The sequence below is a fragment of the Sphaerodactylus townsendi genome, linkage group LG02, assembly GCF_021028975.2.
Source record: "Sphaerodactylus townsendi isolate TG3544 linkage group LG02, MPM_Stown_v2.3, whole genome shotgun sequence".
Taxonomy (NCBI): domain Eukaryota; kingdom Metazoa; phylum Chordata; class Lepidosauria; order Squamata; family Sphaerodactylidae; genus Sphaerodactylus; species Sphaerodactylus townsendi.
In genome coordinates this window covers 71,370,573-71,431,520 of record NC_059426.1, presented here as the reverse complement: position 1 = coordinate 71,431,520, position 60,948 = coordinate 71,370,573, and the positions used below count along the sequence as shown (strand labels likewise).

General features: G+C 44.1%; 1 protein-coding gene across 1 annotated transcript; it reads right to left on the bottom strand.

Moving 5' to 3' along the window:
- Positions 1-515: 515 nt before the first annotated feature.
- Positions 516-45,731, bottom strand: DTX4 (deltex E3 ubiquitin ligase 4). Its single transcript, XM_048483956.1, has 9 exons — positions 44,569-45,731; positions 18,853-19,621; positions 15,346-15,407; positions 14,679-14,840; positions 10,890-10,951; positions 9,555-9,707; positions 5,667-5,828; positions 5,359-5,448; positions 516-4,002 (listed from the first exon to the last, which is right to left on the bottom strand). The coding sequence occupies exons 1-9, from the start codon at positions 44,777-44,779 to the stop codon at positions 3,769-3,771; spliced, it is 1,905 nt and encodes a 634-aa protein (XP_048339913.1). The 5' UTR covers positions 44,780-45,731; the 3' UTR covers positions 516-3,768.
- Positions 45,732-60,948: the final 15,217 nt, after the last annotated feature.

Below are 60,948 nucleotides of genomic sequence, written 5' to 3'. Positions count from 1 at the left end.
GGATTTACAACTGATCTTCAGACAACAGAGTGCCATTACCCCGGGGAAAAATGGCTTTGGATGGTGGTGTACAGCATTATACCCTGAAGTCTTTCTCCTCGCCAGGTTCCACCCCCAAATCTCCAGGAATTTTCCAACCTAGAATTGGCAACCCTAGGCCATAGGTTTAGAAAGATGATCCTGCTTTGTTTCTTCAAATTCCCTCTTGACTGTTTGATACTAATGTAAAAAATCTGAATGTGCTTGAAATGTCAGAGTTAAAATCTGTTGCTGTGTCTGAGGATCTTCTCAAACCTAAGGTGTGCAACTGTGGAGAGTAAATTTTTGTGTTAGCCTACTATTTATCTGAAGTTCAGTCTTACTTTGTTGAAATTGAAACAATGCCTTTTTGTGACTGAAGGCTGATGGTCTCCGGTAAATAAATTGTACACATTCAACTGCTCAGGAAACAGAAACAATGAACAAAAGACAGATGCGCAGACACAGAATACATAGACACAAAGCGTTCAGCAAACTGGCAGTGAAGTTTTCCTTTTATTGTTGCACCTCAAAGGTGCCATACTTACTTAATGCAACAAACTAGAGACGGGCAAAACGCACCGTTCACAAACAACAAACAAACAATATACAGCATGGCTCCCGCCTCATGCCCCCCAGACCACCACCAATATCCGAACAACCTGCTTTGGACCACGATGAGGACAAAGAGGAAGAGATCCTCCCCATCACCCCCAATGAGAGCATCACATCAGGCTGGTCATTCTCTATAAAGTATAAAATTACTGGTGGAAAGTTAAAGGATGAAATAAATCAGCCCAAACTAAGTCAAATAAAAGGCAAATTCACTCCCTTCATCTGGAGCTGACAATGACTGGAAAGTAACTCTCCAAAACTGCTCCCCTATCCTGGAGGCTAAGTCACATTTGATGGTTGTTTGAGAAAAAGGGTTAGATTGAAATATTTAGGCACTGGAGAAAAGTTTCCCATAATAATTTCACCTCAATAAAGATGACTTCATCATTTTTAATCTTCTTGTGACTAGAAATCTGGACAGGGATATACTCTAACAGTGGTGTCTAATATATTCTTTTCCTGCCTCAGGCAGCAAACACTTAACACCCCCACACCTAACTGTTGCTACCCAGCCCTGGAGAAGGATAAGATAATCCTCCTCACCTCTTTACTGCCTCTATTCTCTTTAAAAATAGAGGGGGAAGCTGTGCATGCCCCAAGGAGTTTCCTGAACTCTCACAAGATCCCTCTCATGATAACTTGGTGACCATTTTGGTTGCCTAGGCAACAGGCAGCCAGAGAAGTGTCTGCCCTCTTGCAAGAGGCAAGAAGGATTCCTGTGCATTTGGACAACACTGCTCTTAAAGAGGCCAACAAGAGACAGAAGATAAGGAGGATTATCTCTTTTTGCTTTCCAGCAGTCAGACTGGTAGGAAGTGGGCTGCTGCAGGGTGGGGGTTGATGCCCACCACAAGTTTGCTGCTTGAGGGGACTGATTGAAGCCACCACATTATAAAGCTGGCCCTATTTGCTAAAATATATTAAGGAACTAATCCCTAATGGAAGTCAAGACATTTCAGATCTAGTGATATTCACTGGCCCTTTTCTACCATCATTATGTTTATTACATTGTTTTAATTCTCTAGAGACAATTGAAAGTAATGGCAAGAAATTTCTGATTCTGAAATAGAACACCTCTTTGGAAGAATTGATGGGGGAAAGTTAGGGCAGCTAAGCCTCCCTGGTAGTAGATTCCCTGCCCCCAGGTAAAGAAAATGCAGCCTCAAGTACTTACTGGAAATTCACACTGAAAGTGACAAAAGGAAGCTCTAGGAAGGAAATCACTGGAAACTTTATGGTTTTACCCCAGAGTTTCCAGTGTGAGTGACACTTTATCACTTGTAATAAGAATTTCTGGTATTAGGCTACATTAAAAAGAATTTCTAATATTAGGCTGTTTTAAAAAACACTGCAAATCTTCAGGCAGTGTATATTCAAAAGAACCACAATTATTTAGAAAAAAACATTGTATTAACAACCCCTATGATGTCTCTGGGATCCTCCTCATTCACACACATCCTAACACCACACAAGCATGCAATCAGTCAGCTCCTCAAACATGCTTCACTCTGTTCTTCACATGCTTTTCCGCTAATCCTATCCATCTCGTAATCTTCTCAAACCTACCCCAATGAGAGATCACGCTGGTTGTTAAGGTCCACAAAAGCCAAAGTCTTGACTAAAACAAACTGGGGGATGGGGAGGATTCATTGTAGCCTTAATGCAACCATTTCCAATTTGTTGCATTGTGAAAAACAGTGGTACTTAGCCTCCAGGTCTAACTTCATTTTGTTACACATTCTAGCCTCAAAATATTTCTCATACATTACAAATATATATATATATATGTGTGTTGTGTGTGTGTGTGTGTGTGTGTGTGTGTATATATATATATATACACACATATATATTTTATATATATACACACACACACATATGAAAATCCCCCAAACATGAGGTAAATAAATTCAAATCAATATCCAGGGGACTCCCCCATACAAATAGTTCAAAGAACCCACCTTGGAATATGTGGAGTGAAAACGAAGTATCCCATCTTCGCCCCCTTACTCCACTCATCCTATCCCACGACAGAAACAGAGCAGACATAAAAACAGTCCCCAGGGATGCAGTTCACAAACAGAGAGAAAAATCTGAGCACACAGCTCTGTACTGGTCTATCATTAAGTAATGCAATGAGACAAAGAGAACTGATCTAAACTCCAGCTGAGTGAGTACTGTATTAAGGACCCCAGCTGGGAATGGCAACATCTCCTACAAGAGCAATAAAGCATTTTGGCTTGGAGTAGTCTGCATTTGTTTGGAAGTAGGAGTGGGCCAAATTCTGATAAACCAAGACAGAGGAAGCAAAAGGGTGACAGAACTCTGCTTGAATTCAGGCAAGATCTCAGCTGTGGATAATTAATAAATTTATTCTACTCTAAGCCACTTTGAACTGGATCATGGAGACTTGCATATGTGTGGCCCAGCTTGGAATGTATCAGACAGAAAAAAAATCAGCCTCCTTCCCTAAGGAAGCAGGTCAGACCCCAGCAGTAAGCAGTAAGGTCACCAGAGGCAAGAAGGATAAGACCAGCACATTTCTGACTCACACTGAGCCTACAACATGGAAGCAGCAGTGACATGACAACATGAAACCAGACACCTAGCTGGGCAAAAAAGACCAGGGCCGGTTTTAATTTTCAGTGCCTTTGGAATGGAGGCTGCTTCTTGGCTCCTGAGATTGCTCTATGGGGCTGCCTGTCCCAAAATAGACTTCTGTTTTTCACAGAATTTACAGTGGGTTCTCAATCTCCCCACACAAATATGCCACCACGTCTCAGAGTGACAGACAGAAAGCAGCTTTGCATGTCAAGGTTAATGTAACCTCTGGCTTCATTGGGATAACGTCACCCCAAGCCCAAGATGAGCTGGAAAAAACTCCAGGTTTGTTTGCTACCACTAGCCAAGTGCTGTGGGTCACTGAAGTGCAAGCCAGCGGTTTCTCACCCGAACAAATTCCTAAGCAGACAACAGGGCAAGCAAAACTCAACTTTTCAAGAGGCAGATAGTGGCTGTGGCAGAAGGGGGAGAGGACAGAGCAGGCACAGTGGAAGGGAGGGAGCGCAATCCGTGGAATACTGCTATGGTTGTAGCTCCGCCCCCGGAGCAAGGCCCTTCCCCTTTCCTCCCACACTCTCAGTCCTTTTCTTGAAGCACGCTCTCCTCTGTGATGCCCTGAGCCACTAGCTCACTCAGCACATTGTCTAAGTAGTTCGGGTCAGGGAAGCCGTGGCCAGTCAAGTTGGAGCCAAACTCTGTCTTGTGGTGAATCTCATTCCAGATTACAGTATCCGACTCGCCTGTGGTGCTGGAAGTGCCGATAGCAAAGATTAGGCGCCGATCCCAGGCTACAAGCAACAACTTTAGCACCTGAGGGAAAAAGAGTATGAGGGAAGTCATTCATGTATTAAGAGTTTTGTGCCCTATCAACTGGTATCTACTTCATAGGATATGTCACTTAGTACACAAAATGTCTTTGCACATCACTGGATGCTGGTATGCAGGAATCTACCCAAGATTTGGGTACAGACTCTCCAATCTCATACTTCCAAAGTTGCAAAAAATAACCTTCAATCTCACAGAATAAGAAGAATGCATGCAACTAGCTAAATGGCCTTTTCCTACAAGAATTTTAAATAGATAGACTGGAGATTTCCTTCTCTTCCACAACAGTCTGAAATGTCTGGGATGGGCTGCTTCATTAAGTAAGATGCTACTTGCTCTTGAAGAACATGAGGAACACTGGCCTAGGTTGCAAGGTGAACTGCTGTAGGAAAACCAGATCTCCTCTGTCACATTTCCTCCAAGTTTAACCATTCTAAAAAGGGGAGGAGAGGATGCCCACTCCCACTACCCTGTAGCTCTTCACAGTAGACATGATCTGCAGTGAACTGACTCACCATTCATGGGGTGTCAGCAGGTACAGGCCAGACTTGTAATTCAAAGTGCCCTTCTGTTGCACTGAATCAGGAAAGTAGTTTGAGGAAATTATTCCTCTTTGCTAAAGTATCCCCTCCTACCAACCTGTCTAAACCTCTCATCTCCCTCTCCCCAAAATCATGTTAGTTAAAATAAGAAATTCTGAAACATCAAAAGCCAATACTTAAGAAAATATGATTTTGTTTTGATTAATATCTGAAATTTTGAAAAATTATCTGCCACAGCTACAAAACTAGAATATCCGTGAAGAAAACAAAGAATTTGCACCGATTCACATAATCAACAGGTAAGGTGACCATCTTCAGTATACAAACTCAGCTACCAAGCTCCCTTGCCTCACCCCACTTGATATGTTGTCCTTTAAGACACTGTAGTCTACATTGAAGCTGGCTGGCAGGGGTTATTTTAATTCAGAACACTCATTTATTTTTCTCCCCTTTCCCTCTCAGAATCTGGACCCCAGCCTCAATGTTGAAGAACAAGCCAAAAAGGAAACTGGATATGACCTGGGATGGTCCAAGTTGGGAAGGTGCATAAAAGGCAAGCATTGGAACTTTATTTTAATAAATCACTGTCATATAGAGATATGGAGCTATTATATAGTTTATAGCGGATTGCTCAAGAAGCCAGCACCGGACACATTACCTCACGTTAGAACAGAACGTGAATCAAGAACAGATTACCTCACGTTAGAACTCATACAGCAGCTGAGGCCATCCTTATCTATCTTAAAATAGACTTTTTTGTAAGCTTGCTCAACTCCTGCAATGAATGGGAGCCACTCACCTTTCTGCCCTTCTCACTGTCAGGAATGTAGCAGTGTCGAGGGAAACCACGGGCAGTGAAATTCTTCCCAGGATTTGGATGCTCATGTCCCTAGAAATAGTGAGACAGAAAGACATATTAACTTCTAAAATATCTTTCAAGAGAAGGTTTAAACAGCATGAGAAACCAGCCTAATCTCTGGCCACAGGTGAAAAGACAAGAATTGTGATGTCAATAGCTTGTTCTCTTTTCACCAGCTCCAATTGAGGTCCTCTGCTTTGACCTCTCCCAATGAAATTTGATCTTATCCTATGAAGTTGTGATCTTACCTGGATGCCTGGTGGTATGTTGTAGATAATTCTGATGGTTTTACAGTCAAGGTGTCCAGGCAATGAGTGGGGGATGAGGTGATATTCCATCTTCCCAGGAGGCTGGGTGCCAGTCTTTACCCCATAGATGGTTTTGCAGGTTGGACACTGCAAACTCCCATCCTAAAAGCAAGATGGACAAACAGTAAGAGACGGCAGCATGCTCTAAACTTCACAGAATAAAGCAGGCTGACAGTCGGTAAGTCTGTTCCTGCACTATAAAATAGAAAGGGGGTGGGGATCAATGAGGACTAACCTCCAGACATGTCAGAAGTATTGCACAGTCTCATCCATTCTTACACAGAGAGATATAACCACTCAAGGCAAAATAAGACTCCAAGTCCTTTCTCTCTCCACTCTTGTGTCTAACCACTGTGACCTTGGCTTTCAAATGGCCACCCAGGACACATGCATATATATATTTTTGATGGTAAACCCAGGGGCGTAATTCCCATTGGGCAAGGTGGGCAGCTGCCCAGGGCACCACCTTGTGCGGGGCATCAAAATGCAGGGTTTGTTTTTGGGTATTTTTAGTGGTTTTCCATTTTTGGCCTGCAGGGGGCGCAGTTTTTAGGCTAGTGGCACCAAAATTTCAGCGTATCATCAGGAGACTGCCCTTATGCTACCTCCCAAGTTTGGTGAGGTTTGGTTCAGGGAGTCCAAAGTTATGGACTCCCAAAGGGGGTGCCCCATCCCCCATTGTTTCCAATGGGAGCTAATAGGAGATGGGGGCCACAGTTTGGTTCAGGAGGTCCAAAGTTATGGACCCTCAAAATGGTAGCCCCCATCTCCTTAGCAAAGAATGGGGGATGGGGCACCCCCTTTGAGGGTCCATAACTTTGGACCCCCTAAACCAAACTGCACCAAACTTGGGGGGTCCCAGCAGGACAGTTTCCAGATGATACCCTGCAATTTTGGTGTCGATACATCAAAAACTGTGCCCCCTGCAGGAACATCCCAGAAATTTGCCCAATAATCTTTGTTCTGCATTGAGTTTTCTGTATTGCTGTCAATGGGGGTTGCAGGCTGCAGGGGGCACATTTCTGAAGGTACAGTCTCAAAACTTTCCGTTTCTCATCAGGAGACTGCCCTGATGATGCCCCCCAGGTTTGGTGCAGTTTGGTTCAGGGGGGCCAAAGTTATGGGCCCTCAAAACTGTAGCCCCCATGTCCTATTAGCTCCCATTGGAAACAATGGGGGACGGGCACCCCCTTTGGGAGTCCATAACTTTGGACTCCTTGAACCAAACCTCACCAAACTTGGGAGGTAGCATAAGGGCAGTCTCCTGATGATATGCTGAAATTTAGGTGCTGATATGTCTAAAGATGCACCCCCTGCAGGCACCAATGTCATGGTGCAAAAAACTTTTTGGTCATGGTGGAGTGGCCGCCGATGGGGGGCGGGGGGCATCCAACTCAGGTTTTGCCCAGGGCTACAGTTTGCCTCATTACGCCCCTGGGTAAACCAGGGTTGCCACTAAATGCACATTCAACAGGAAGCCACAATCAATCCTGGATCTTTTTGAAGGGTATCTGTATGAAATGCAAGTTCCTCACAATCCTACTTTGAAACTGCTCAATTAATACGTCTTCGGTCACCATAAAAATGAATCACGTGAAGCAACTTTAGGCCAAGTGATACAAGAAACAGGGCATGGAAAAGATATAACTTTTAATACTAATGCTTTGGTTCACCAACATTTTAAATTCAGCTTAGAAGGGAAGAGTTGTTCAGTGTCATGGCTTTGCTTCAGAGAATATGAATTCAACTCAAAGCTATTCGGTTACACGGATTCCTTGCACACATATAAAAAATGTTACATGTTAGGAAACTACAGCTATTGCAGCTATTTGAGAGGCAAGTCTAAAGATGAAGTATCTCTAACAATAGATTTCAATTTGGCCCATGTATATAATTCCTACATTGAAAAATAGATAAACAAATTCTGAGCCAAGGAAGATCAGATCCTGCCCTCAACAAAACTATGCATATTCCCATACTGTTTCCTTGATTTATATGATTATGCTAGACACAATGAAAGGATGAAGACACTGAGACCCTGCTACAGGTCCTTTGGCTTCTAAGGGCCAATTCACATGTTGCAAAGTCCATGTGGTGGATTCAAGGCTTCCACAAGGACTTAGGATCAGACTTCTGCTTGGAGTTCCATGCTGGGAACTCCCTTCTCAGGTGCATGCAGATCTGATCTGAATCAGCCTGTAATGCATGGAGAGGAGGAGCACATTGTTTTCATCACATATTGTTTTCTTGGCCCAAGACAGCCCCAGAGCTAGTGTTTGTTCCTTTAAGTAAACTTACATGTAGCCATTAGTACACATAGTACACAAGAGACAAATCGTGGCTCCCCAAGGCTGTTTCAGGCTGGGAAAAATGGTGTAGGAGGGAAACCTAAGCTCTTAAATTCTCTGCAGGCACAACAGTCTTCATTCAAATCAGACCCAAACACACCTGGGGGTTAAGCTCCCAGTGCAGAACTCCCAGAACTCATATGTGGAAAGCCCATGTGGAAGATGCATGTTCTTCATAATGTGTGAACTGGCCTTAGACCAGACATGTTGTTTTATCTCCACTACCCTAAAATTGCCTTACAGTTATTTTGGCTGATGACATTGTTTGCTGACCTTTTGTGGTACTTTGTTTTAATCATGCTGTGCTGTGTCTGGTTTTGTAAAGTGCTTTGAAATCCCTCCGATCTGGTCTGGGGTGGAGGAAGGAGGCAGAATACAAAACTATTTGATAATGAAATAAAAAGCAGCTAGAATTTAGTAAGTGGCTAGGAAGATTCTACTCCAAGAAAGCTTGATTTACACAAAGATTTATTGTACTTTGAGGAGGGTGGACAAAAGGAAGTACTGCTTCACAATTGTGGAATTCACCACCAGTGCATACAGTGATACACACTAGCAGAGGTGGCTTTACAGGAGTTAAGAAAGAAAGGCACTAGCCATAATGGTTACTAGCCATAATGACTAATGGGAACATCCACATTAAGAGTCACTGTAAGGGTCTGTAACTCCAGTCAGCAAACAAGACCCAGGAAAGTTTCAAGAGCTTTATTGGAACTGTGTCAGCCCAAGGATCAGGAAGCCAAACTTAGCGATTTGCCCCCTGAACCCCAGTATGGCTGAACACTGTCACGTGGCTCATCCCATATTCCCCCCTCCCTCACATTCCCAAAACATCAGCATAAGAAAGACAGTGAGAAAGAAGTATTGTTATGGTAGCGACAGACACTTCCCTCCTCCAGGAAGTTGAAGATAAGGAAAGGAATATGCCTGATTGACTAATTATAAGCCAGCAACCAAAAACCTTCCCAGCCTCGGGCGATGATAATGGGGGCCCAGCTGTGGCCTTGATGCAGATGTGGGAGATGCCAGGCTGAGTATGGCTCAGGCCTGACAGTCAGTAAACTGCTGAACATTTGTGGTAGGAGGCAATAACATGGGTAACCCTCAGCTTTGATGAACCTCCAGGGCTACTATGTGAAATAGAATGCTGCATTAGATGGACCACTGGTTTGATCTAGTGGGGCTCTTGTTCTAAGAGACAAAACATCACAACAACGTGACTCCACACATGGTAAGATCACATTCTATGAAACTTTTTAAAAAACCTTGAAGATTTACCATGCTAAAATTACAGAAGAAATGTATCCAACAATGGCTTTTCCCATCAACAATGGCTACCTCAGAAATGGTTTGGGGCTATTATTCTGTAGGAAAGGTCAAAATATATGTTCGAGTAGAATCCATGCACCAATTTGAGAGACTTCAGGTGGATCATTCCCTAGCAGGGTGGATCCATACCTTCCTCTCTTTAGAAACACACCTTGTTCCCATTGTTGTACATGGCCACGAGGCAGTGGAGGTGGTACATGTGGCCACACTTGAACAGCTTGCCCACCAAATCTGGCTTGATCGCTGGCTGAGGACCTTTGTATCCTGAAGGAGTAGAGAGGCGTTCCATACAAATGGTACAGTCCTAAAGGGGAATGGATAACTGTGTTAAATAGATGAGAAAATATATGCACACAGAAAAACAGTGGTAAGAGATAAGGACAAGTTAAAGTTAAACCATGGCCGTTTCTGCACGGCCCCCTCGCGCCCCCACGCCGGCAGGAGTTCTGTCGGCGTGGGGGCGGGAGCCTGCTCGCACGCAAGCGTGCGAGCAGGCAACGGGGAGGCCGGCAGAAGGCAGGGCGGCTCCGCGACGAGCCGCCTCTCCCACCCCACTTACGGCGTCCCCTGGAGTCGCCTGCGGGGCGTCGCGTTCGCCATGCGCTGCCCTCCGACCCTGGAGGTGGGAGGACAGTGTGGGCGAGAACTCGTGGCACGGAGGACGCCGTAGCGGGCGAAAGCGTCTTCCCCGCGGTTCGCACCGCCACAGGGAAAACAATCCCTCCCCAACAACAACCCTTTAAAGGGTTGTTGTTTAGAAGCGACGCCGCCCTGGGGGGAGGGAAGAGGCGTCAGGTCGCTGCTGCTGCGTTGCAGCAGCGGCGCCAGGTGAAGCAGTGGCCTGGGGGGCGCCTTTTGGCGCCCAGGCCGTCAGTAGAGCCGCAGATCGGCCCATGTTAATGGCAGAAGTATGCTCTTCTGCATTCTTTTCCATTATTTATTTCAAATATTCAGAATATATCTATACTGCTGTTTCAAAGTCCTGCTCTAGATGGCTCACTTTCTTCTTTCCACCATGCTGTTCCCTATGCTTGGGATAGCCCCCCCCCCCCCAAACACCCCTGCTTCTTTATTCACAAAGATTCTTCTTCCTCAAGATCTACTTTAACAAAGCCTCTGTCTAGCCACCCAGAGTGTATGGGTGCTCCCATCTTCACTCCCTAATCCTCAGTCAATTCTATACCCTTTCCTCCTGTCTCTTCTCATTTCTGAAATATACATAAGTATCAGGGACAAGGACTGCATCATTTCTGTGTCCGAAACAATGCTTAGGAGACTATCTCTGTTAAATAAATGTTTGTTTGTTATTATTTGTTTGTTATTATTTGTTATTATTATTGTTTGTTATTATTTGTTTGTTATTATTATTATTATTTTTAAACTGCACCAAGAAAAGTTAAATTCTCACATCCAAGTACAAGTCATTGAACAATTGTCCCACACTTGCTTAAACACAGACATGCTAGATGCAAAGAAATGGACTCACCTCATCTGGAGGGTGGCGCACCTTCTGTAAGTATTTTTTCAATACTTCCTCGGGAGTTTTGCCTGGATAAGAAGGACAGAGTGGCATTTCAGAAACATAAGAATCCCTACAGGTTCTCAGTGAGCTGGATGGGAAAGGAGGAATGCATGAGATGGAAAGGCACCACAGGACTAAACAATAGAAATTAAATTGTCTTCTGCTGTGTCTGACTTGCTTTATTCGCCAGAGTCACTTGGAACGATTAGCTCTTCACATGTCTTCAGATATCACATCACATCACAATTAATTACACTTAAGCACAGCTTGGTATGACCTTCAAAGCAACAAACCAGCTCACAATTGTCCAGCAAACAAACAAAAAAACACAGGAACCATGGGCTGAAGTGGATAAACAGGCAACCGTTGAATTGGGTATGTTTGGCTTGAGATCTAAACTGGCATGCCATAGTTTGCTCTGTCTCAGGAGGCCACTGAACCTCTGGAGTGCTCAGCAAACAAAAAAGAATGAGAGAAGTTCTCACTGGTGGTTTCCATGCCCTCATCAACATTTTCATCTGCCCACAGCCTAGCTCTCATTACCCTACATAGCAGGTTTCTCAGACATTCACATCTGCAGATTAAAAGAATATCAACAGTAACATCAGCAAGAAGGAAGAGGCAAATAAAACATGGTTTGCAGGTATCAGCTTTATCTCCTGCTAGTGCAGAGTGGCATTCTTGGAAAGTCTCCACACAATTTCTGGCTGCCATCAGTAGGTCAGCTTAGAAAATTTCCCCATATCTGCAGACCTACTGCAGAGCGGATTCTTGTTCATGATGACCGGAGCAGCAGTGGCGTAGGAGGTTAAGAGCTCGTGTATCTAATCTGGAGGAACTGGGTTTGATTCCCAGCTCTGCCGCCTGAGCTGTGGAGGCTTATCTGGGGAATTCAGATTAGTCTGTACACTCCCACACACACCAGCTGGGTGACCTTGAGCTAGTCACAGCTTCTCGGAGCTCTCTCAGCCCCACCTACCTCACAGGGTGTTTGTTGTGAGGGGGGAAGGGCAAGGAGATTGTAAGTCCCTTTGAGTCTCCTACAGAAGAGAAGGGGGGGATATAAATCCAAACTCTTCCTCTTCTTCTTCTTCCTGCTGCTGCTTTGAGTCATGCATGAGGCACTGCAAACATCCAAGGGATAGAAAATCATCCTTTGGGCAGACTTAGAAATATAGGTCTTTGTGGATCACAGGGTAAAGCATAGTTGCTCAACAGGGTCTGAAGTCATAATTCTGAAAGGGGGCAGTTGATAAACAGCTATCAAATTCTGCAAAAAACGTCCACGCACAAAAGCCTAGAGGAAAACCATTCTGTGGCTTGATTCAGGCATAATGGCAAACCATATTACTTCTGAATTAACAAACTATGGTTTGAGCTCAGCTTGGGAATTTAAAAAACATTTTTAGGTGGTGGTGGGAAAACTGTTACTGTTCTTTTAGCTATATGAATAACATCAATATTGTTATGCATGGCATGGGCAGTGTATGGAAAGTTTTGCATACTTTGGTGAGCTTTTTCTTATCTGCAGGATCTTCCAGCTCTTAAACAGCTTTTCAACAAACCCGGGAATGTAACCTCTAGTTTTTCATGGCCATGATATTTCCACACGACAAGCAGTATTCATTTTCTGAGACAAATGGTGCTGAGTACGGAAAGCAGAAGAATTTTTGAGAATACGAATTTTTTTACAGAGGCTTTTATCCTGTGGCAAAAGGCTGATATTTGGTTGATGAGCATAAGCATAAGCATAAGCATAAGCATTTTATTGTCATTGTGCACGCACAACGAAATTTACAGCAGCATTCCTCGATGCCCACAATTTCAGACTCATACATCATCATCCTCCACCCATCCCTACACAGCCCCAAATACATCAATATGAAGCAGCGGAGTTTAGCATAGCCACAGCTCTAGAGTAGAAGCTGTCTCTAAACCTCTTTGTCCTAGTTCATGGAACCAAGAAAAGAACAATTTACAGAAGCTGTCCTATTACTTGCTCTCCTAATTCTGTCCATGGGGACCCATGAAGTCAGATACACAGCAAAGTTCTTTGCAGGGGGGAATAGCCCCATCTCTTCACACAAAAAAGACTTGACTGCTACTTTAAGTAGGTCATGGAGGCATGGATGATTTTTGTAAACTGGGGTGTGTCAGAAAGCAAAAACTACAGCCCAGTTTGTGATGGAGTCTGAGATTATTTAAAGTATGCCAGGAACAACATGCTCTATGAGAGGGCATCAGGTGTAGAAAATGACTCTACAGAACATCACAAAATGCAAACTGGTGGAAGGCAAATCACTCCCAATTTGCATTTACAGAACTGGAGTTACAAAATATCAAACAAGTGGGCTGTGGCTGGGATTACTGCAGTCAGGTACATATAGCACTGGAAAGCTTAGTAGGAAACCTTATGTTTCTAATATTTCTAAGGAAACAGGGTGCTTAAGCACATCACCACCTGATAGGAAAATCTCCCCTCCCCCCAATTACTTTATGAGGAACTATCTAGTTAACTCTGTAAAGGAAAGGCACTCTGCATCTAACTGGGACACTGAAGCCTTAACAGACTGCAGAGCTCACTTGAGTCATATCTGTCCTTGTTGGTATTATAATGGGATGAGAGGGAGGGACTCCCTTGTTGTGCTCCCACCTCCCTTGTTTTGTGGTTGTGCTCCCACCAAGATGCAAAACAGGAACCAATGAATTGGCTAGGTTCCTAGTGTCCCCCTCACCTCAGGCATGCAGAGCAATGTATCCAGCAGATATGAGGTACTCAACAGAAAGGAGAAGGGAAACCACACCAGACAGGGATTTCAGTTCCAGAGTACAGAATGCACACCACAGCTGGGATGGGAAATTACAAAGGGTGGGGTATGTGCAGACAACATGTGTTGGGCAATGCAACAGATGGGAATCATTCAGGACAAATATTTGGAAGATGACACTGGCTGGATATCTGCCATCATCGAGCTATCAGTGAGTGCAGCCACAGAACAGCACAGGAAAGAAATGTGGGAGTGGGAAGAGGTGTAGTAAAGAGGTGCAAAATGATGCTTCAGAATAATGTTTGGCTCACAGTGATAAGAGATTGTGAGAAAAATTGAGCAGAGGGACAAGAAATGGTTTGGAAACTTTGCCCAAAAGGCAGGAATGTGCAGTATGAAGCTTTAAGAGCAAATCCCCTTCCAATCCCACCTTTGATGAGCAGCCAGTCAATGCTATTACAGCAGGACATGTGGTATTGGTTTGCAGAAGTCAAGAAGGGCTGGGCAGTGGAGGATAGCATCCAGGGACAGAGAAACAAGAAAGCCAAAGCATGAGGTAGCGGAAAGCACTACAAGCTAAAACATGGCATGCCTGTGAAGTCTGGGACTTTACAGGTCAGAGTTGACTTAGCACACTTACGGTTTGCTCCAATATCTGAACTGAAGCACATCCTACAGTATGCCTGCAAATGCCACACCGTGGTCTGGATTGTGCAGGGCCCCTTCCGCACAAGCAAATTAATGAGTTTCCAAACCACTTTCACAACTGTTTGCAAGTGGATTTTGCTATTCCGCACAGCTTCAAAGAGCACTGAAAGCAGTTTGAAAGTGCATTATTCTGCATGTGCGGAATGAGCCCAGGATAATGCTGGATAGGTTGATGAATTCTAGACAACATCAAGGTCTTGCCATGGCAGGGCAAAATAAACAGTCCTTTCGAGTAGGCTGTGAATGAGGATGGGAAGGAAGGGTCCTCTTTTCTTACCTTTCTTGGTTTGCTTTTTGGTGGTCTTGCGGCAAGTGTTGGAGAACCCAGGGATAGATTTGATTTCACTTTTGCTGACTGGAGGTGGATGGAGCACCAGCTTTGGGGGTCGGGTGAGGCAAACAGGCAGCCCAGCGGCACTCATAAGAATCCCTGTGATCCCTGGGAGGAACACAACAGAGATGTTTGAGGAACTGCTTCTCCCCCAACTGTAACTGAAAGTCTTGCTGCTTTTCCATGGAGGTCATGCTGCAATTGTTCAATAGTAAGAGAAGCCTCCTACCCAACCCCCATGAGAATGCAGTGAACTGCCAATCAATTTCTTTCTTCTGTAAGTGTTTATCTGCAATGTATCAGTTTCGTGATTGTGGTCCACTATGTTCTGGGCCTGTATCTCATTTGTGTGGGCAAGGCAGTCTCTGGTCTCTGGCAAGACAGCCTCTGGTCACTTCCACCTCTGATTTTCCACAAAGTAACAAGCAGGCCAGAGGTCAATGATGATGAGCCTCAATGACCATGGTACATACTGTGCCCTCCCCCACCCACCCCAGTCTAACTTTAAAAATCAATGTTTTGATTATTCAACTGTCATTAACATGAAGTAGAATCAACATTGTAGCTCGAGCTATCTCTATCATGGTACCACAACAATTCCCCCTTTCCTTACCTGCCAGTGCTGGATTGACCGGGCTTGAGCCATTGAGATTTTTGACAGGAACTGTAGGAACCCTGTGGGGAAGCAACACAGGGTTTAAACACAGCTTTGGGGAGACTGCCCTATAGCCAAGAAAACTCAACAAGCACACAAGGGGATTGGGCACAGACTTCAATGAACACCTCAGATGTTCTAAAAAAACCCAAAAGGGTGGATGTACTGTGCAGTCAAGGAAGTTGGTGTGACACATGAGCCTATCTTCCATGGATGCTACACTGGGTGGCAGATTCCTCTCAGTTCCTGTCATACATGATGTCGGCTAGGATCCTGAAAGTGACAAAAAAACCGCACACCAGCATGTTCCCATGAAACCAGCTTGGCGGGTTACCTTACTGCTTTTGGCTGCTAGCAGCCTGAGGCACAAACACACCCTGGCTGAACAAGGAGACCCAGTCAGGGAGGGGCAAGTAAGCTTGCAAACATGTTAATTAAGGTGTGTGAGAGACAGACAAGGGGACTGGTTCGGTGAGAGCGAGTCAGTGATCATCACAGGCATTATATCAGCAATAGTATATATAGATGGATTGAGAAAATATGAGTGGGGAACAGCCTTTAGCTTGCCATGGCTTTCCTTGTGTCTCCATCTGACAGATAGGAGGGGGAAGTGTGACCATATGCAGGAGACTGGTCCCTGCAGAGAAGAGATGCTTGCTTTTTCCAGGGATGCTTCCTGCATTTCCTGCTAAGTGCTAAACTGCCAACACATGTGCATAGAAGCCCATCTATGTGTCACATTAGGCAACCTGGAAATGGAATATGTAACTCCTCCATCTCTATTCAGAAGGCTATTTCAGAATTGTATGATCCTAAAATACTCAATAGAAACCAAGACATAGTGCAAAAGTGCCAGCCACCCAGCAAGAAAGGCTGGATATTCGGGTGGCAGCTTTTGCTACTGCCAGTCAAATTCTTAATTACTAATGTGTATGTATAGGAAGTTAACAAAATGTGTACTTGGTATAATAGGTACACCATCTGTATGGACTCAAACTCAAATAGTCCTGCAATGGTCGTCACCTACTGCTGGGACTGATGGAGCCAGACAGAAAACCAGAACTGCATGAAGCTGACAGCAGACAATGTCTGCAGTAATTTAGCTTTCTGCCCCCAAATGGTATATTGTTTACTTAAAACACCCATGACAGAGCTTACCCAGGACTTTGTACCAAGTCACTAGAATTTCAACTACAGGCATATTCAAGGGCCAGTTAATCATACAATACATATTGTCTAAAAACAAATAAACTTGCCAGGAAGAAAATATCCATATCTACATTTGGAAGAAGCTATGCCAGTCATATATCTATCCAATCTGTGCTTTCCAGTTCCTATTCGTAAATAAATAATTGGATTGGAACTGGAATGGGGAGAGATGGCATTTGGTCAGGTACACATTTCCCTGCTCACAATATACTTGTGTTGTAGGAAAATGTATAATAGGAAAACTGGCAGATAATTATGTGACAGTCTCGGAAACTCAACGGGAATGGTTAAAACACACACACACCTGATTTCACTTTTTAATGAAGAGGGAACAAGGAACCTCATCACGCTGAGTTTGAAAGGAAAATGTTCACTTTTATCACAGGCAATAAAGAACCAGATTGTGGCAAGAGAAAAAAAAAAGCTTGCAATCCTCCAAGAGCTTGTCAACACCGACAGCTTCTGATTCATTGCTGCATTTCTGGAATTGACCTAGAAAAGCAGGAATGTTTTCCTCACTTTGCATCAATGTAAGTGGAGGGAGCCAGCCATGTGGACAGCACAACCTGTGCCAGTCCTTGTCAGCCCTGCAAGCCCAGGAGGAGTGACCCCAGCTTGAGCAATCCTGCTTGTCAAGAATCTACCTGGTCATATTTTGATTGTGGCTTCGAATCCACTGAGTGCCTTTTGCTGCTACAAATTTATGTAACAATAAACTATCCTGATTTCACTCCAGAGAGAAAAAAAGGAGGATTATGGAAGCAACTGGGGCAGTGGTGGATGAAATATATCAGACAGTGAGGCTGAATTACAAACAGAGCCAAGAACCTTTCTATCTGAACAATAGTTGCCTTAGTGACAGACCAAGACCTAAGGGGAGACAATTGTCCTAATCTAAAGACAGAGGCATTTCACTGCAGTCCCCCCTTCACAAGCACCCCTATCGCTGCTCCTTTCTCCAAGGTTTCTTTAGAAACCTTGGTTGTGTCTCCCAGTTATTCACATAGCCTTTTGTTCCTGGAAACCTCGACTTGGCCCTTTCCTCCCTTGCATTCTTCCATGGGAAAGTCTCTTGCAAGGGTCACGGGCAGGGAGGGGGAGCAACCAGCAACAGAAGGCTGATGGTAAACTCAGACAAAAGGGACCAAGCACGCTAATTAAACGGCCAAGGAAAAGTGTTTTGATCAGGGTGGGGGACTGAAGATGGAGTGTCTTCCAGATCATGCAGCAGGATGAAAAGCTTTCTATAAGAGCTTTTGATAGGAACGCTCCTGAAGTATAGAAAATAATGTTTTGCTTTCTCATTAAAATTCAAAAGGGGTTTGCAGGTGGCCCCCATTTTGTAGTTAAAGTGGTCTGTAGTATTTGCTAAAATGGGGAATGGAGAGGCTGATGTGGAATTGTCAGCCCTGGGCAGTCTTAAGTCTTCTTTGGGAATTTTTTTAAATCATGCTAGCAGTTTAAGTTGTAGATATTTACCAGTGACAAACATTTATCACCAAGCAACCAACCTGTCCTCCTGTTCATGGAAATTGGTGTCTTGGTACACTGGAGATGCATTCACAGCATCTGCAATGCCAGTCCAGATCACAGTTAAAAGTCAACATGCCTTTAAACCCCAACTCAGTCTTTAAGAAAATGTTTCAAGATAATTATGCCCAGAAATTATGAAAAAGGTATAGGCTACATGGCCATTGGATGTAAAATTCTTCCCTACATCTGTATAGACCTGAAGCTTGATCTCCCAGCATTTTTAACATGGAAATATGGTTTGACTCACTATCTGTCAATAACAGTTCAGTATGAAAAACTAGTGATGGGTGGCCATCTCTGAAGAGCCAAACTAAATAGAGGGAACATGTCATGAACAGTAACCCTCAGAAGAGCTACAAAATATGTTAGGGTAAAAGGCACTCCATCTTTTATCTTCTGCCACCCTTTTCCCCTCCTCGGAGATAGAAATGTTTTAATGGACTTTGCTGTCTAGGTGAGCTGATTTTAGTATGGGTAGGACTGTTATATAAATGTTATTTGTATATGGGTTTTAATGTTTCATTAAATGTTGGTAGCTGCCCTGAGCCCACAAGGGGAAGAGTAGCATATAAAGTTAAATAAATAAGTAAATAAACAATGACCTCAGGAAAACCATGATCTCTGTGTTTTTCCCCATCCAAAAAAAGGAGGGGCAAGATAGTAAGGTCCATAGTTACTAGATTTAATTCAGATTTTCAGATGGTTCCAACAGGCAATACTTACCCAGAGGCAATGAGCACACGGGACTGTGCAATGGCTAGGCGCTGCAGGTTGGTACGGTTCAGTGTATTAAGGCTGGCACGGGTCACCTTGCCATTGGCACTGGGTGGACTGGCAGGGGAGCCAGTTGTGGTGAGGGCTGGTGTGCTGGCTGCCTGCCTCCGACTCACTTGAGATGCCAGGGTCTTCAATGAACTGCGCACAGTTGCTGCTCCATCTTGTGGCTTGTGCACTGATGCTGGAATGGGGAGTTTGGTGCTACCAGAAAGCGACACAGCTTTACGTGGTGGTGGTTGTGGCTGCTGCTGCAGTTGAAGCTGCAGCTGCTGTTGGCTAGCTGTAACTCCAGTCCCCCCGTTGCTCCCAGCTGCCACTGCTGCCTTGATACTCATGACGAGGAGGCACTGTGGACACGTGCAGGCCGGTGCTGAGGGTGGGTTGACTGCACCTGGACTTGCTGGCCATGACTGAGATTTAGGCAAGGTTCCAGTGACCAGTGGATAGACCATGTCAAGGCGACGTCGGACACGGCGCTTGCGTTGGGTCTGGCGGTTGATCTGCCCCATACTGCTGAAGTCAATAATGTAGCAAAAACCAATGGAAGTGAGATCAATCCATGGATGCTGTTTTTCATAGGCATGCTGGATGGTGATACCCACCTCCATATCGTAAGGTGTCCATGTACCATTGTCATTCTCCCACTCCCATACCACACCCTTTCCTGGTGCCGAAGAAGGGTCGTAATAGCTGCGTCGCACAGGGCGAATGGTGCCTGAGAAGAAAGCAATGGAAAGAGGATAGCTTATGGTACTCAAAGGGAGGGAGGAAAATTACAGGAGCATATTGAGAATTATGCACAGAAAACTTCCTTTTAGAAGTAGGTCTAACTAGTAAAGAGAGGTGATATGTTAGCCAGGAAGTTCAAGGTTTAAATCTCACATCAGCTGCAAACTCCACAGTCTGAGATAAATTTGTGATCAGGGAAGAGCAAAAAGGGAAGATACCCTACACAAGTGTAGTTGATGAATTCATACACTAAAACAACTGCTAGTACAGTGGTTAACAAACAAGCTCTAAACTAGAAATTCCAAGTTTGGGCAACAAATAAACCTCAGTTATTTATTTATTTAAAACATTTCTGGGCTGCCTTTCTACCCAAATAGGGTGCCTAAGGTGGTGAACATTAATATATGGGGTAGAGAAAGTGGACACAGAGAATTTCCAATGAAGTTGAAGCGCAGTGGATTCAAGACAGACAAAAGGAAATGTTTCTTTATATAACAAGTGATTAAAATGTGGATTTTACTGCCAGATGATGTAGTGATGGCTATAGGCATAGATGGCTCTAAAAAGGGATTAGACAGATTCATGGAGGATAAGTCTATTTGAAAGGAACGTTGATGTTCAGAGGCAGTAAACCTCTGAATCCCAATACCAGGAGGCAACATCAGGGGAAGGCCTCAGCCTTCCAGAGAAACTGGAAGAGACAGGAGACCATTGTATGAGACAGGAGACTGGACTAGATGGACCACTCATCTGGCAGCATGGTTCTTCTTATGTTCTTACATTCTTAAAACAGTATTTAAAATAAAGTGTATGTAAAATATTTAAACAAGTCAATAATATATATAAACACACATACTCATATAACACAATTCAAAAAGTGGGCCAATATTAGTTAATGAAGGAATACTGAACAACAACAACAACAAACCCACACCTGCTGACAGAAGATAATGTGGAGAGACAACAAAGGGAGACAAATAAATCTTCAGTGGAAAGAAGTTACAAAGTTTCAGCACCATGACCAAGAAACCGCTTACTTGGGTTGTCACACATCTAACCTCAGATTGTGGAGCAACCAAAGCACAGAGGAGCAGAGTAGGAGGGTGGGTTCATACGGGACTAGGCATATATGCTGACCTCAAGTCATATAGGGCTTTAAACATCAAAAACAGAAACAAGTTGTGCCAAGATGGAACAACACTGGAGAGATATGGTCCCTATGACCCACTCCAGTGAATATTCTGGCTGCAGCATTTTGTTCCAACTATAGCTTCCAAACAGTCTTCAAGGGCAGTCTGATGTACAGCACACTGTAGTAAGCTAATCTAGATGTTACCAGGGAATGTACCACAATGGCAAGATCTTTTCTGCCCAGGAAGGGCTGCAGCTGGATTACCAGCTGAATCTGGTAAAAGGCACTCCTGCCTCCCCACCGCCAACTGTTTGCACAGCAGGAGACCCACATCCAAGTACCCACCAACCAGAAATCTGTTTCATTAGGGGGAATATAACCTCATCCAGAACAGAAGACCACCCAATTCCTGGGTCAAACTTTCCCCTGACCAGTAACACCTCCATTTTGTTGGGATTAAATTTCAGTTTAACTCTCAGCCATCTCAAAATTGCCTCCAGCACTGGTTCATGATTTCCACATTAGACAGAGCTGAGTGTCATCCGCATTTCGGTGGCAAATCAGCCCAGATCTCCAGATGGCCTCCCCCAGAGGCTTTACATAGATGTTAAAATTTAAAAGTAAGGGGGACAAGATGAAAGCTCACAGGACGTTGTAGGTTAGAGGTCAAGGGGTGGAACACCAGCTCCTTAGCATCACAGCCTGAAACTTACAATTGAGATAGAACAACAACCACAGCTGAACAGTGCCTCCCAGTCCCAGTCCCAAAAGGTGGTCCCAAAGGATATCATGACTAAGAATATTGAAAGCTACTAAAAAGTCCATGAAAATTAACAGGGTCATTACACTCCTCTGTGCATCTCTCAGGACAGGTCTCCCACCAGGGCGACCAAGGCCATTTCAGTCCCATAACGTGGCTTAAAGCCTGATTAGAATAGATTCAAACAATCTACTTGGTTCCAGAATCCCAGAAGATGACCAGGTTTAATATGAGCTTTAACTTGTGCCTTGTCGGATTCATCCTGACTATTTTCTCCCCTGTCACTCTAGCCATCTCCCTTGTCTTTTCATCATCCACAGTCCCTCAGTAAATCAAGGGGCTGCCTGGACTCTTAGAACCAAGAGAGAGCACCTAGGAATGATCATGTCAGTTGTGGTGATGGATCATCTTAATTGATCCCTTACCCTTCCATAGTCTTGGTATGACCTGCATAGTGTGACCTGCATAGTGTGTGGGGTTTATTATTACCTGAGCCAGTTATCATAGTGACCAAGAAACGTCTCCTGATAAGATGCTGAAGTCCCCCCAAACAGCCAGCCTAAGTAGGAGTTAACACCACCCCCAAGCCATCTCTGTAAGCTCAGACAGGGAGTCAGTTGGGCAGCAGGGTGGGCAGCAGGTACTCCAAGGGAATCGCAGTCCTGTCTCAACACTAGGTGGTAGAAAAGTGAAGTCAAGTCACAGTTGACTTATGGTGATCCAGTAGAGCTTTCAAAGTGAGAGACATTCAGAGGTCGTTTGCCATTGCCTGCTCTACTGCCTGGGCTGAAAGAGTTCTGAGAGAACTGTGACTGGCCCATGGTCACCAAGCAAGTTTCATATGGAGGAGTGGGGAGTTGAACCTAGTTTCCCAGATTAGAGTCTGCCACTTTTAACCACTACACCATGCTGGCTGTCAACACTAGGCACCCAACCACAAAACCAGATTAATCCTGGATAGACCACCAAGCAAGGGTGATAGAATCCCAACAGATTACAATGATACCACCTCCCCTGCCCAACAAGCCAATGCCGATACATCACCAAGTACCCTAAAGAGGCACAGTTGCATTCAGAAATTTCACCTAACAGGAGTTTAATCAAACATCCGGGTATAAATTATATTTTGTCTGAATGCAATAATGTGATTCAATTGTTTTTAATTTCAAAGTAAAGAGTGCAAAACCGTGGTGGCGAACCCCTTTGGCCATGCTGCCAGGGGCTGATGGGAATTGTAGTCCATAACATCTGGAGTGCCAAAGGTTCGCCACCCCATAGAACAACCTCCTCTCTTCAGATCTCTCATTCAGTCTCTGTCACAGAGTAGAAATGTGCACTGTGATTGCACTATGATTATTAGACTACTAACATTTGACAGGCACATCATCCGCTGAAACTCTCTCAGTTATATAAGGACAACATTATAATCTCTACATTATTACATAGTACCTCCCCCTTTTGGATTTTTCTGTTGCAAATGTCAGAATTGCATTTCATGAAAGAATCTAGCTACGAATTATGCTTGGCACAATCTTTAAAAGTAAAAAGAGAGAAAAAAAGATTTCCAGTGATCTAAGGTAATTTCATATGTTACTGATTAGAGAATACAGAAAATGTTGATTTTATATTTTGGGGCAGAACTCTGTTAACATGCAAAGTGGTTGGCATGCAATTGTTTCAGAATATATTCACTGCAAACAGATGTTGAGCACTGCAGCTAATGCTGGTTGCCCACATGTTTTTGCAGTGAAAAAAACATGGACCTTCAGTGCTGTATTCTTTCTTTATGACTGCTGTTCTCCCACCCCTGGCCAAGTTCTATGGATCACTAGACCCTACAACAAAATCAACTATGGAAAATCAGGAAATATGTGCTTCTTTGCATAAATCTCTTCTGAATCCAACTTTTCTGCTGCTGAAAAAGGAAAGAAGGGATTTCCTTTTATTTACCAAAAAAGTTATTCTGGGGATTATTGGTATTGCATGGATAAAACCCACGTAAGACAAGATCTATAGGAAGGGTGGGAATTAGGTGAAATTTATTAAGAAAGCTGGCTGGATCCAACCCATACTTGTATATTTCACTTGCTTCAGTCTCCAGCCATTATTCCGGATTCTAGGAGCTACTGAAATTATTACTGAAAAAGCAAAAAATGCTGATAGTAAAGAAGTAAATTCTTATTTGTAGTCCAGTAAACAGCCCTAGTGCCAAATATATCTTTTCCCTCCTGGCTAAAGTTACTTTAAGGACTCAAGCACACAGCCATTATTATATAATAATTATAACATCAACAAAAATATTCAGGTGTTCAGGTACTTTAAAGGCCAATAAAATGTATTACAGTGTAAATCATATGGCTTTTCAACTGCTAGTATTAACTCCTGGACACCCAGGGGTTATCATCAGCTGTTGAGGAAGAAGTTAACCACTCTGGGAATACCCAACAATGAAGAAAAAACTCCATACCTCACCGATGTGGTTTATATAGTATTTCACTGCATATATTTACTTTAATTTAAAACGTCAAGCCCATCGCTCCTTCCTGCTCTGAAATATACTTTTTTTTTGGAGGGGGGGGGGCATTAAAATAAAATAACAACCATTAAACTCAGCAATAAATCGCAGATTACCACAGAAGGCAATATAGGAATCTCTTCAGGAGGCTAAAGATGAATGGCAGTATTTCAGCCGCCAATCTGCCGCACAAAAAAGACTGCTTGAGCTTTGTGACACAGTGCCCTCATTTTATCCACAGAAATTGCTAATGAGATCTTGGGACTTTTTATCTATGCCAGTCGAGTTAATGGGCTTAAAGATAATCTGATTAACTACATTCTGAAGCACTAAATACATAGTTCTCATGTATGTAGAGTTGCCTCCCTCAGGAGGTAAAGACAGTTGCTAAGAAAAGTACAAGCTTCCCCTCCTTTCCAACAACCCAGTTTTTCCTGTATGTCTAAGGGCAGAATTACAAGGGAAACACAGAGTTTCCAATCCCAGGTTTGCCTTGTAATGGACCTGGATGTCTTTGCTTGGGGTGTAGCCCCCCCCCCCCCGCACCCGCCCTGAGATTTTGGAATCCCTTTCAGGGGCAGGGCTCAGACAGCGACTGGGAATTCATGTGCCTTCTCCTAACCATGGGCTGGCTTCGCTGGCTCTCTCTTCCCCCATTTTTCTGCCCCTCCCCTTCAATAGATGGCAGCCATTCATCAGAGCCACTGCCCTGCCCCCTCCACACCAGCACTGCCATGTTGCTATTCCAGATCCACGAACTGTTGCAGATGTGGTAATAGTGCAGCAAATTGCTTAGAAGGCAGCTTAGCTGTGCCATTGCTGTGCCGTCCTCAGCCATTACAAAGCTGCCCCCCTCTAAATTATGTTGTTAAGCACACCTTCCTCTTCCTTGTACTCCTTCTCTAAGAATATCCTTGCCCCTGTATTACTTCAGCAAAAGGAGACTGATGTTTGCCAATGTCATTTGTACTCCTGTCCTCAACTAGGCCAGAAAGCAGAAGCTGAACAGGCTATGTTCCCATCCACTTGATGATAATCTTACAGGGGACCAATGGGATAGCTTCTTATGTTGTAGACTTGTTATCTCTCTGCCCAGCATAGTTGTAGGCTAACATAGATGTATGTTAACCTAGGAGAACGACCTCAGAGAACAGGAAGTTCCCTCACATTAATGAATACTTCTAAGTGAGAAACGAGCAAGCATGCAATGAACTATGCTGGAGACTTTCACCCTTATTTATTTAATTTATTATTTATTTCTACCTGGACCCTCTCTTTACAGGAAACTTGAGGCAGTTTACAACATTTAAAAATACAATAAAATACAAATAATACAAATAAAATGCAAATAAAAGGAATAAACAGAACAATAAAACCAATTAAAATCAACTTTATAAATCACTTGAAGAATTAAAACAACTGGCCAGCTTCCTGTTTCACAACATTAGCCAAAGTCTGCAGAAAACAAAACAACCTTACACGCCCTACAGAATGCTGAAAGAACCTGAAGGGCACAAATATCTCCAGGGACCTGATAGCAAAGAGAAGGGGCAGTCACTGAAAATGTTCTTGCCCTGGTGGTGAACAGGTGGGCAATCTGTGGTCCAGGTACATGTAAAAGGCCCTGTCATGATGAACTCAGCAGGCTGGGTGAGGGGAGGGGGAGGGGTCATATCGGGAGTCGGAGTCTTGCAAGTAAGACAGTCTCAGACCATTTAGGGCTTTATAGGACAAAATAATCACTTAGAATTGGCACCAGAGAATGACTGGAAGCCAGTACGTATACCAAAGTATTGATATTATATATGCAGATCAGGGGCCCCAGTCAGCAATGTAGCATCCTCATTCTGGGTTGCCTGAGGTTTCCGAAGCATCTTCTAAGGCAGCCCTACATAAAGGATGTTGCAGTAGTCTAAGGACAAATAAAACACTCCCCACTTCTACTTTGAAATGGTACAGACCATTTTACCATCTCAGAATTCTACCACATCACCATCTTGAGTAAACCAGGCCTCACTTACAATATCCACCATCAGAGGGTCTCATGTAATTGTTAAAAGTAAAAGCATAAGCATAAGGAACGCACTATAATTATTTGAAGGGCTATTTTCAATTGAACTAGTTTTCAATCCTAAAAATGTCACAGAAAAAGCTTGGTATACTGAACCATGGAGTAAAAGATCACTCTAGTTATCCATCAAAAACAATAATTGTGTATCATTCCTTTGTTACATCAAAGCTCCTTTCGCCACAGTTTAGTGGTTTTCAAAGCCTATGATATCCTTGCACAAAGGCAAGGCAAGCACATAGAACAGAAGAAAGCGGGAGGAAGGGAAGGAGGCTCCATACATACCATGGCTTTTCTGGAGGGCCCTCAGCCTTAGTCAGTTTCACCAATTTAGGGAACAGACAATAGGCAAAAAGAAAACCCTTCACCAGTAACTGAATGGTTCATACAGGAAATACTGGAAAATCCCTTCCCATATTTCTACAAACAGAATCATATATACTTATACTGAAAACTGAATTTAAAATATGAACTGACAGTTCTAAAGAAGAAACATCTCTATGGGAAACACAATTATTTCTTCCAGGAAAGTGAAATGGAATTTAGGCCCTTTTTGTACAAGACATGTAGAACGTTCCCAAAAAGTTTTTGATCTCCCTTTTACTTCTACATTTGTCCACACTCACCTCCTTCAAATATTTCATGGTCACTTAATGTTTTTTTTCTAGGAGGTACAGAGGGGGCAGATGACCCAGGTACCACTCTAAAGTGTCATGTGGTGGGTGGGTGCACTGGGCCAGTCCCCCCCTGCCCTCCCCTCCCCAGGAACACGCAGCAGCAGTTCACCCACCTGCTTGCTCACTCATCACCCACTGCTCCTTCCGCCCCCTCTTCACCTGCCTGACACTTGCCTGCACCCCTCTTCTGCCCACCTACCGGCCTCTTCCCCAGCTGCCACCCTGCTGCCACCCACTGCCTGTTCTGGCCTAGCCCAAGCAGTCCACCCAGCTCAGAGACCACTATGCCCCTTCTCTCCTTCTCTCTCTCTGTACATGCAAGCCTGCGAGTAGAGAGCCTTGGTGGAGATGTGTGGGGTTGCCCCTTGGGATGCTGCTGGTCCTGGCCAATTGCACCTCAGAAGTACAGCAAGTGAGTGAGCAAGAGGGCCAGCCACTCACCTGTCAACCCACTGGCCAGCTGCCTGCTTGCCTCACTGGGGGTGGGGAGGTGCCGTTTTATAACAATATGCTCCTGGTTGAAAAAATACTTTGTTGATCCATTGATTTTATGCTTTGTAGATCAGCCAAATCAGAAAGAGAAAAAGAGAGAGAGAGAGAGAGAGCAACAGCACAGGCATGTGGGAAATGGCTAGGCTTTTTGGCAGGAAAGATAAAACATTTTAAGTATGACCACACAGCAAGGGAAGCTAGCTTGAAAAAGTTTCAGCAGAAAACATCATGCTAAAAGGGTTTTCAGAAACGACGTAGTAAAAGGTGAATGAAATTTCTCTGGCGCCAGTGGGGGGAAATGAAGTGCAGAATGTTTCTCATTATTGTTCTGGAAACGTTCTAAATGGCTTGTGCAGAAAGATCAGTTTTTGAAAAAAAATGCTGGGCAAGGCACTTTTTAAATCTAATTTCTGGAAAATGTGTATGTGGTAACTAATGACTGTTGGACCTATTCATGGGGCAGAAGATCAACAAGGGTGACATTGCCCCTGGCCAGCCCACCATTGCCTCTTACCATCCCATCCAGGAGTTGAAAGAGATGCTGCTTCTTTTTTCCTCACTCTCAAAACATTTGTAAAGACCATGTGACAGACTGCACATATCTAGTGGAGCTTCTTGGGTCAATGTAGCAACAGAGTCTACCACTCCCAAAACTCGCCACCTAAGGCCACCACTTCACTTTACCTCAATGAAGAGTTGACCACACAGAAAACTGAAGACAGTGGTTATAAGCCCTATAAAACCAGAACACGAATCATGTGAAGAATGCCAAGTATAAGAATTTCAGCATTGAGCCAGGCAGCCCAGTCCAGAGGGCTTCTAGAGGGCTTCCAGCAAGGCAGACACCATGGAGAGTCCCCAGCCACCTGGAAAGCCCTCCATAGTGAGCTAAACTGTGTTATGTCACCCTTTGGGGTGGCATAAGTCCAAGGCACCTAGGTCAGTGTTTCCAGCTCGAAAGCCCAGTTGGAAGTCAACTAATGTTGGCTCCAACCCCAGGAATGTCCCAAGCCTGCCCCCAGTCAACAGTCAGGTTTAGGCTGTTTCAGCTCTTCAGGGGGCAGGCATTTCCAGGTTGGGCACTGCTGAGCTGAGCAGCACCTGTCCACTTCCCAGTTTGACCTCCACGCTGGCATTAAGCACTATTTACGCCACCAGGATGGGCTTGTGCTGGTTTCATAAGCCTATTCCCCTTCCTTTTGAATTGGGATGTTGGGTTCAGACATTTATCTATGTTTATAAATACAGTTCCATAAAAATAAATATTTTGATCAGGGCTTTCCTTTTTTGAGAAAAAAAGTACTAAAAACAGATGTTTATTTACTGAAAAGATTGTCACCAGCGAGTGAGAGGATTTTTTTTCACGTTGTGCAAGTTAATGAATGGAAAGTTGGCAGTTTCCCCAGAAAAAAACCAGTTCCAAAAAGGGCACTAGGTAAATACTGATTTATACACTGTTACAACCTGTACTTACCAGTAGCCTGCCCAGAAGAATGGGAATGTGAAAAATCAAGTTGTTATTGGAACAAAATCATTACTGAAGATACGTACTAATTTTGCAATTGTACAGATTCCACATTAAAGTGCAGTTAATAAAAACAAAAAGCTCAGTGTGAAGTAGATGGTTGTCCCCAAGCTAAAACGTAAAAATCTGGCCATTTCTTCTCCTTAATTGTTAAAAAAAGTATTGTTTTTCATGCCAAATGAAAAAATAAAAATAAAAGGGAGCAATTATAAGAAGCACTGGTATTCAGTGGGGCTTACTTCCAGGAAATGTCTTTAGGATTACAGCCAAAGTGTCCTTGAAGGTAAACATATTAATTTTCTATTATCCATTGGCTAGCAAGAGTAAAGCTGTAACAAAAAAACCTATGTTATTATATAATGATCCTTACTTGTATATAATTCAAAAATGTTCCTGGAGCTCCCCTGTCTAAAGGACTTGCCCAACAATTTCAGTGCAGGGGAAAGATTCAAATTCACATGTCCACACAAAATGTAGATGTACGCAGTGCCTTTTTAATTCAAGTGAATGGTGAAGTCTGTTTCTACTGTAGCTCTATGTACACACTTATGTGAGGTTTAGCCCAGTGCAGTGAATGAAGTATGAATCTGCAAAAAAGTTTTGAAAAGATTCAGAAATCTATTTAATGACCTCTGCACTATTTGATGGTCTACACATCCTTGTTAAGTCACACAAAGGACATATTCCACCCAATAACACCTGCGCTGGCAGCGGAATCCAGCGGTGTACCTGCATAAATTGGCACCTGGGTTGCCAGTAAAATTGCACACACACACACCCTGCAATTGCGTGGGAGGTAGGGGTTAGAAGCGGTGATGGATGGGCAAGCAGCAGGCCCTGCTTGCTCTGGGTGGGCTGTGGGCAGAAGCAATTGCAGCGACCAGGGCAGGGGAAGGAAGTGGTGATGGGCAGATGTGTAGACCTACTTGCTCTGGCCAAACCCTGCTACCTCTGGGTGGGCCACAGGTGGAAGCATTTGTAGCAGGGGAGCGGAGGGAAGCAGCAGCAGTGGTTGGGCAAGCAGCGATTCCTGCTCACTCCAAATGGGCTGCGGGCGGAAGCAACTGCAGCAGCAGAGGGGAGAAGCACAATGAGCAAGCGTAAGGTGACCAGATGGTCACCTTTGTGATCCGGGATGGGGAAGCGGCTGCGCGAGCAGCCGCAGAAGCGCACGGGCTTCTGGGGGTTGCCGTTTGCCGCCCTGTGACAGAGCGGCAAACGGCAAGCCCCGAAGGCCATGCGCTCCTGCAGCCGGGCGCACGGGAGGCTGCAGCACTGCCTTGCGCCCCAGAAGGCAGTGCAGCAGACTCCTCAAAATCGGGACAATTTGTAGAACCCGCGGGACGCGGGACAAATTGTTTAAAGGCGTGACGGTTCTGCCAAAAGCGGGACGGCTAGTCAGCCTAAGCAAGCGGCAGGCCCTGCTTGCTCCAGGCAGGCCACAAAAGAAAGCAATTGCGAGGGGGTGGGGTGACAAAAGAAGCGGAGCGGAAGTGATGGGCCTTGCTTGCTCCAGGAGGAAGCAGTTACGGTGGGCTGGCAGGACGGCCCAATGCGCCTCCTAGATACACCATTGGTGGAATCTAGATGTGACACAGAGCTATGAAAACCAGAAGAAAAGTACCCTTTGTCTTTCCAAGGTGTCTTCCTACAAATGAGAAGCTTTCATGAGGATGTATCCTAAAGCTTAAAAATGTATCTCTATCAGTAAAATAAATTGCCCTGAAATCTAAGTGTGGAAATACTAGAATAATAGATTAATGGAGTTGGAAGCAACCACGAGGGCCATTCAGTCCAACCCCCTGCCATGCAGGAACAGACAATCAAAGTATTCCCGACTGATGGCCAACCAGCCTCTGTTTAAAAATTTATAAAGAAGGAGAGTCCTCCCCCCACACCTTCCATGCACCTTATAGACTGAAGATGCCAACATTACTCGCTATGGGGCTTGTTTTCTTGCCCCCAAACGGCCCATTGGATACTTACCATGAAGGGGCCTTCTGCTGGAGGAACAGGGGGACATCTGCATGGGTGTTTCCCAGCTCGTTCTCAGGGAGACAGGATGTAGTTTTTTACGTCACTTCCTGGGAACTCGCTGGGCATCCATCTTAGGCACCAGTTGATGACTGTCCAAGCAGTGAGAAATTGAGTTATGGTAGTGTCAGGAAGTGAAGAATTGGGTAGGCCTCGAAGACTGTTGCCCGCCTGACCGGGTGGTGTCCAGAGGTCTGTTGTTGTGGCGACTGTGTTCTCTCTCGGGAGGGCTCAGATGTCCCCCTGTTCCTCCAGCAGAAGGCCCCTTCACGGTAAGTATCCAATGGGCCGTTCTACTAGAGGCGGGGGACATCTGCATGGGATCTCCTAAAGCAGTCCCCAATGGGTGGGTTGATCAGTCTCCGATGATGTGCTCCAGCACCCATCTGCCGAATGTGGCCTCTGAGGCTGCCAGAGAATGTAGCTTGTAGTGCCGGACGAACGTCGATGGAGTTGACCATGTGGCGGAGCACAGCAAATGTCGTGCAGGGGCACCTGTTTCCTGAGTGCTGGTTGGCGGCTGCACTGCGGGTGGAGTGTGCCGTAATCCCAGCCGGCAGGGTCTGGCCAGCAGCCTTGTAAGCCTCTATGATACATGCCTTGATGGTGCAGCTGATGGCCGCCTTTGACATTGGCTGTCCCTCGTTAGGTGGTGACACGTTGATGAAGAGGCTGTGAGATCTAAGGATGGCTTCGGCCCTAATGATGAATGCCTTCGTGGCCTCCTGGCGTCCAGGTTGTGCCATAGCTGCTCTGTGGGGTGCCTAGGCGACGCGCAGTACTATTTCCTGCACCAGGTGGAAGTTGGAACAGACCTTAGTCAGGAAGGACGGATCGGGTCTGAGCACCAGTCTGTCCTTGTGGAAGACACAGAACTCGGACTGTGTAGACAAGGCCTGAATCTCGGAGATTCGTCTGGCTGAGGTAATGGCCAGGAGGAACAGAGCCTTCATGCAGAACCATTTCAGGTGGATGGTTTGTACTGGCTCAAATGGGGACTTGGTTAGGGCTGAGAGGACCGTATGTAACCACCAGGTTGGGAGGCGATGTACAATGGGTGGCTGTAATTGCTTGACCCCTTTTAGGAATCTGATGATGTCTGGATACCTGGAGAAGGGTACTCCGAGCATGTGCGGAAGGACGGTGGCGAGTGCCACCACTTGACGTCTTAGTGTCGCACTGCGCAGGCCCCTGTTGCAGCCCTCCTGGAGGAAGGACAGTATCTGGTGGACTGCTGGGGCATGGTGGTTCACCCTCTTCTGCCTGCACCACCAGATGAAGGCCTTCCATGAACAGTTGTAGATGGTGTTTGTGGAAGCCCTCCAGGACGCCAGGATGATGTGGTGACTTGGTCCGAGTAGCCTTTGTCCCTCAGAAGTCGCTGTTCAACCGCCAGGCTGTTAATTGGTACCACTGTGGTGCAGGGTGGCATACCGGCCCCTGTGACAGTATGTCCGGTGGTGAGGGTAGTTGAAGGCCCGGGGAGGTTGCCATCTCCAGATGGATGAGAACCAGGGGCATCGGGGCCAATACGGGGCCACCAGGATCATTGTGGCCTTCTCTGCTGCTATCTTCCTCAAGGTCTTTGGCAGGATGGGTATTGGCAGAAGGGCATAGAGAAGGGTCCTCGGCCAGGGTGCCAAGAGTGCGTCTGTTCCGGCGGCTCGTGGGTGATGGAACCTGGACATGAAGTCTGGGACCTGCCAATTGTCTGCTGACGCAAACAGATCTATGGTCGGCAGGCCCATATGTCTTTTTATCATTTGGAAAATCGATGGGTGGAGCCAGTCTGCCGGGGTGTTCTGTTGGCCACTGATGTGTCCCGCCGCTAGGGACAATAGGTGCGTTCTGCCCAGGTCAGGATCCTCATCGCCTCTTGGTGCATTTGGGTGGATCTGGATCCCCCCTGATTGTTTAGGTATGCCTTTGCTGTGGTGTTGTCTGTGCGCACCAATACGTGGGTGCCCTGGATCATTGGGTGAAACTTCTGAAGGGCCAGGCAAATGGCCCTGGCCTCCAGGACATTTATGGGCAGCGCGGTTTCCTCTTCTGTCCAGGTGCCTTGGATAAATTGGTCCACCAGGGTCACTCCCCAGCCCTTGAGGCTGGCGTTGGTTACCACCTGGTGCTATACCCTGTGGAGATACACTTTCCCTTTGGAGAGATTGCTCTCGCATGTCCACCATCGCAACTCGTTCTTCAGTTGCGCAGGGATGATGATCATGCGATCTTGCTTTGCCATGATTTGTAGTTGGTAGGGTCGGAGGAAGCGCTGCAGCGGCCGGGCGTGCAGTCGGCCCCATTGGATCATATCGAAGACTGACACCATGAGGCCCATCAGGCTTGCCAGGGTGAGCAGTGGAGCCTGTTGCAACGATGAAACCAAGTTCACCAGCTGTTGGATCCGTAATTGTTTGGTGGGCGGTACCACCAGTGAATTGGTGTTTGTGTTGATGAGTGGTCCATGGTCTGTGATGGTGCTCTTTGTCAGATTCACCAGGAATCCGTGCTGTTGGAGGACTTCCCGAACACTGTTAACGTCTCGTATCGCCATGCTCCATGACTTGGACCTGATGAGTATGTCGTCTAAGTAGGGGTACACGTGGATGGCTTCTGAACGTAGTTTCGTTATGGGGCCCAGTAGGATCTTGGAGAAGGTACAGGGGGCGTGGCTAGGCCGAATGGTAAGGCCCTGAACTGGAATTGGTTGGCTCCCACGGCAAATCTGAGGAACTTCCGGTGGGTGGGGTTGATAGGGATGTGGAGGTAGGCCTCCGTCATGTCCAATGAGGTCAGGTAGTCTCCGGGGTGTAGGTGTTCCACTATGGATCGGAGTGTTTCCATTTGGAAACGGTGGAGCTTGATGTGTTTGTTGACGAAGCACAGGTTGAGGATGGCGTGCCAGTCTCCATTGCGTTTTGGTACTGTGAAGAAGTGTGAAAAAACTCCTGAGGATCTCTTGGAGTCTGGTACCGGTTTGATCGCTTTGATGCTCAGGAGATGCTGGATTGCCCTCTGGGTGCGCTGTGCCTTGGACAGGTTGGAGGTGGGAGGAAAGCTGTAAAAGCGTTGTAGGGGAAGGCGGCTGAACTCTATTGAGTAGCCCGATTGGATGACCTCCCTTGTCCACTGATCGACGTGTTCGCCTGCCCATTGTTGATGGAAATGCTGCAGGCGACCTCCCACCAGTTCCGACTGCAAGTCATTGTTTGCTGGGCCCTCCAGGCTGGAAGGGTTTACCATGTTTTGGGTTGTTACGAAAGGAATTGGAAGTGGAGGCAGCCCCTGATCGTCTCTGGAAGTTTTGTTGAGGCTGCCATCGGTTGCCCTCCTTAGGGATTCTGGGTAGCGTGCGATGAGACCGGAAGGTGGTGGAGGGGCGTGTTCCTTGATTATGGAAGTCCTGTCTGATGGTCTTGGGCATGGCCTTCTTCTGTCCTTGAGTTTCCACAAGGATGTGGTCCAGTTCCTGGCTGAAGAGTTTGGCCCCTGGGAAGGAGTAGGCTGCGACCAGCTGTTTGGAGGTAAAGTCCACTTGCCATGACCGTAGCCAGGTGGTGTAGTCATCAGGAGGGAGTCGAAGGTAGAGTCTGCCAGGAAGGAGGAGTTAAGGAGGACCCATTCCATCCCCTCTCTAACCCCCCTATGTTCAGAGGGGATTAGGGTCAGCAGTTTCCGCAGCCAAACAATGGTGGCCCTGGCCACCATGTCTGAAACTGCCAGGGCCTTGGTGATGTCTGCCAAGCCCTCATGTGCCCATCTGAGTATCGGGTCTGTCCTTTTGTCCAGTTGGTCTTTAAGGGTGCCCACTCCATCCTTGTTCATCAGTCCCCCTGACTGTAGAGCCGCGATTGGGGCGTCCACCAGGGGAGTCTGGAGCATCCTATTAATGCACTCAGGGACAGGGTATAATTTTTTGAAGCTGGAGGGTAGACCCTTGCTGACTGCAGGGTTGGTCCACTCCTTTTTAATGCGGCGCTGGAAGAATTCTGGTACAGAAAAAAAGTCTCTGGTTTTATCCTCCTGTGGGAAGATATCCTTTTTCCTTTAGGACAGCCCTTTATGGGTTTGTGTGTGCCTTGGTTCCCCTCAGGGTCCTCGGCATCTGCGGGGTCTGTAAGTTCCAGCGCGGAAATTGTTCATATAATGAAGATGGAGGGGAAGGGCTATGGACGAGGTAGGAGAGTGGAGAAACGGAAAGGATGGATTGGGAATTAAAAATCTTGTAGAAGCGGGAGCTTCTCGAAAGGCTGTTCTCCCTGATGAGACAGGATTTAAACTGGCACCTAAGATGGATGCCCAGCGAGTTCCCAGGTAGTGACATAAAAAACTACATCCTGTCTCCCTGAGAACAAGCTGGGAAACACCCATGCAGATGTCCCCCGCCTCCAGTAGAATCAGATTGCACTGTAGTTTATATTGCTACTTTGCATGTAGCAATGAAAATAACCCATAGTTTGTCCTGGCTTGTCAGAAATTCATAGGTTTCTGGTCTCCAAGTGCTGTCCATGAGGGAAAGAAGAACACACAAGCCAAAAATATTTCTCAGACATTCCCATCGCAAGCAAATGAAGCCAGTGACACAATAATAAAGCCCCCTTGTTTTAAACAGTATCTAATTCCTCCATGTCCCTTTGTTGTGGTAAAAATCCTACTTATCTCAATGTAAAGTGAGGTCTGCTTGAGAGGACAAGTGGGCAGCAACAGCTCAACACAGAAAGCTGGACAAATATAAAAAGCAAAGCTGCTTATTAAAAGTTCAAATTTCAGACAAGATGAGATCTGCAGATCCAGCTACACAAATAAACAACTTATATGCCATAGTCTACAACATTCAACGTTCTACAACATTCAAAAAAGGGAATCTGCAGTGTCAAGTCCTTTGGGGGGAGGGGGGAATCCTGATTTGTCAAAATAGAACAATTCCAGAGGTTCCCTCTGAGGTTTGCAGCAGCCGAGTCTTGTCAACCAGCATGAGGAACAGGTGCAGATGACTCAGCAGTGGGAATCAGCAACAGAAAGCGAAGGATAAACTTGGACCATTTATTCCAGTGATTGTCACTTCGGCCTGAATTATATGAAACACTTTATGATTTAGAAGTAAAGGCCCTGTGGCATGTACTGTACAGAAGACAAACACTGCTTCCATTGGATTCTGTTCCATAACCGTCTGAAGAATGTATTGGTGGGAACAGCAGAAAGTTGGCATGAATTAATACAAATGAATAGCTTTCTACAGTTAACACCTGGAAATTTCCCCCTTGGTTCTGATCTCTGAAAAATTCTTTCACTCATTAGGCTTAAGCAAAGCTAAAATCCTGGGTTAGGAAAGACCACACACACCAGTGCAAGGTATTTCAGACAGAAAGGGGATTTTCTGAGGAAATTATGTGGGTAGTGGGCTTCAAGAAATAATCAGGCATTGTAATAGAAAAAAGCCTGTTAAAATCCAAACCACAGTCCCGCTAGCAGAGAGTCTTTAATTTATTATAATCCATCACGAGAAGGGGAAGGAACCAACGCAAGGGGTGGGGGGAGCACGATGGTGGAATTTCAGCATCTGGCCCCATCCAGCTCCATCCATCAACTATGTGGGAAAATCCTCCTGCCATCTCTCGCTCCCTGGGTCATTCGAGACAGGCCATCAGTGTTCCATTCAAGAAGAGAAGAAAAGGGACAATAGCTATTCAAGGCCCTGCCAGGGTCATAACCCTCCACCATCAGAATGCCTTAATGACCCAAAACAACAACATTCATAGCAACTGGGGAGGGAAAGGAGGAGAGACATGCAGAACAATCATTCATTCAGCAAGGAAGCTTGGGGTGTGAGGGGAGTGCTGCCCATCTCTCTTTGAGGCAGCTTCGCAACAGAATATTGACAGCTTTCCCGGTTTCTGAAGGAGTCAGAATACACTTCTCTGCCAAAGTTGTGCGACTATCCTAACTTTAAAGATCTGAGCTCCCTTTCTCATATTCGGTGAAACTTAGCCCATCTTCACATGCCTGCTTATTTTATTTTAAATTAATCTTTAGTGTGATTTTTCTTCTAGCTGTCCTCACTGACAGGTGTTTAAAGCATAGAGGGAACAAGAATGATGGCTTCTCCTTGAAAGTCTATGTGCTCCTACATGAAGTGTTAATTCAAGTGAGTTCTACTAAGATTGCCTTGTATCCATTATAGAGAAAATAATTAATGTTTTTCACATTACAGTTAAGCAGGTTCACATCTGTACACTGGATAAATCCTTGGACGGTTCCCTTAATAAATGAAAGATAAAACCTTTTTCTTCCACCATGTCAACACTGTGTACACTTTAGGGAGCCATAATTGATCATGGCAACATATACAGTTAATAAACTACTGAAACTCCATTAGGGCAAGAAATAAGCACATACAGAGGCAGTGTAAAGTTCACCATGTTCCTTAAGGTTTTGGCCCAACATCATGCCCCTCTGTCAGCTCCTCAAAAATCCTTTTCATAGCCAAACAGATTCAATGTGTCTTGTAGATACTGTGCAGAAGAAGTCATGTTATGTCTTTCATTTTAGAGCTAGAAACAAGTCACCAGCCACACTGCCAACTTTTTGATATAGTGGTTAAGAGCAGGTGGACTCTAATCTGAAGAACTGGGTTTGATTCCCCACTCCTCCACATCAGCAGTGGAGTCTTAACTGGTGAACCGAGTTTGTTTCCCTACTCCCAACACATTCCTGCTGGATGACTTTGGACTAGTCACAATTCTTCGGAACTCTCTCAGCCCCACCTACCTCACAAGGTGTCTGTTGTGGGGAGAGGAAGGGAAAGGAGTTTGTAAGCTTCTATGAGTCTCCTTACAGGAGAGGGTGGGGGATAAATCCAGACTTTTCTACTACTACTGTAGGACGTATTACAAGGTGAAATACAAGCAGTTTCACATTCTGTATGTGCAATACTAAGGCTTATGAATCCATGACACTTACTTCAGAATTATCTTCCTCTTTCATGGGGTTATGATGCCATAAATTTAAGAGCAGTTCAATTCAGTAAGTCTTTATTGGCATAATAAATTTAATAATATATACCAATACACAAGACATTAGACCAGGTTTCAAATACTAACACAGCTATGGCCTAACACAACAATGGAGAGTCAATGTTGTATGGCAGTCTGAGCACTTAGCTGTGAATCAGAAAAAGCTGGGTTCAAACTCTTAGTCATGAAGCTCCACTCCCCATCTTGGGCCAGTCAACACCTCTCAGCCTAACCTACTTCACAGTCAAAATGACAAAGTCTTGTGGCACCTAAAATACTATCAAATGTAGAACTTTCAAGAGCCAGAGCCTACTATGTCAAATGGGATAACCCAGCTCCATGAAAGGACAAGGTATAAATTTGATGTGATGTAAAATTTTGCTACATCACTCTTGTCATATACAGTTTCTGAAGGTTACATGAATGGGAACTTCAATCTGCACTGGTTCTTAATGCACCCACACAGCTAGTAGAACATACTATCAAGTCTACAGTTTGCATGGTACATCTGCAAGGACGATGTAATACCCAATATAACCTCTACTGCTTATATGTGACCTCAGTCTCAGTTCCTCACTTCTAATATTGATTATCTCACCATTATTTTGAGAAGAAGAAAATAGAAAAAGACTGCAAAGCACACACTGACTGTTAAAAGTACAATAGGAAACGACAAAGAAATTAGTCTCTAGACAACATTCTAAACTAAGTAGAAACCGTTCAATCTTTGCTTCTTAATGAATGCCTCCTCTAACTCCCAGGAGTCCCTAGACTTGAAGGAATCTTTTTTGTTGGATTCTTTTTCAGCCTTCCCTTCTCCAAGAGTAAAGCAAACATTAATCTCAGCCTGTCTGGAATGTGACAAAGGGATACAGACAGACAGATAGCCTGCCCAGCCCATTTTTTCCTGACCCACTGGCTCTAGAGCCAAGTTGGGACGAGGTAAGACTTCAAAATTAAGTTGACTTTGCCTTGGCAAATTGAGCGGGGTGGGGGTGGGGAGGCGGGGTAGAAGGACAGGCACACATTGCTTTTATCACTGTGGCAACCACTGAAGAGGCTAATAGAAGGACAGTGCTTTTATTCACAGTAGAGGACCAGATTTGGGGGAGGGAGTAAGGTCACCACCAAGCAGACAAGGAGCTGGTATGCATGCTAACGGCTCTCTTAGAGGGAGCAAAAGCCTGTTCAGAATATAAACGTTCCGACGTCCAATCAGGAAAAGCAGCCCAGCAGCTGTAATGACATCATAAAATGAGATCTACATCTACCATGTTGAGGAATGGAACAGCAGGAATGCTAGCGTAGGGTGTTCACATCTACATAAAAGTATAGGCATCCATAATTAAATTCTGGGCTGAGGAAGATCCACCCAACAATATTAATGTCATTAGCATCTCTAATAAAATGTTCATGGACATAGTGTGAAAGGAAGAATTTTAAAAAACCACAAAGGCTACAGAATGCGTGAACAGAGAAGACATCTCTCTTGACACTAATAATATTACACTAAGCATCTATATTCAGAAGTATGTTCCATTGAATTGTATGGGACTTACTCTCTAGTACATGTGTTCAGGATTACAGTCCAGGAAATAGAATGATCCAACAAAACAGGCTGACACCAGGCACAGTAGAAACACAAGAAAATGTTTTTTCATACACTGTGTCATTAATGTTCAGAACTCATTGCTGTGAGGTGATGTTTAAAAAGGCAAGACTAATTCATGGAAGAAAGATTGAACTCACTGGAAAAACAAGGTAAAGAAGGGGAGGGGGAAAGATCTAATTATTGCTGGAAAAACAATGCAAACCTGGAATTTAACAGAATTTATTCTCAACATGGTTTTCACGTTTTAAAAAGTAAAACAGTAAAAACAATAAAAATCTGGAAGAAATGGATCCTCAGCATGGGCTGGGTGCTAGCAAACAGAAGTGTGCCTGCCTTGCAACTTCCACTGGCAACTGGAAGGCAGACAGATGGAGCCCTCAGAGGGAGTCCATGGGTCCAGGCAAAATGGCAGAGTGCTGTTGTTTCCTCTCCCAGACTCAGCAGCAACAACCACTGAACTGGTGGCTGTTTATCTAAGGAGGTTCATAAGAAGTTAAGCCTATGGGTACATTCATTCCGGAATGGGCAGCATGTAGTTCATATCAAGCCCTCTAATCCAAACCAAGCCTTTTCATCTCCCTGTCCTTTCCTGCTGCCCCAAACACCTTCCTCCCAAATTAACTGTTATGTTACCTTAGAACACTGCACGTATTTAACATCTTAAGCAAAGGGGGGAGATGGAACACAGAAGTGGGCAGCAACAGCTCAACATAGAAAGCTGTGAGTTCCCAGAATAGTCCAACAACAAATTTCTCCATGAAGTCACAGTGCAGCTCCAGAGCAAAAGTACACATTCTATTTCAAAGGTCTTCTGCTCTGCAGTACAGATTCAACCACAACCCAACCATTACAAGGTTCCTCTTTCATACAGTGCAGATGTGAGTGCAACAAGGCATATTTTCTCAGCAGTTAGTGAAGTAGCGCCAGCTTTGTAGAACTGTGTAGGGAATATTTCCTCCATTACCTTGCCTCAAGGGCTGATTCTAGTTAGTAGATGAAGAAGATACACTATCCTTAGATAGGGCACCAACACACTTGATTTATATTATTTAAGTGGGAACAATAGATCTAATGCACACAGGCCCATTTCAGTCTGGATTTAGGTAGAATTTGTGAAATTTCCTTCGAAGCACTGGTTTATGACCTTCATCAGAAAAGAACACCAGTGTGTTCTCTTTGGATTCTTCTGGACTTTTCAGCAGGCTTTGAAACCTGAATATGATATCCTTCTGGAATGGAGGATGAAGGCACTATTCTGAAGTGATTATATTCTGATTTGACAGGAATATAACAAATAGGGATACTGGGAAACTGTGGAGTGTAATAAGGTTTCATCTTCCACACACAGTCTACATACAGCTTTCAGGAGAGGTTGAGATAACTTCAGGAGTTAGTACATAAGTATGGTGATAATCCCCAGTTATATCTCTTTCCTTGAATCCTATTGAAAAATGAGCTTCTCTGAATTGTATCTGGAGTTAGCAATGGGCTGGATCAGGGCCAAATAACTAAGATTTAATCTATATGTGTATAGTGGGTAGAATAGTTTGATCTAAAACTTGGTTACAGGTCTATTCTGTATGGGTCACACTCCTGCTGAATTTCAGTAGGGTTGCTGAGCTAGCCTGTTACAGAAAATAGGAGATATCTGGCACCTTAAATACTAACACATTTATCATAGTGTCAGCTTCCATTGCCTAGAACCCATCAGCCAATTTCCCTTGAAGGTTCAGATTATTAACTTAGCCTGTTCTTGGGCCCACGTCTGTTTCATAAATTCTCCGGAGAGCAAGGGCTTTGCCTGGTGTAACCTCTCTTGAGCAACAGAAATCTGGCCTTTATAATCATGCAAGATAATCAAGATCAGACTATTACAACATGCTATACACAGGACTGCTTCTGAGGAAATAGCAAAAATTTGAACTGGTCCAGCATGTAGCAAGAAAGCACCAGCCAAATAGAACATTTAACACTTCTCAAATAAATTTTAATTGATTACCAGCAAGTTTCCAAGCACAATTCAGAGTGATCTTGGTCCTGGGTATTTGAAGAACTGTCTCCTGCAATACACTTCATCCTGCTCATTGTTAAAGTTTAATTCATTTGTACCCACCGTTCACTCTAAGGGGAACCCAAAGTGGCTTAAATTGTTCTCCTCTCCTCCATTTTACCATCACACCAACCCTATGAGGTAGGTTAGGCTGAGAGGTGTAACAGGCCAAGGTTACCCTGAGAGCTTCCAAGGCATGAGTGGGGATTTGACCTCAGGACTACCCGGTACTAGTCCGACACTCTTAACCATTACACTGGTTTTACTTGCATCATGGAGAAGCATTATGTCATGTCAGACTTCTTTGCCACCTCATATGCATTTCAGAATAAAACCCTTGCTGTGAAATACTGTCCCTTGGGAGGCTCACAAGGCCCGTTTCCTGTTTGTCTTCAGAAAGATTGTTAACACTTTCCTTTTTTCCCCTTAGATATATATTTACTTAAAATGGTTGTTTTAACTGTTGATTTGAATCATTTTAGTTTTATGTTTTCCTCTTAATTTTATATTTTATCTGATTTTAATTGGTTGTATTATAATTTTTATAACACTAGCTTTATGTTTCCACACTGTTTTCCAAAATATTTTTGTCATTGTTAAGGAGCAGGATACAAATAATACTAATGATTATAATAAATAAATAACCTGAACAAGAGGGTCATAACTTGAATGCTTAGTGTGAAATATATTTTATAGTCTTTAAGGTGTTGCTGAAGTCTTTGTTGGTTTTGATTCTTGTTAAGTTGAAGTTTAAATAACATTAGATGTCATTTAAAGAAACCCTTTTCAACTCTGCTATAAAAACACTAAAGAAAACTGTACCAAAGCTCTTCTTGGACTATAGAGAATAATTCAATTCAGATCACAGATTTAGGTTAGCACCACTTCTGTTCTGATCATATGACTGTATGATGGATTGTTGATTTGTTATATCAGTGTTCTTTTTAACAATATTGGGGTGGTGGTAGAATAGCTCTAACTTTTCTAGGTCCTGAATGAGACCCAAAGCCAGCAGCCTGGCCTTCTCCTTTGCAGTATTCATCTGTCTCAAACCTGCTCCTCTCCCCTCCCCCCCACGCAAAGGAGTATACAGTGCTCCTTCTCCCAGTCATTTCCCCATTAAGCACATCTTCCTCCTACCCACCATTTTTATATCCTCTCCTGAAATACCCTATTCATTTTCTCCCCTTTGATGCTGACTTGCCGTCTGTCCCCCTTTCTGCTTTTCTCCTTCATGTTCATAATTCTGTTCATAATTCTGTTTAGTTCATCCAGTGTGCATTTTCTGCACCATTACAAGACTCCGGCTTTCTACTCCTCTCTCTCCACTTTAGGAGCCCGATCCACTTGCTATCTCCTCCCAACCACTTTACCGCTTCTTGAAGCGAGCTCACTGGCAATAGCAAACAGGGATTCCCAGCCAAGAAGGCTGCTGGCTTTCCCAGAGTATTTTCCTTTTGTCAGCAAGAACGGCTCTCCCTCTTCCCACCTACACTTGGTCTTTCACAAGACTGAAATCGTTTCTCTGAAGATATTTAAAAACATTTTCTCTCCAGGCATTCACGCCTCAATAAATTTCTTAATTGAGGTGGCGGGGGTGGGGGGGAATCCAGCAGCTGAAACACAGAAGCACCGCCCACATTTCTGACAACCTCTCCAAACCCTTGCCATTAGGTTGATACAGCATTTCTGTCAATTTTACACTACACAATCCACTATTATTTTGACCTGGTGGTTTTTCCTAGATTACAACAGTTCAACAGTCAACAAATGGTAATTATTTCTTTTACATGAAACATTACATGAAACATTTTAAATTATTTCCTTTACATGAAACGTTTTACAGATCATCACTGGTGTTCCATTGTCCATTAAAATTTATTTTAGAGCAAACCTGTAATTTATTTTAGAGCAAACCACATTTTTCAGGCTCTGAGCAAAATAAAACTAGAATTCTCAGAGTACATTCAAGAACATTTCACTCAGATTTGTTAATCAGTTTAAATCAAACACACATACACCCAATTCAGTCTGGATGAGTAAGCAGCAGACTTTTCTATCCAAGGTGGTTAGTTATTTCAGATTTGTTAAAATGTACTGCAAGGACTGTCAGGGATGTGAAGCATTTCACATTTCCCCGGGGAATCACCAATATGAAATTATGATGCATCTTGATGCTCATATAAAAAACATTATTTGTTCAAAAAACTTCTTATGTTACACAGACACACACTTTATGCATCATCTATCTTCTCAGATAGGCCATTCCTATGTATGTTTACTTGGAAGCAAGTCTCACTACATTTCTGGAGTTTATCCTCCAAGTCTATGCACAGGACTGCAGACATGGTTTTCTTCTATGCTCAGATATCATTCTAGAAGATCAAAAACTTTTTTTCCCCTTGTTTCAAGTTTTTGCAACACAGACTTTGCTATTTTACAGCGTTACTCTTTGCAGGTGCAAATGGTCAGAATTCACACACATTAAACAAGACCTTTGAGGACAGTGTACACTTGCATTTTCAGTCTCAGAGAATCAGTGGCGTGTGCAGAGCAAGAACTGATTCCTAAAACGTGCACAAGCTAGTGCTGGCACTATTAAGCCAAGGAACAATTCTGCCTACAGGGGGAAAAACTGGGAAGACATCCAGATGGCAAAACCCACATATTTATTGGAGTTCCCTCTTGACCCTTTTTTTGCAGTGACATTATGGGCCAGGGACAAGTGATATGCCCACGCACCATGCATACGTCTGGGGAGTTCCTCTTTGGGGATGAGAGAAGCCTTATTCTTTCTAGTGCCAAAATCTGTCTCTGCCCCATTCGGAATCTGCCCAAACTGAGAGAGTCATTTCAAGAACTGTGAAATCGAGAGACTGATTCCTCACATAAAGCTTCTTCATTTTGTACACGTCTCCCAATTTCCGGGCCTTTGTTACGTGATCAGGACAGGGAAGTAAAATATGACAAGCGAGATGGGGCGGCACACGAGGGGACCGACCGGGTGACAGACAACGTGGTGGGGTCAGAGTCGGGACGACGCAGGGTCACTCACCAGTATCCTGGCGGAACTGGTGCATGGATTGCAGGTCGATGATATAGGGCGAAAGCCGATTGTCCACCTGGCCTAGGACAACGCTTCCTCCGGCTCTTGGTCCGGCCCGGATCACCGCCTCGATGTGGTGGCTCACTGCCGGGCTGTAGGGTCTCCAGCGACCGTGTTCGTTCAGCCATTCCCAAACCACAACGGCGGAAGCTAGCAACATATTTGCAGCAGTCTCTCCAGAGGGAGCAAGCACGCCAAAGCCCGGCTGGAGCCCCCTTTCGCTCGGTCAATGTCCGATCGGTTTCATCTATCCCCCCCTCCACTCCCCTCCCCGCAACGTCACGGCCACTGGCTGTCTGGTTGCTCCTTGGATCAGTTCCAGATTTCCCCCTTCTTTTAATTCTTCTCTTGCAGCGAATCACTAGGTTTGTAAGGGGGGAAAGTCTTCAGCCGTCTGGTTGCTGCTTCATGCGAAAAACAAAGCCCTTTAAAGCTTTCATCCCCACCTACTTCAATACTCTCTCCTCATTGCCTGTGAGATTCGTGCATTTAAAAAATAACAAGCACCCATCCACTCAGCGAGCTGGAAAAGCAGGTTCCGTCATTCGCTCTCGAAAGTGGCTCGGAGGGGAATTTCACGGTCTTTCCACGGCGAATGGAGGGTGACTCAGTTACACCAGTTGCATCTCCTCGTACTCCTCTTTCCTCTCTGCGATTGCACGGGGGATCCTTCTGAGCAAGCCCTTCTCGGAATTTCATGCTCTAGTTTCCCCCCTCCTCCTCTCTGTGCACTGGATGCAGCAATCCCTCCAGCTCCACCTCCCTGTTGCTTTCCTGCTGCCTGTCTTCTTTCTACCAGGAGTCCGGGTGAAGAGGGTTTTCTCGGCATAGCAGGAGCAGCGCAACCCTCTACCCAAGGCGATGTCCCCCTTTTAGAGCTGAAAGCAACCATCCATTGCGCGGCCCAGACGCTTCAGCCCTGTCTGCTGCAACCCACACCCTCGCGCCCGCTGCAACTTCTCTGCCTTGGAAACGTTTCGGAGTAGAAGCCGCAGCACGAGCTTGCCGGGGACGCAGCGTCTGGAGCGCCCTCGCGCCCTCCTCCTTTCACCACCATTACCTCATGCGCAGCCCACCTCCACCACCGCCACGAAGCCCACCCTCTGGCCAGCTTCGGGGCGCCATCTGCTGACCATACAGAACTAACGGCAACCGCAGGCGGGACTGAACCACCTTTCCCCAACTAGGGGGTGGTGAATCAATGACCACCACAGCAAAGGGGAAAAGAAGGTAGTGGTCCGTCCTGCAAAATGTGTCTATCGAATCAGCCGTTCCTTTCAGACCTGTCGTGTGTTCCGCTGGCCTACACCTGTCCTTCACCGTGGCCTCTCAGAAGATAGGTGAACCTGTTTCACATGACTGGGGAGGACAGACTGGACTATTTCTTGGAGGGAATCGAAGCCCTATTGAATTATTTACAGATTTTAAATTTAAAATGCACATTTATTTCGTTATCTGCTAGAAAGTACACATTTTCAGATGTGACAAATGTATACTTTTCCAGCCAATCAGACAAATGTAATTTTTCCAAATACTGTAGTTTTCAAGCCTCAATGTAAAGTACAAGTATTGTTAGAGACAGAGTTTAAAAAGCTAGTATAGCAGTCTAACACTACAATCTGGAAAGATTTCAGTGTACAAAGTGACTAACTCTTCTTACTGCAGTATAGCTATACATCAACTCTCTGGAATAGGTTGTCCTAGAAGAATCTGTGTTATGTGCTGTCTTCTCAACATGTGCAGTAACTGTTTTGCAAGAATGGGGTAATGTGCATTTTTCAGCTTTGGGATGTGGATGATGAGGCTGAGTTCTGAGACGACTGTGACTCACCCAGGGTCACCCAACAGGCTGCACGTGGAGGGGTGGGAAGTAGAACTTGGCTGGAGCCCATTGCTCATGTGAAGGAGCAGGAATCAAACCTAATTCTCCAGTTTAGAATTCACTGGTGTCAACCACTACACCACTACACCTATTCATACAAAACAGTCTGTGTGCATGTTGAGGGGACCACACATAGAATTCTCTTTTAGGACTAGAGTCAGAATAACAACAGGTCTGCAGTGGACTCCCTGACCATTCATAAATTGAACCTATGCTGGCTCCTAGTTTGCTTCCAGGACCAATTCAGGGTACTGGTGTTGACCGCTAAAGCCTTGTTTGTCTCTGGGGCTGTATACACTGAGGACCACCTTCTCCCATATTGTCAGGATCTGTTGTCCCCTGTAATAACCATACTGCAGGATTCAGAAATTGGTTTATTGACAGGACACTACAAACAGCATACAAGCAAGCTTTGCTGGAACTGAGTTCTACTAAAGCATTTCTTGATGAATATCTCTTTTCCAAACACCCCTCCTGCCCCCACTGTTGGGAACCCAGTGGGTGAAATCATTAAAAGCATTGTCAGCAGAGCAGAGTCTTCAAGGTCAAATCAGATTTAAGGCCAGAAGCTGGCCAGATCAAAGGATTAGAAGTTATTGTGTGCCCAAAGCAAAAAGAAAAAGAAACCCAGCAAAAAATAAACAGCAAAGCAAGCAACATTGTTCCCAGCCTACTCCATAGTTCCCAGCCTACTCCATAGTCTCAGGGCAAGAACCAAGGAACAGCCAAAATCTTAACAGATCTTAGCAGGGTCTTGACATTCAGCCCACATAAGATGCACCTCCCTACCCCCAGGTCCAGGCTTATCCAGATACAGTTGATGGAATTCTGAACCAAAATGGGCAGAAACATTTCCAAAACTTGGAACCAAACTGCAACCCTAGGGCTGAAAGTATTTTGGTAGGGATGAAATGTAGTCTATACAGGTATTGACTAAACAGCTTGGTCAGCTTCTGTGCTGTAGGCAAATCATGAAGCATGACTGCTTAGAAAAAGCATTGGTAATTTCCCAGATAACAGTTTTCCTCTGATTGGGTGGCAGATCAGTTATAAAGTCTATGGTAATTACTGTCCAGGGGGCGTTTGGGGTATCCAAAGGCCTCAAGAGCCTGTGAGCCTCCCCCCACCCCCGACTGCTTTTGGCTATGGCATAGACAGTGCAACCTTTCACATACTGTTTCACATCACGCCACATCATGTTTTGCATGTTGCTTCCAGGGACTTTTAAGTGCCTCAACATTTTTATGATCTGTCCAGAACTTGAAAGATTCAGCAGTCTCTTCCAGCCAGTGTCTCCAAGTTGTTAATGCCAGCTTAATAGTGGCCGCCTCCTTTTCCCATATGGCCTGATTATGTTCTGTTTCATTGAACTTTTTGGAGGGGTAAGAGTACAGATGTAATTGCTGCCCCAATTGCCACATTGCTCAAATCTACCTGGCCTACACACTTTTTTGGAGGGGAAAAGAAAAAGAAGAATTTGGATTTATATCCCGCCTTTCTTTCCTGTAAGGAGACTCAAGGCAGCTTACAAATTCCTTTCCCTTCCTCTCCCTACAACAGACACCTTGTGAGGTAGGTGGGGCTGAGAGAGTTCCGAAGAACTGTGACTAGCCCAAGCAGGAATGTAGGAGTGGGGAAACAAATCTTGTTCACCAGATAAGACTCTGCCACTCATGTGGAGGACTGGGGAATCAAACCTGGTTCCCCAGATTAGAGTCCACTTGCTCTTAACCATTATACCAATGTATCATAATGATTAGTGCAATGATTTATTAAGAAACTTTTCAAAGTCCCAAAAGTTCATGCCTGTAGTCGTACCCACGAGGCCCCAAGGAAGAGACGACACGCGGAGATTTCATCTGGTGGAGAGAGCCAGCAAGCAGGAAGCGCGGGATCCCGTGATCCTGGCAACTCTGCCGTGCGCTCGCCCCTCACACCTTTTATTAGGGTTTCAATGGGGGCGTGTAAAAGGGGTCGGGCAGGCGGGAGAACGGGAGGTTGGGAGAGCGGGAGAGCGGGAGATCATCATGTGACGCATGATCTCATCGGGCTGCTACATGCGGGAGGAAGCATCCATGTCTGGGCCTAATCTTCACCTGAGGGCAGGAGCCTTTGTGTCCCTTTGTGTGGGACACCTGGTGACCGCGAGTCAGGCAGTTCATGACCCGTGACTCATGGGGGAGCGGGGGTTGGGGGAGCGTGTGCGCCCAGAAGGCCGTAGCTGGCACCGGCATGCCTAGCGCTCCTTCTACGGTTCTGCTGGGTTCGCGGGCTCGCCCCTACACATGCCCGAATTACATGATCCACAAACCTTAGCATACAGTGTATTCAGTGCATCTTATATCTATGTGCAGCAGTCTCAGTACATGATGAGCTAGAGAGGCAGTCTTTCAGCCCTCCATATCCATGCTTCAGAAGGGCCAGAATCTCTCTGGTCTACACTCTGACCTGGCTGTAACAGCAGAATAGCTGATTTTATTAACAGAACTGTTACTTCCCACGGAGCTGTGAAGAAGCGTGCCTCTCGGGTGATCATGATCAAACAACCACTTCAGTGCATGCTTACCTATAATCCACACACCATTTGCCTTTTTTTAGTGCCAGCTAAGGTGGGAGGGCTTCTGCAGCCTGCAGAGGGGATGGAATGTCCCCATTGGTGGGGGGTTTTCCATCCCTTAGCCTGTTATTGTGATCAAAAAGGTATTTTCAAGGGTTTCTATCCTGTCACTTCATTATTGCTCTATCACTGTGCGGGCAGAATACCTTCTTGGCAGGTCAACCTAGATGTTCTGAGGTTGTACTGAGTGGTGGCAGCTGGTTACCAGGGTACTTTCTAGGGAATCATTGGTCTAAGGGAGTTTCCCAGCAAGGAAAGGCACCATTTCCCCCTTCCTTCTGCAACAGCATAAATGGAAACCAACTTCAGACAAATATTCAGAGTGGGCATGGCCCTCTCCCAAGTGATCATGAATTGGCAAATCAGGGTAAACAGTATGAAGAAGGACAATCCCATTCTGTAGTGAACTAATTATTTGCCACAGACTGCTGAAGCAATGTCTGACAGTGGCTAGTCTGCACACAAATGGTTTCAAATGTAGAACATTAAGAATATAGGAACAGATCAGATCAGTGGTCCATCTAGTCCAGCATCCTCTCACACAATGAATGGTTTTATTATATAGACTATATGTCCCTGAATCAGACCATCAGTCCATCAAGGTCAGTATTTTCCAGTATTGTACCACATTTTTTCAAGCATTCCGCTTGTCCCTCTGCTTTTTAATGGATGCAGTTCCTCCAAAAGATTTAACTCACAGCTAAACCGCAGTGGTGAGAATTTCCATGGAAGAAAATATTGAGTCTTATGGGACCTGGGACCTTCTGCATGTGAAGCGGAGGCTCTTTCGCTGAACAACAGATCTTCCCCCAATCTCTATGTATCTTGATTTATGCCTTGGCTTATATACTAATTAAGTGAACAACTGGCAAATGTCTTTCTGGAAACATGAGCTAATATTCTTAAATACCTGTTTTATGAATCTTGCTGTTTTAAAGCATAGGAAATGCTTATAGTCACAATAAAAGACACCTTTATCCAAAAGACTCCCTTTAAAACAATCTTTTAAAATCTTGTTATTCTCCGAATAAGTCAGTATAACAGAGGCGGAGTCACTGCTGTAGTTCACCTCCAGGGGAAAGTGGATTTTAACAGCTGTGAGCCTTCAGACAAGGGCTGCACAGACCAGTGCCAGGAACTTGGAAGCGGGAGGCCTTGCATTCAGCGGGCAGGCAGTAAAAATCACTACAGTGAAATATGTCCTAGGAACAAGCTCTGGGATGTGTTTACACTCTGAGCAGTGATGCCAGGTGAGCTATTGATTAATTCAATTACAGCCAGCTCCTGAGAGACTGAAGACCTACAACTGAAGGCCAGAGCTGCCTATTGCCTAGTGCAAGAAGACAGCCATTTAACACCATGATTTACTGCTAATGGCTGTTACTTACTTTGTGCCATTACTGCTAAATGGCTATTCTTTGTGAGCTTCATTTCAGGAGGCAGAACCCTAGTCATAACTGCAGAAAGGGCTCTAGCACCTTAGTACCACACATTATATTTTTTCCAAGCAGATTTCCCCCCAATGTATGCATTATGTGGATCCATGATGTGTGTGTGTATTTGAGTAACGTTGGCAACAGTCTACTTTACTACAGTTTTGGGGGCTATGATTTACCTGACAGGGGAGACACCCTGATCCCTCTTTTGGGGTCTATGAAGATCTTCCCCCCCCTCACCCTGCCAATATTTTCACCTTACAGATGGATAAGTACTAGCACAAGTTTTGCAATATTAATATGAAACAAACCAAAAAAAATGCAATGAGAAGGAGGAAAACACTTACACCTCGGAAAATGTATTGTTTGTGCAGCTGCTGAACAAGACAAGGTCAATACCCTAATTGTAAGGGAGGCATGACAGATCAAAGATACTCCCAATTACTGAGTAAAGTCACACCTGTGATGGTTTAAGGTTAAACTCAGCCTAGCATCCACTTTGCACCAAAGAACGGTCCTTTGTCCCCACAAAATGGGAAGGTGGGTAGTATTTATTTTATTTATTTGCATTATTTATTTCATTTATTTATATTACTTATCTCTCTCACTGGGACTCAGGCAGACTGCACAAAATAAGTCAGTACAGTCAACAGTGTGGGACATCTAATAAACAATGCAATAGAATTTGACTTGCAGAAATCTGGAACAAACCAGAAATCTGAAACAGAGGTAAAACAAAGCATAAAAATTAACACAATACATAATAACCATACACAGCAAAATAGTCTATAATCCCTAACCTGTTACTCCAATAATCTGTCTGAACCATCTTGCTATAGCACGGCCCTATTTCTTGTGTAAATTCTGTTTTGCATATTTTGTAGAAATGCCTTTTGGATCTCATCAGGCTTTGTCAAGGGAGTGACTGTCTTGGAAAATTTTCCAGCTTTAGCTAGTTTGTAGTCTCTGCCAGGTGCAGAGTGCATTTCATCCCCACAATTACCAGTTCCCAGGCTAATTAATTAAACACAATTTGTTGCAACTGAGAACTTCCAGTTGGGAGGGGTAATCTATTCATTGCAATTGATAGGGGACAACTTGCTCGAACCCTGGAAGATTCTGTGAAAGCAGTCCTAGAATTGGTTGTGAATGGTTACCAGATTATGGCCAGTGTTTTCCATAAGGGGAGCCAATGCAATGGTTATTCAATTCCTCCCTCCCACCCCTTGCTGCCAGAAAGAAACTTGCTTTAAACTCTGAAATCTTAAGGCCTCAAGAAACAACTGTATTGTGTAGAACTTCAGACAATAGTTGTTATTTTCTGTGGGTACGTATCCTCACATTGCCAAAATGAATTCTTTTTTATTTTTAAGCATCTTTCTAATTTTCATCAATATTTACTTTGCTTTTTAAGACTGTGAATTACTGATCAAACCCAGAAGTATTTGGTTGCAACAGCTGACCTTCCACTACAGAGAAACTCATGAATGGGCAGTTATTTTGCCTATTTGCATCTGCAGAAGGCTCTGTTCAGATGATCAGATTTGTATTAGAGCACAGGGGAAAGGTGGTCTCCGAATCAGCTTTGAGGGGAGACCTACGTAGAGTACACTAGAATAGTTGCCATGTTTCCATGGCATGGATCCAGGTGACCCGATCATCTGTATGGGCTGATCTTCAGGGCGAGACTGAGTTTGAAGAAAGTGTTTTTTTTTTTTTTTACTGCTGCATTAACTTGCTTCTCCAACTGTAATGCTGGACCCAGTATACCCCCAGGCTCTTAACTTTTTTTTAATTGTATCATTTGAACATTTCATTTTATATTAATGCTTTTCTTCATTCGTTTTCAAACAATACATTTTCCCCCTTTTTCCACTCCCCCCTATATTTTTTCATAGTTTTATCAAACAAATAGCAGTAAGTTCATTCTTTGTAATCTCTTCTCCCATTTCTCCTCAATGACTCCAGCTTCTTTCATCCAGTCCGCATATATGGTCCATATCTTCAAGATTTCGCTCTGCTTATCTTGCCACAGTTTATTCTTTGTTATTATTTCGAAAATGTCCAGTGTCACTTGTTCCCAGATATATTTCAACCATTTCTGGATTGTCCATTTTTCTTTTCTTTCCAGCCTAAAGCTATTGTTGCATGTGCTGCTTTGATCGTTATTTTATACATATAGCTATATTTTTATCTACCCTCCTATCCTCCATTACACCCATGAACATTAAATCATTATTTATCCCAATATTAATCTTTACCAGTTTCTCGATATATAACATTACAGTTGTCCAAAAAATTTTCACTTCTATGCATTCCGTCCACATATGACTATAATATGCCTCTTGATCGCCGCAGTGCCAGCATTTAGGACTAAGTCCTTTAATCATATATGCTAGTTGTCCTCCAGGCTCTTAACTGAGTCAGAAAGGGTCAGCTGAACCCCATCACAAGTGGGGATATAGTGTCCTTCAAGATCTCTGCATTCTGCCTTTTCAGGGTTTTATTTCAGTTTGTTTTCTCTAAGCCAGTAGTTCCCAAACTTTTTTCACTCCTATGATCCTTGGCAACTCATTTCCCTAAAATTGTACCCCCATATTAGTAAACCCATTACATAATTTTTTCCACATACTCCAAAATGCTCTGATGCTTAAGGGATGAAAAATATGGGGGTTAGACTATAGAACAGTCTTTTTTAAAGGGGGGTCAACAGTGTAGAGGAAGGAGCACATTCAAAGGACTAAATATAAACAGTTTGAAAAATAATTAAGAAAAGTGATCAGGTATGTCTAGAGGAGGGAATGAACGCATCTTTGCAAGTTATGTTCCCACTTTAAAAAAAGTCTGTGTGGATTTTTCGTTCCTTGATTGTGTTTAACTATTCAAAAAGTAAAAATAACCAAAGTCCAAGGGAAATAAATGTTTCAAACATTCACAAAATATTGTGAACATTGGACTAAAGAGCAATGGGACCCCCAACAACAAATGCTATGGTTACCTCTGGGAGTGTCCAGCAGATAAGTCACAGATTACTGAAGTCCTTACTGGCATTTTGATGTGAAATTGAATTGTTATTTCATTCTAACTTATAGTGAAAATCTGAACCACGGGGAAAAGGCAGGATATAAATATTTCACAAAATAAATAAATAAGGTTTTCACTACAGAGATGCCAAAGGACAGAATGGTGCCACTCTGTATCTACACAGAATGCTAGACAATAGTGGTCCACAGGTTTTTTTAATTGGAAATGCAAATAGTATGTCACTACACTCTTTTCCCATCACTATGGCAACAAGACATTGTAGCTTGAGTGTTGGGAGAATGAGATCTCACAACAGAAGTGTTCCTTTGAGAAAAGATGTTGGACCCCCAACAACAAATGAATAACTGTACATTTGCCACACAAAGCAAACAATCTAGCTAGCAAATCTCTTAGATAACATATTAGAATCATGTTTCTAATCCTAAATAAAGGAGCTGGAGACATATTCAAAGGGCACTGTAAAATCTCAAATATGGAACTTTTAAAGACCAGTTCTCAAAGATGATGTGATAGTTGTTCAGCACCCAAATCTACACATGAAGCACAGTGGGAATGAAAGCACTGTGGCTAATTCGAGCTAACATTGCCACCTTTTTTCCCCGATAGAGCCTCTGTGCTTTCAAATTTTGCATATGGGTGTATGTAAAAAGTCAGGCAGTCCTAGTCTGCTAGCTGGTCTCAAAACAATGACCTGTACCTTTAAAACAAGGTTTAATGCACAGAAATGGGCTGTTAAACTTTTTCATGGCAAAAAAAGTAAATATAATCACTTAACAAATAACCTTCACTTAATAAATGGCATCCTATTAAACCTCTGTTAAAGGAACAGGACAATTTCTCCCCTAGGCAGTTGGCAACCCCATTGGCTCTCACTGGCACACTGCCTGGATTCTTGTGGCTTAGCAACAACTAGAAGTTCCTCTAGGATCCAAACTGTTCACTTGAATCATTTGCTTGACTTGAAATCGTAGCAAGTGCTCTCCTGCATCAAGAGACCACTTGCTATGTTTTCCAGCTAAGTAAAAGGTTAAAGTGAGCAATTATGGATTCCTAGGGAGGCCTGTCCCTCCCTCCCTCCCTTCCCTTCCCTTCCCTTTAGTGAGTTGGTGAGTTCCCTCTCTCATGTCTGTCTTTTAAATGAAAAGTGCCGGAGGAACTTCTTCCTCAGGAGACTGTGATGGCTCTTGGCAGCCTTGCCTCCAAGCTGATAAACTAATAGTCAGTCTCTTGAGGTGGCTGCTCAGGATTACGGAGAAGGATGGGGCAGAGTGGGTAGCTAATGGACTGCTGGAAGCACTGTGGAAATGTCCAAGAGGGTTGCATGGGAGGGGAGGACATAGCCCTGTCAGGATTCAGCAGCACATCGCCAGCACAGCTGAGATGAATAGGAAAGAACAGCCAGGCCCCAACCTCCCTTTAGTGGAAATGAAGACCAAATTCTTAATGTTACCTCTAGGGCACCAAAATGCAAAAGGGTGACTTGAACATCACATTTATTTTGATAAGAAGGGTATGTGTTGTTGTTGTTGTTGTTGTTGTTGTTGTTTTTAAAAAACCCAGTTGCTTCAAAAGGAAAATCGCCTTCCCTACTAGTGTGAATATGACATATATGATGTAATACAATATTTTAAAAGATAAGATTTGGCATTTTATATTTCATCTGGTAGATTAGATACAGCAGGTTTTTGTTTAAAAGGCATTATAGTCTGATATGAGCACATGACAAATGCTTGCAGCATATTTTCAAAGTCAGAGCAATAGGTTAATACCTTAATCCAGCATCCATTATTTCTTTATTTAGATTCTTTCTGTGCCACCTCTGAATCCTGCTTGAGGCAACATTATTGCAGAACTACTCTGAGAAAAAAGGAGTGTGACTTGATGTCTAAGATCCACATATAACCCATTATTATTCCCTTACATAAGACATTACATCTATACAACTTCAGCTGTTTTCACAGAAGTTATTCTCCAGATTTGGCTTCCAAACTGGAGTGTTTTGATTTTGTGGGGAAGGGGGTTGCGCTCCAGATTTTCCTCAGACTATATAACTTTACCAGACATGCCTTACTATTACATTTTTTTGAAAGAGCACAATCCAAGCATGTTAGCACATCTTGTGGAACAAAGGGTGCTTCATATTTGTACTCTGCAAAGGTCCTGCCCACCTACATTGGTGCCATTTTCCTACCATTGGTGCCTTGAAGATGCCATTTTCCCAATGGTTCTTCTTGCCATGCCATGCACAGCAGAACTTTGGAGGGTATGTGTGTTAAAATCAGTAATTTCTTTTGCGATATAGCACCATAACAATGGCATTTTCCACATGCACATCTTACCTCAGATCTTTTCAGTGGTCAAACCTTGGAAATGTTTTCTGTGAACTCATTCCACAAACCTCCTTTTCCTTCATCATTTTGGAGGTTGTTTCCCTTGTCTTTTCAGTTGCATTTATTCCACATGCTACTACTGAAAATGCATTTTTCCCAATGGTGGCAGGATGTTATCTATGATACAGAAGAACAATCCCCCCCTCTTTTTGTGTGTGCAGGTGTTCTAACTATACTGTACAGTTACATTTTGAAGAAGTAATTAAAAAATGCCTCGGCCTCCATTTCTACGATTGAGAACTGTCAACCCAAAATGAATGCCAAAACCACTTCTGAGGCAAATGCAAGGAACAAAAGGAAGGAACAAAAACATGTAGCATCCCCTTCCCCCCGAGAACCACATTTTTGGTCAAATTTGATCTGCAGTAACTCACCATCATTACTGCAGCAGTCCCTGATTACATGTAACCTAGTACTCTTTTCAATAGCCCCAGCATCTCAGCATTCTATTACTGATATCACCCCCCTACCCAGCTTCAAAAACACTCTCTGCCCTAATATTACACAGGTAGTGCAATATGAAATTGACAAAGCTGATCCAGTCACTCATACTAGTTAGTATCTCTGCCTGAATGTTAACATCACAAGTTCTATGTGAAATTGACAATGCTGATCCAATTGACCATGCTAGTTTTTACTTCTGTCTGAACATAAGCGTTGGAAGTTCTATGTGGAGAAGAAAATGAATAAAGAGGAAACTGGGCATCTACAAGGGGACATGGATAAGGGCCAGATGTTTGGTGGGACACAGAAATAAAGACTGTTTTAACATGATCACTCAATGGAAATTTGTTTGGAAATGGATTAAGAAAAACATAATGATTAAAGTATTCCAGAAGACAGCAGAGGAAAAATGAAGGGAAAACGTTATAAGAATCAAACAGGAAAAAACGTGTGGATTTCGAAGAAAAAATGTACCATTTTGGTGGCATGATACATCGTAGACAACTTATGAAGAAAATGCCTATATATCTCTACTTATCTATTTTAATTTCAAATTTCAGTTCTTCAGAATTTTTGTTTTTGAAAAAAGTAATTAGTCAGTCCTTTCTATTGCAGAGATATAAAGGGAATGGTGCAGGCAGTTTTTGCCCTGGATTGAGCTGCAAAATAATTGGAGTGATAGTAGAACAGTTAGATTTGAGTTCAGTAACACCTTAAAGACTCACAAGCGTTTTAAGGTATAAACTTTTGCGAGTCAAAGCTTCCTTTGTAAGAGTATTTGTATGTTCTTATTGCAATATAAACTGTGTATTACCATTAATCTATTTCAAATTTTATAGAACAATAGAATTTTATAGAATTATAGACCAATATGATATGCAGGACAAAAAAACTCCCAAGAATGGGTCAGTGATTCACATCCTGGAGGGTCAATGTGGAGTCACTGCAAAGCATGTGTGGAAGGGGAGTCAGGATAAAGACAGAGGGAAGTGGGCAGAAAAATCCCACATTTGGAAAGTCTCTGCATTCATAGTGGCAAAGAAAGCAATGCAGAGAATCCTTGCCATGGGGAAACAGCCCACAAAATTACCCACTTATATCCAAAATTCCACTTTAACTTTTTAATCTTTTTGAACCCCCCACTCAGTATTGTTACAATCGGTCTAATTTTTGTTGATTTTTAAAAATTAAGCAAAACATTTTCCTTCAGATACATCCATCTCACCTTTCTTTTCTCTCTGTACTTCCTTTTTCATTCCTCATCAGCTCTAAATGCCCCTGTGTTCCACCTCCCAACTGCAATCCAGATTCCTGTTCATCTATACAGAGTGTGGTTTCCTAAATGCCAGTGGTATGTACCAACCAGTGCATGAGTTTTGGAGGAATGTTTGCAGCTGACAGTGTCAATTGCAGCTGCCACATTGCTGGCAGTTAGACATCCGGCCTGCAGAAACGCATCATATTACAAAGGTTCTTAAGTGGTAGAACTTGGAGTCCCGTTGTTTTCTCACAAGAGCTTCTTACTCACTTCTTCTGACAGTTTACAGATCTGAACAACAGTAATCTTCATTGTATTGTTGAAGACTTTCACAGCCAGATTCAACTGGTTCTGGTAGGTTTTCCGGGCTGTGGGGCCGTGGTCTGGTGGATCTTGTTCCTAACGCTTCGCCTGCATCTGTGGCTGGACTGTGCTACCTGGACTGATAAGCCCCACCCGCAATACAATACTATCAACCACATATTTGCATAACAAGTTCCACCCAAACACTTACTGATTAGTTCCCCACCCTGGAACATGGACAATATATACCCAAAACATTTCCTTCTCTCTGGACACAGTGTGTAACAGACTTCTGTGATACACCTCTGAAGATGCCAGCCACAAATGCAAGCAGAACATTAGGAACAAGATCCACCAGACCACGGCCACACAGCCTGGAAAACCCACCAGAACCAGTAATCTTCATGATGGCCAAAGCTGTGCCCCACAGGTCACTGAAGGCTGCTCCCTTACTACAATATGGGTAAACAATCCCATGTTTTACGTATATGAGACAGCTGCCCCCCTTTTTTTGGTCAAGTTCTTCCTCTGTGAAGCATACCTAGGGAAGTTTCAAGTGACCTTGGCTTGCTGATGGGTATTTCTCAGCGCAGAGTAGTAGCTTTTAGGGGTCTGCAGCAAGATGTCATCAGGTGAGAACCCCACAGTGGCCAGTTACAAGCTACCAGTGCATGTTCAGGGTAGGCAAGTGAGCAAATGATACTCATTTCTCCTGGCTGTCAGACTCATAGCCTCTCCATTTCTCCCTGTCCTGAGCAAAGAAATGAATGGTAATGACCCTCAGAGGAGCAGCAGCAGCCCAGGCTACCTGCCCACCTCTTTGCCTGTCTACATTTCCACCTTCTTCAAGGAAGGGTCACCTGAATTTGAAAGGTACCTGTACTTCCAAGCACACAGAAAAGCTGGTTCTACTTACCCACAGTTCCTCACCACATCTGGTTCACCTCCACATCTGCTCCCCATGAAAAATTCTTGAAAAACAAAAAAAATGCTTCACTGATATTGAGTGACCAATGGGAGGTGCTTTCTTATGTCATTTATGGTTGCTTGATTCCATTAATGGCAAAGGTCATGAGCTGCCTGGATCTGGATCAGTTCCTGCATGTTTGTTCTCACCACTTGACACACACACTGTGGGTCATTTGAATATCATGAGATCAAATCATGAGATAAGACGCACGGACAGCCACGACTGGATCAAGCCCCTGGGGGATACACGACTTCCTTGGTGAGGTTCTGTATGCACACTGCACAAAGTCTACCTGTAAGCTGCAATATCTAAGATGCAAACGTTGCTTATTTAGCAAGGCATGAATGCCTGTTACCTTGCAACATATGAGGTTACAAAAAGCCTTTAGAAGTGACTACTGTACAGGAGCAAAACTGTTCAGGATGCAGTCTAGTTTGAACTTTTGAGCAGAATCAAGGCAGTTGAACTCAGTTTGATCACAGAAAATTCAAAAGTTGATTGCATTTTGTCCAAGTCCACAGCATCACTACCCAAGATCACTCATGGCATTATCTGGAATTTACTTGCCTATAAATCGACCCAAATATAAGTCAAGGCACTTAATTTTACCACAAAAAACTGGGAAAACTTATTGACTCGAGTATAAGACTAGGGTGGGAAATGCAGCAGCTACTGGTAAATTTCAAAAATAAAAATAGATACCAATAAAAATGTTTTTCAATATTTATTTCAAAGAAAAACAATATGGTATCAACAATAACTTTAAAAGTTCTGAAGTGGAATATATAACTCTCACAGACAGTATCTTTTCAGAGTTTCATAGGGAAGATGCTCAACAAGATCTCCCTTTTAAAAAGTCCCTACAGGTTCTCCTTCAACACAGATAGCATGACTACTCAGTATCTAACGTACTCTGTTGAGTTGGTCACAGCTGTGATTTAACTCAGCTGGCAGATCTGGCTTGAGGATTTGTAAGCAACTCAATAAATCTCCCCTAGCAAACATTTGTGGTTGTCATTACCTCTTGTGCAAAGTACAACAGATGTCTTCCACTTCCTGTTTCAAAATCTTGGTATGTTTTCGGGACCAAGCTCTGTTTTTCTTTACATTTATATATTTTCCAAAGGGATATAACATCTCCTTTGTCTCAAGCAGCTTTATGGGACATGAACAAAGCTTTGCCCATGAAATTGAAAATACAGTGGAGAATCTGAATAGAGTAAACTAATCACTACCCCCACCACCCCCACACAAGGGCTGCATATCACATACTGCAGCCAAATGCCTGGGAGGAAATTAAGTGGGCAGCTGCTCCCCATACACAAGGCCAGAATGCAGCTGTAATTGGGAAAGCATCCCTTCCTTTGAACTCATCCTGTCTGTTTTTCTGCACCAAACCATCAGCAGAAAGCTCTCCTCTCTGACTTTCTTGCTTCCTAAGACTCAGGGTCAATAGAATGGGAAGGAGGAATACTGCATGTCTTGCACTGGAAATGTTATGGGACAGGATCACTGCTCCTGATGTCAAGCAGATGCTAACAGGGCAAACTGGTGCAGCTGCAGCTGTGCACACCTGTAGAGCAGATCACACATTTCTACTATACTATGGTCCTTTCCATACAATCAAAATAAAATGTCTTGAGGTAGGAAATGAAATGTTTCCTCCATGGAGTTCCATGTGTTCTTTTTCCTCCAAAATGTTTTATTTTCAGCCTTAAAATGTTTTAAATGAATTCTCTTCTTTAGCCATTCTTTTCCAGAAACTTTTTCACTTTAGAAATTCTTTTGGGGAATCATTTTCACTTGCTGTGAGGATCTCTTCAAATGCTTCTCATGCTGCTCTGCAGTACCCGGACTTCCCCATCTGCGACATTTTCTGAGCTTGCATCAATCATCTGAACTTACACCAGCCATCTGAGTTTCTTGACCACAACGATGGCCTGGAATTGTTTCAAGAGGGTGAGCGTGGCCAAATTGGGGTGGG

Coding starts and splice junctions, on each gene's coding strand:
- DTX4 (XM_048483956.1), bottom strand. CDS start 44,779: ATGTTGCTAGCTTCCGCCGTTGTGGTTTGGGAATGGCTGAACGAACAC. Junction 15,408..18,852: donor CGTGTGCTCATTGCCTCTGG/GTAAGTATTGCC, acceptor GCTTCCCCACAG/GGTTCCTACAGTTCCTGTCA. Junction 14,841..15,345: donor GGTCAATCCAGCACTGGCAG/GTAAGGAAAGGG, acceptor TGTTCCTCCCAG/GGATCACAGGGATTCTTATG.